Source organism: Balaenoptera borealis (assembly GCF_965194805.1).
Source record: "Balaenoptera borealis genome assembly, chromosome: 1".
Taxonomy (NCBI): domain Eukaryota; kingdom Metazoa; phylum Chordata; class Mammalia; order Artiodactyla; family Balaenopteridae; genus Balaenoptera; species Balaenoptera borealis.
In genome coordinates this window covers 117156521-117228609 of record NC_138860.1, presented here as the reverse complement: position 1 = coordinate 117228609, position 72089 = coordinate 117156521, and the positions used below count along the sequence as shown (strand labels likewise).

General features: G+C 39.8%; 1 long non-coding RNA gene across 1 annotated transcript; it reads right to left on the bottom strand.

Annotated features, from left to right (window-relative positions):
• Positions 1-33593: 33593 nt before the first annotated feature.
• On the bottom strand, positions 33594-49009 carry LOC309604801. The gene is made up of 2 exons (XR_014231056.1): positions 48673-49009; positions 33594-44088 (listed from the first exon to the last, which is right to left on the bottom strand). It is a non-coding gene; the product is annotated as an uncharacterized lncRNA (long non-coding RNA).
• Between the last annotated feature and the right edge of the window lie 23080 nt (positions 49010-72089).

Genomic DNA, 72089 nt, shown 5'->3' with positions numbered 1-72089 from the left:
GTCTTTATTTTAAAGTATATTTTGTCTGACAGGTGTATTGCTACTCCAGCTTTCTTTTGATTTCCAGTTGCATGGAATATCTTTTTCCATCCCCTCACTTTCAGTCTATATGGTCCCTAGGTCTGAAGTGGGCCTCTTGCAGACAGCGTATATACAGGTCTTGTTTTTGTACCCATTCAGACAATCTGTGTTTTTTTGTTGGAGCATTTAATCCATTTACATTTAAGGTAATTATCCATGTGTATGTTCTTATTACCATTTTCTTAATTGTTTTGGGTTTGTTATTGTAGGTCTTTTCCTTCTCTTGTGTTTCCTGCCTAGAGAAGTTCCTTTAGCATTTGTTGTAAAGCTGGTTTTGTGGTGCTGAATTCTCTTAATTTTTGCTTGTCAGTAAATATTTTAATTTCTCCTTCGAATATGAATGAGATCCTTGCTGGGTAGAGTAATATTGGTTGTAGGTTTTTCCCTTTCTTCACTTTAAATATGTCCTCCCACTCCCTTCTGGCTTGCAGAGTGTCTGCTGAAAGATAAGCTGTTAACCTTATGAGGATTCCCTTGTATGTTATTTGTTGCTTTTCCTTTGCTGCTTTTAATATTTGTTCTTTGTATTTAATTTTTGATAGTTTGATTAATATGTGTCTTGCTGTGTTTCTGTTTGGATTTATCCTGTATGGGACTCTCTGTGCTTCCTGGATTTGATTGACTATTTCCTTTCCCATGCTAGGGAAATTTTCGACTATAATCCTTAAAATATTTTCTCAGACACTTTCTTTTTCTCTGCTTCCTCTGAGACCCCTGTAATTTGAATGTTCATGCATTTAATGTTGTCCCAGAGGTCTCTGAGCCCGTCCTCAATTCTTTTCATTCTTTTTTCTTTATTCTGCTCTGCAGCAGCTATTTCCACTAATTTATCTTCCAGGTCACTTATCCATTCTTCTGCCTCAGTTATTCTGCTATTGATCCGTTTTAGAGAATTTTTAATCTCATTTATTGTGCTGTTCATCTTGCTTGTTTGCTCTTTAGTTCTTCTAGGCCCTTGTTAAACGTTTCTTAATGTTTTTTCCATTCTATTTCTGAGATTTTGGATCATCTTTACTATCATTACTCTGAATTCTTTTTCAGGTAGACTGCCTATTTCCTCTTCATTTGTTTGGTCTGGTGGGTTTTTACCTTGCTCCTTCATTTGCTACATATTTCTCTGTCTTCTCATTTTGTTTAACTTACTTTGTTAAACAGCCTTTTCACAGGCTGCAGTTTCATAATTCCTCTTATTTCTGGTGTCTGCTTCCAGTGGGTGAGGTTGGTTCAGTGGCTTATGTAGGCTTCCTGGTTGGGTGGTCTGGTGCCTGTGTTCTTGTGGGTGGGGCTGGATCTTGTCCCTCTGGTGGGCAGAGCCGCGTCTGGTGGTGTGTTTTGGTGTGTCTGTGAACTGAGTATGATTTTAGGCATCTTCTCTGCTAATGGGTGGGGTTGTGTTCCTGTCTTGCTAGTTGTTTGGCATGGGGCGTCCAGCACTGGAGCTTTCTGGCTGTTGGGTGGAGCTGGGTCTTAGGGTTGAGATAGAGATCTCTGGAAGAGCTCTTGCTGATTAATATTACATGGGCCCAGGAGGTCTCTGGTGGTCCAATGTCCTGGACTCAGCTCTCCCACCTTGGAGGCTCAGTCCCGACACCCAGCCGAAGCACCAAAACCCTGCCAGCCACACAGCAGGGAAGAAGCGTAAAAAAAAAAAAAAGAACAGACAGAACCCCAAAACAAATGGTAAAAGCAAAACTAAACTGACAAAATCACCCAAAGAAACATACACACACACACTCACAGAAAGAAAATAAAACAAAAAACAAAACCAAAAAATGAATAGACAGAAACCCAAGACAAATGGCAAAAGCAAAACTAAACAGACAAAATCACACAAAGAAATATACACACTCATAAAAAGAAAAAAAAAATAAGGAAGAGAGCAACCAAACCAATAAACAAACCCACCAATGAAAACAAGCACTAAAAACTAAGATAAACATAAAACCAAAACCAAATCAAATGCAGAAAGCAAACCCCAAGTCTACAGTTGCTCCCAAAGTCCACCCCCTCAATTTTGGAAACATTCGTTGTCTATTTAGGTATTCTACAGATGCAGGGTTTATGAAGCCAATTGTGGGGATTTAATCCACTGCTCCTGAGGCTGCATGGAGAAATTTCCCTTTCTCTTCTTTGTTCACACATCTCCTGGGGTTCAGCTTTGGTTTTGGCCCCACCTCTGCATGTAGGCTGCCCTCAGCATCTGTTCCCCACCCAGATAGTAGGGGGCTAAAGTAGCGGCTGATTAGGGTTCCCTTGCTCACTCAGGCTGGGGAAAGGGAAGGGTACGGTAGTCATAATTGGAATGTGGGGCATGCCTGCAGCAGCAGAGGCCAGCGTGACATTGCAACAGCCTGGGGCATGCCATTTGTTCTCCTGGGGAAGTTGGCCCTGAATCATGGAACCCTGGTAGTGCCTTGCTGCACGGACTCCCAGCGGGGTGTGGATAGTGACCTGAGCTTGCACACAGGATTCTTGGTGGCAGCGGTGGCAGCAGTAGGAGTCCATGCCTGTCTCTGGGGTCCAAGATGATAGCTGCATCTCTTGCCTGTCTCTGGAGCTCGCTTAGGTGGTGTTCTGCTGTCTCTGGGCACACGGAGCAGGAAGCCCCTCTCCTCGCACACCCCAAAACAATGGTCTCTTGCCTCTCTGGCAGGTCCATACTTTTTCCTGGACTCCCTCCCAGCTAGCTGTGGCACACTAACCCCCTTCAGGCTGTCTTCAGGCTCTCTTCACGCAGCCAACCCCAGTCCTCTCCCTGGGGTCTGACCTCCGAAGCCCAAGCCTCAGCTCCCAGCCCCCACCCACCTGGGTGGGTGAGCAGACAGACATCTCAGGCTGATGAGTAATGGTCAGCACCAATCTTCTGTGCAGGAATCTCTCTGATTTGCCCTCTGTCCCGCTGTTGCTGTGCTCTCCTCTGTGGCTCTGAAGTTCCCCACCCACCCACCCACCTCCCATTTCCACCAGTGAAGGGGTTTCTAACGTGTGGAAATTTTTCTTCCTTCACAGCTGCCTCCCAGAGGTGCAAGTCCCATCCCTATTCTTTCATCTCTGATATTTCTTTTTTCTTTTGCCCTACCCAGGTACGTGGGGGATTTTCTTGCCTTTTGGGAAGTCTGAGGTCTTCTGCCAGCGTTCAGTAGGTGTTCTGTAGGAGTTGTTCCACATGTAGATGTATTTTTGATGCATTTGTGGGGAGGAAGGTGATTCCATGTCTTACTCCTCCACCATCTTGAAGGTCTCCCCTCTAGGAGTCCATAACACATTTTTGGTAATGAAATTCCAATATGGTTATCAAGAAATAGGGTTCTAAGAGCATAACCCTACCCCCAATTTTAAGGACTCAAACCAACAAAGACCAGGTTTAAAGACTAACCATAGCCTTATTTTGTGACATATTTTGGGACTTGTACTTATCAAGCAATGGCACCTATCAAACGGAAAGATTTTATTCCCCTTTACATCAACATGCAAAAAAAAAAAAAAGAGCGAGAAGTGGTTAAACGTGACATGAGAGATGATAATTGTTCATGGTTAGCAATTTTCAGGGGTTTCTAAAAAATTTATCTAAAACTAGAAGTTACTGGGCAAGGGTACACAGCATTTTTAAAAGATGTTAAATAATTACGAATTTCTAAGAAATTTCATCTGGAGTTTATATTTTTATTTCAGGCCTTTCAGTACTTCTATTTCAGAGTCCCACAAGTTTTATTTCCTGTCAAAATTGATTTGTCTCCATCTTTCTTCAAACTCCTCACATGTAAGGAATTCAAAGTCATATAATTTTAGATCTAGGAGATGCCTTATCAATCATCTAGTCAAATCTCCTCATGAGGAAACTGAGGCTCAGAAAGGTGAAGTCATCAGCCAAGGCTGCAGAGACGCTCAGAGGCAAAGGCAGCCTTGGAATATAGGATTCCTGGTGTGCTTCCCACTTAATTCAGTGGAATGAAAAAATTTTGTTAGAGTTGCTGGAGAAGTGACAACAACCATCACTTTTAGTTTTTTGTTTGCAAGGTTTGCATGTGTAAGACTGTTTATTTCCTTTCAGATACCATATCTACAGCTCTGGTCCTGTCACTGGGTGAATAATGGTGCCTAAGCTGTGGTCTTCTGTGTAAGTGGAAAGGTTTCCCAAAAAGACTGAGTATTTGATTTTTGTCTGCTTACGTTCATGTGTGTGTGTAATTTATACATACATATGCCACTCTTACTGTGTTAACCTTTTGTTATTTTAACACTCGTACTATATATATAAACTTAAAGAAATATACTTCTTAGGTGCAAGTACATACAATATTCAATTGTTAACAATTGTTAATAGTCTAACCCCAGCCTTCTGTTCAAATAGAAAACAATATTCCAATAACTTTGGACTTAATCTTGAAGTCTACTTAGATAAATAGACAGCTACTGAGTCTAGCATCTGGGAGTCTTCAGTTGAAGATGTTTAATCTTTTCATAGGATTCTACTGATCTCTGTTTATAACTCATCAAAAGTAAGGGATGACATTCCCTTGCCAGAACTATCAAACAATTTTTTTACTATCTGAGTTCCCAGATCTCCTAATCATTTTGAGAAAGGTAAAACTGACTTGGTAAAAAATATGTAGAAAGAGGTTTGGTTCTTACAACAACTCTATGGCATAGGTTCTGTTATTATTTCCATTCTACACTTGAGGAGACTAAGACAGAGAGAGGCTAAGTAATTTGTTCGATAAGTAAAAGAAAGGAAATTTAAACCCCCACTATAGGGCTCCAGAGTCTACGTTCTTAACCACAACACTTATGACTTCTCCAATAAGCCAGGTGACTTTCAAAGAGGAAGGGAGAGTTCTGGTCTCTTCCACCTGAAATGTGGTGGAAAATCCAATTGTTTAGCAGTCTTTATGGTCCCCTAGCTCATCCTTAACCTAACTTCAAGTTCAGAGAGCAAGCTTATACTCTATTTAATGAATTATGCATTATTTCACATCATATATTATTAATACTATACATTTTATAATACACACAGGCAAAATATCATGGAGTTTAAAAGTATGTTATATAAACTACATGTGTGGTTTTGTCAAGGATATCTTGTATTATCACTACGCTTTGGATAAACATTCAAGTTTTTTAATTGTTTTTTTGAAAGTTGAGGGCAACTAATCATGCTGCATTAAAAAAATTGTAATACTTGAGCAACAGATTTTGAAAACTGAACATAAACAAAGAGAAAACAGTAAATAATCAAATTAAACATATAAAAATTTTGTTGCAAAATATGCATAAGAAAATGCATAATTATTGTGGTATAGTAGTAGTAAGGTATAAAAACCAGATAGCACAGTATACTGCTTAATGGTTAATATCTAATATGGCAAAATCATGCTTTTACATGATTTTACATGATTTTTCTTCCCATTTTGTTATTTCCCAGAATCTAGAAGCATCATAATTATCAGCAGATTTTTCCAACATATATAATTAGGTCCTGTTACCTACTCACACTGTCATGCATATTAGAAGACAATGTCCTGAACTCAACAAACTAAGTATCTAGCTGTAACCAGAAACAATGCTCTGTGCACTTGGTTCTTCCCACTGTCCTCCTAGGTCCCACACAGTATGCTGCCTAGAGCAACAGAGTTGCTTCCTGACCAGAATGTAAAAGTCACCCACCAAGGGCTTTGAGTCCCCAGAGCCTCAAGATGGGGATTCTGGGCTATCAGTATATAGAGATGAAAGTTTTAGACAATGCCAGCATTCCCCTCCCCCACATCACCATAATAGTTTAATCACAACCCTGAGGGAATGAGAACTGAGCTACTGAATGTGGGATGATGAAAGCTTAATGGAGAGGGTGCCATGAAAACGAATGCCCCAGAGCCTTGCAGAAGGTAGAGGTCAGTCGTGTGTGGAGAGTGCTGGTGGGAAGGAAAAGCTGAAAAAAAGAGGAAAGCTGAAAGCTATGAAAGGGAGAAGAAAAGGACTGGGGAAAGTGGTGTCAAGCCCAGAAAGGAGGATGGGCTGGGAAGGATGGAGAAAAGTAGTGGTTGTGAATGTGCGCTCAGTCCAGGGAGGACGGACTCAAGTCTCTGGTCTCTCAAGCAGAAAGCTTGAGATTCCACTGCTGTAGAACAGGTTCTCCTCTCATCTCCAGATGTCTTCCAATGACATTCTACTGCCTCATGGGTAGGGGGATGGCAGATCTGAGACCACTGTTAGGTGGGATTATTGCTGTTAGATTCTCTCTGCAATCTGAAGGGATAGAAAAAGTGAGAAACTTCAGCTATTTCTAGGTAACCAATATCATTAATAACTCTTTACCTCCAGAGGGAGACGGATGGGTACAAATATGGTGTAATATCCTAAACCCTAAAACTCCTGCTGCTTTAAGTCCAGTGTACACACAAAATGCCTCCCTCGTTTGCCCACCATGAAATACTTCATTTTACAATTAGCGAACAGGCTTAAAATGCCATTGCCCTTGGGAGCAGCACCATGTAAATTTTATTCTTACTAAATGGTTGAGCCTTCTTATGCCCAAATTTCAATAAATATGAGTGCAAGGGGAGAGAACTCTGGATAACTGAGACACTGAAGTAGGTGTGAAGGAGGTACTTAAAAAAGTATGCTGGATATCTTAAAGAAAATTTAACTATTCTATATTTCCTCTTCAGACTGCTTCTTCAAGGAGCCTGGCCAAAGACAAGCCATGACCATAACCAAGACGGCAAAGAGCCCTAAGCAAGAACTCTGGAGTTCTCTCATCTTCCATGATTCTCAGTTTCCTCATTAATAAAATAAGTGAGTTTTAGTAGACTTCTAAAGTCCCTTTAAATTTTAATATCATAATTGCTGGGGTTTTTTTTAACATTTATTTTTAAGCCAGTAGAATTATTATTTTTCCAACAAAATATGAAATAAGAAACAATAAAAACACTACTCTGATTAAAGTTCAGATTGGGAAGCCTAAACCCTGTGTGCTCAGCCTCTTCATTTCCTCAGGGAACCCTGAGCGATCATCAAGGGATCCTAAGGAGAAGTCCATCTTTAACATTTTTGGAGCCCATGAAAAGTGTAAAAGTGGACACCATACATCTAAATATTTTGAATGAAACTAAACAATCATTAAAATAAACATATTCTATCCTCCTATTTTGTCAAATGTATATTCATAATGATGGAGAAGAACATGTTCAAATCTAGAATTCTTGGACTCCTCAGAGTTTGTTATGGAAAATTCTGGAATGAGGTAGGCCAGCTCCTGACCCCTAGTCCCTGGTGCCCAGCCTAGAGTCTGCTCACCTTCTTTTTACCATTCCCAGTTCCATCTCCCACAGTGGAACTTATATGCATTCTGTGGGCACCAAGCCCACAGTTAGAAACACTGTCCACAATTCCTGAAAAGTGGTCTTGTGGTACACTCTTGGATGGTTAAAAACTTAGGGGAGAGGACTGTTCAGGTTCAGATCATTTGAGCAAAGAAATCCAGAGTCCAGAGTACCCAGACCATGGTCTAGAGAACAGGCTTAGGCTCCTGGTGGGCACATCCTCATCAGTCCCACAGATCTCAGGCTGTAATCCATGGGGAGGGTTACAGCCTCCCAGGCAAGGTGCTTTAAGTGTGGAACTGTTACTGACCAGGGTTCTTAGCCTCCTTAATCAATAGAAATTGATAAGAGGCCAGACAAGAAATTCAGGAAAGGCTTTATCGGGGCCCCTGCTGCAGCAGGGGGTAGGGAGTAGAATGAGAACAAGTAACAGCTTCCCTTGCTTGCCCGCTCACTGAGCAGGGGCAAACTGGTTCCTTATATGGGGTGAGGGTAGGGGTGTGTCCAGGGGTCAGGCCGGAGGAGTGGCTTAGGGGGTTTGCCCACCACTTTGGTGGTGTTGTGTGTAGGGGGCATGCACAGTACCCTGTTTTTGCTCCTAACCCCCTGCTTTTGCCCCGGGCTCTGCAGAAGTGGCAGATGGGCTTTTTTTGGTCTTTTTTGTATCTTGTCCATAATTTGCCCCAACTACACGTGCATGCAGCTATTTTTAGTCCCTTATAGTTTCTTTGTATTTTGTTGTTCAAGAAGACGTTTGCCCAGGTGGAAGCATTGCAGCAAAGTGTCCCAGGTCCCAGGTCCCAGCCTGTCTCAGGACCTTGACCCAAAGCCTCTCTTGACCAAGTCTAGGGCAGTACTGACTGGGTAGATGTAGAGCCTAGGAGATCATCTCTGTGGGTCCCCGAGGACTCCCTTTTGGAAGCAGCTTGGTAGAATGTTGTTAGTAGACATCAAAGTCAGGTCTTTATAATCAGTCCCATTGTCTATGCCTCAGGACTGCAATGTCAGTGGCTGCTGAGTTTCCAGGCTGCCCTCCTGCCTTATCCATTTCAGGCTTGCCAGCCCCAAACAGCAATGGGGCGATTAATTCCTTAAAGTCATATATACATCAGAACTTCTGTATGACACTTATGCTATATAACCTGGGGCTGGTCCCTGACTTCTCTGACAGTTCATTACTTCATCAGTATCATCAGAATACTAACAGCAACCTCTGAGCTGGTAAAAGAGTAAAGAAAGTATGGCAAGTACATTATACCGAGTTTGACACAATAATGACTTCAAAAAAGTAACAACCACCACTTATTATTATTACTATTAACAGTGGATCAAAAGCTATTAAGCTGGAAGTTAGTTAACATAGAAACATCAAAACATTCATTCAGCATAATGTAGTAACTGAGAACACAGTCTTTGGACTCAGGCCACAGATGTTTGTGTGTTTGCTCCATCACCTACCATTTGTTAATACTTACAACGTGCCACAGAATATGCTAGGCACAGTCCTTGCCCTACAGAATCATGGTCTGACTTATATGAGTGCAAAACCCATTAGAGTTTGCCATGACTATTAGATCCTACCATATTGACTTTTAATTTTTTAGAAATACAACTCATTTTTAGTTTAGACTCTTATATTTGAAAAGCCCTACCAGATCTCAAATACAGAGCACAGTCATTAAGAGCTTGGGGTGGTTCGGGAAACTGAGTCTGGCAATGGCAGAATTGTACAATTTTTGCATGGCAGCTTGGAGGAAATAGCTCATCATCTCAAGTCACTATTATACTCAGAAACAACATCACAGTCAGGATGCATGAAAATCCAAAATGTTTCGACCACGGAATCTCACAACATTTAATATGTAAAGTAATTTTACTGATGACTTTTCAGTGCTGCCCTACCCTTAAGGAAAAAGTTTGTTTTTTCCTGACTACTAAAAAACACTTAAGGATATGACATTTAATATGATAATGGCATAAATTTCTCTGTTACCTATCAATTGAAGGTTATTTTTAAAGCATAAACATTATATTTATATGAAGGAAAACAAGACCAGGAATGACAATTGTCATTTTTATGGAAGCCAGATCTCCCTAAGATAATGCATGTGTACATTCAAGGACAGAGATTTATAGCTGAAGCACACTTTGTAGATTTCAGTGACAGATACAGGCCTTGAAATACATCTCCAATACAGGAGATCAAATAGATTTTTTTTTTTTTTTAATTTTTAGTTAAAGCTCATGATAACACAGTAAGAAAATGAGCTGACAACTTACTGAGTTAATCTCTCCCCTTTCACCTCCTGTACAATAGATTTTTCACAGTTCCTACCACTTTTATTGTCTCTTACCTCAGACCTTCTCCCACATCACACCTGGAATTTGTGCCCACTGAGTCAGGTCGCTGCACTTTTCTCTGTTGGTGGAAAGCTCTGGCACTGAAGACTGCCCCGCCTGTAAGAGTAATAAGTGTGTTAACAGGAGGGATTAATCTAAGCCAAGCCCAAGGGTTCTCTAACCCCTGGAAAAATTGGTCTTTTTCCTGAAGCTGCACACTTGTCTGTAAGCGTTAAACCGTATAACAACTTAGGGAAACATAACAACTACAATTCACTCAGGTATGGAGTGTCAAATTCATCAGGTGTGGAGTGTCAAATTGCTGTGAGCTCCATATATTAACATACCGAAGAGCTGAGTCAAACCTAAGCTTGTTTCCCCAAACAAGATTCTTAGAATCTCAGTCATGCAGAGGACTTTTAATCTTGGCGGGGGGTATGAATAAAGCAGAATAAAAGGAGCAAGGATAAGAGAGAAAGAAAGGAATAGACAGATGTGAAGCCCCTGGAAAATTGTACAGTGAGAAATGAAAATCTAAGCTGTTCAGGTTAAGTCTTATCATAACAAAGAAAATTTTCAATCCTCCAAAATAGTTCCAAGTCCTAGAAAATGCCTCACTTATGTTAAGGGAGATTTTATATTGTAAAAATTGCCTGCAGCAATGGAATTTATACTACCCTTTGGTGTGGTATAAAATAAGGACTGCATGGCAAAAAGGAAAGATGTCTTGGGGCCAGGCAGACCCATGTTCAAATCTTCTATCTACCAATTCATAGCTGGGTGGTCTTGGCCAAATCACTTAGTCTACAGCCTTAATTTCCTGATCTGTCAAAAAGAAGTAGTTTATTATAGACTCTAGTCTATAATGGATGTACTGTAAGTGGTGGTTATTATTATGAAAGAATATGACCTTCAGTTAGAAAAATACTGGGCTGTAACTATCAGGCAAAATATACTGGGCTAAGCAGTCAGTAGGTAGATTGGTCATACATCCCAGTTTGCTCAGGACAGCACCAGTTTATACCTGCTGTCTTGGAATAATTATTAACATTGCTTCCTTTCATTCTGTGATGGATGATACGGTTGTTCTGGTAACTGGCCAAATACTCACTGGTCAGCTAAGGAAGAAAGGAGCAGGTGCAGACATCAAGCAACCAGGAGTCTTAGTGAAGGAAGCAGAGGGGCCCTAGCAAGCTGAGGGATTCTGATGCTGAACTTTCAACCTAGGTCAGTCGCCTAATCATTAGAGAGTCAGAATCCATGGAAAAATGTCCTTATGCATAGAACTTCTTGGAAATAATTTTGTTTTATCAAATATTATTGGGTATCTACTAGGTATCAATTAGTGCCCTAAAAATGTCTGCCTTTAAAATTTTCTAGTCTATACCCCAAGAAAGACCCATAACATTATTTTATAATTGTTAAATTAGTAGCTTTAATTAAAGTCTAATAGGAGGATTTCTAAGGAATATTTAACTTTTCCCAGGAAGAAAGCAACAAGGGATAGGCTTAGAGCCCAGTTTTGAAATTTGGGTAGGTAAGTATGTGCCAGGCAGGCAAGGGGTATACCATCTTTTTACCAGAGTGAAATGCTTGAGGACAGAGACATGAAGAAGGCAAGGCTTGACTTGCCCAGACAATTTTGAGAAGTCAGGTGTGAGAACAGAGTAGCTTTTATAATGGTAGGCAAGGCTGGAAAGGTTACCTATGTCAGGTGAGGAGAGCCTTGTGTGGGCCAGAATAATCTTGAGCCAACTAAGGATTATTTTAATGAAATAATGAAATGACTTAAAGGGATAAGGCTCTCAACATGTGGTCAAAACCAAGCTCTTGGGTTTATTTTTAGTACAATTCCTGAAAATGAATATTTGAAAGGGGAAAAAAAAGTTGCAGGGAACATAGTACAGTGACACATTTGTTCAAGTTATATTTCACAACCACTAAAAATAAACAGAATTAGCTCTTCATTGCATTGCTTTCCATGATTCCTTTATTTATTTATTTATTTCACATGGTGTTTCCTCTGAGTCTGGAGGCCCCTTCTTGGCTAACTGTGAAACCTAATGTCCTTCTATCATTAGTGGGTAAGGACAATCTTCTCTAGACTGCTGTCATGTAGAAAGAATTGAGCCGGTTTAGACTGCAGTATAGACTTGGGAGTGGATAGAATTAATAACTTTGTGAATGCTTTGTTGTGTTGTTTTTATTCGGCTCTATAGTCCTGGACAAGTGATTAACAGAATCTCAGACATCTAGAGATAATACATCTTGTATGAGCTATATGTCTAAACAGAAGTATTCATCAAAAATAGGGTGTGGCAAGAAAATGCTTGTCCAGTCATCTAATCCTTTAATTAATGCATTTGTTCAATAAGAATTCACTCTGGGCCAGGAAATATTATAGGTGTCATGAGGGATACAAAGTTTGATGAGCTATGGTTCCTGCCTTAAAAGAAATAAAACCTCAGATAAACCCCGAATTACATGGTAATATATAGAAGCATTTTGGGACAAACTGGAGATATTAAGAAAATATTAAACATCCTCCTCTTCTGCTCCAAGTGCTTAGGTATGCCAAGTAAAATAGTTAATTTTTCTCTTCAAAACCGTATAGCTGATCTGGAATACAAGGAAGGGAAACATTCAGGTACAGATAAGTTTAAGATATCCATGATAGTAATTGGAAGTCAAATGACTTATAAAGGAAAATCTTAGGAGTGGGGTTTTAACAACCACATGGTGATATCAGTTGTAAATGCAACCTATCTGTAAAAGGAGGTGAAACTGGGATTACAGTCTAAAGTTGGGAGCCAAGAACTAGCTGACTTCCATAAAAGGAAATTTAAATATATCTTTATTCTGGCTAGATGGAAGCCTAAAGTTAGGTGCCCACTTGGCCCACAAATATAAATAATAATCTGTGAGGGATAGAAATTGACATTCAGAAATTGAGCTTGAGCAAAGAGATTAATTAGAAAAGTGTAGGGTCTGATTACATAGCAACTGCAAAACCACCCCATAGTGGACCACCACAACCAAGCCACACATGGAAGGAAGTAATCATAGAATGTGAGAAATTCTACTGTCAATGAGAGACAATGTGTAGCGAAGGAAAAATTATACTCTGGTGGAATTAGAGATAAGAGAGATAAATTGTAACAGTAAAGTTACAAAATAAGAATAAGCAATTAGAGATTTAAAAAAGGAATTAAAAAGAGTTGGAAATAATAACGTGCACATTTGAAAAAAAATCTAGATAGGTGAAAAGATATAGCTAAACAGAGAAGTAATTAATTGGAAGAAAAAACAGGGGAAATCTCCCCTAAAAGAATATAAAGAAATGAGAAATGAAACCAATGAAAGAAAAGTCAAAAAATTTGAAAAGTAGAATAAGAAGATTTAACAAATATCTAATATTTTAAAAAATGTTTTATTTAAAATAACTATAGATTCACAGAAATTTGCAAAAACAGTAAACTGAGGTCCTGTATATCCTTTACCCAGTTTCCTCCAAAGGTTACATCTTAATATTACATTTAATATAATATTAAAACAGGAAAATTAAATTTGGTTAGTAATTTATAACCAAAATAATTTATAATAATATATGTATAATTGTATCAATGTCTCCTTGTTCCTAATAATTTTCTTTGCTCTGAGGTTTATTTATTCTGATGTTAATATAGCCTCTCCTACTTTCTTTTTATTAATGTTTGTATGGTATACATATGCTTCGGTCATGTTTTTAATCCATTATGCCAAGCTGTCTTTTAATTGGTATATTTAAAACATTTACTTATTTTTAAAATAAGTTTTTTTTAGAACAGTTTTAGATTTACAGAAAATTACAAAGATAGTACAGGAGAGTTCCCAGATATCTAACACTCAATTTCCCCTATTATTAACATTGGTAGGGTACCTTCATTGCAATCAATGAATCCATATTGATACACTAATTAAATAAAGTCCACATTTTATTCATATTATTTTAGTTTTTACTTCATGTCCTTTTTCTATTTCAGGATCCCACTCAGGATGCTACATTATATTAATTGTCATGTCTCCTTAGGCTTCTCCTGGCTGTGACAGTTTTGCAGGCTTTCTTTGTTTTTGATGTCCTTAATTGTGTTAAGAAGTACTGGGCAAGTATTTTGTATAATGTCCCTTAATTGGGAGTTGTCTGATCTTTTTCTCATGCTTAGACTGGGATTATGAATTTTGGAGGGAAACCCACAGAGATAAAGGGCCATTTTATCCCATCATAGCAAGGATACATACTATCAACATGAATTATCACTGCTGACTTTTGACCTTGATCTTTTGGCTGATCTAAAATCACTGCCATTAAACTTGTTTTACCCTGTAGGTAAAGTGCCATTTCACAGTGCTCTCAGGATTTTTTCCCTTGCCTTTAGTTTTTAGAAGTTTGATTATTATATGTCCTGGTATGGATTTTTTTAAGTTTATTCTGAGTTTTACTAACTTTTTGAATAGATTTATGGGTTGTTTTGTTATTGTTTGCTTTTCTAAATCTGGGAAATTTTCATCCCTTGTTTTTTCAAATACTCTTTCAGTTTTCTCTTACCCCTGCCTCTTGGACTTGAAGTACACAATTGGTAAATCTTTTGTTGTAGTCCCTGAGGTGCCTGAGGCTCTGTTCTTTTATTATTCCCTTGTCTATTTCTCTCTGTTTATATTGGATGATTTTTATTGTTCTATCATCAAATTCATTGATTCTTTCCTCTGTCCTTTCCATTCTGCTGTTGAGCTCATCTGAGTTTTTCATTTCAGCTATTGTGTATTTCAAATAAAAAATTTCCATTTGGTTCTTCTTTATATCTTCTACGTTTTTGTTGAGACTTTCTAGTTTTTCATTTGTGTCAAGCTTCTTTGTAATCATTCATTTAAAGCATTTTTATGATGACTGCATTAAAATCCTTGTCAGATAATTCCAATAACTGTACCATTCCAGTATTGACATGTGCTGATTCTCTTTTCTCACTCAATTTGAGATTTTCATCACTCATGGTATGATGAGTGATTTTCAATCGTACCCTGGAAATTTGGGGTATTACATTTTGAGATTCCAGATTTTATTTAAATCTTCTGTTTAGCAGGCCTCCTATGATACTGCATGAGTGGAGAAGGGAAACAGCACCTTGCTATTATTGCCAGGTGGCGGTGGGAGTCCAGGTTCCCCATGGGGCCTCCACAGATCCTGTAGTGGGGGGACTCCATTACCTCTGAAAGGTGGTGAAAGTCCTGGCTCTCCTCTAGGTCTCCTTTGACACCAACCCAGAAAGGAGAGGAGAGTTGTGCCTCACAATCAATAAGTAGTGGGGGAAGTGTAAGGTTCCCCACATAGTCTCCAATGACACCACAGAAGTGAGAGTTTCCTTGTTACTATCCTTGGGTTAAAGTCTTGACTTCCCACTTGGCCTTCTCTGATATCACCCTGGTAGGTGGGGGGCAGGGAAACACCTCATTCCAGTCAGGCAAGGGTGAAGTCTAGATGCCCCACTATCCCTTTGCCGAGAGAGGTGGGGTTTAGGCCGTAGATTTTTTTTTTTCTGTGGTGTCTGGCTGGAGCAGGGTGTTATTGTTTAAAAGCTTTCTGTTTTGCTAGGCTGCTGTTTTCCTTGTCTTTTGGGCAAAAGGAGCCAACTTTTCTTGGGGCTTTTTTGTTTATGCCCTTGGTGTTTACAGATTGCTGGCGCCTCCAGCACCCAATCTGGGATATATGCGGTAAAAAAAAAAAAGCCCACCACCATTGTTGCTCTGAAAGTCCTGAGGACCCCAACACTCTTGATGTTTACTTGGCATGTTGTCTAGGGATCTTAGCTGTATTTGGTGGGAGGAACAGGGAGAGGCGCATCTACTTCTAACAGGAATTTTGAAAGTAGAACACAGAAAGAATGGCAAATAGGTAATATTTGAAGAGAAACAGTTGAGAAATTTTCAGATATGACAAAAACAGGAATTTAAATTGAAAAGATACATTGAGCGCTTGGTAGAATTAAAAATAAATCTACGCTTAGAAACACTGTAGGGAATTTACAGAATATCATGGGTAAAGAAAAAATCGTAAAAGTCACGAGACGAAAGAAAGATTATCCCAAAGGGGATGGAAATAAATTTAGCAACAGACTCAGGAGTAGCAGCCATGTATCTCTAAAATAATCCAATTAATGTATTTGAAAATTTGAGCAAAAATTATCATAAGCCTAGAATTGAAAACGAACCAATCACTTAAGGTGAGATTAAAATAGATATGTTAATAGACATACATCCTAGAGCTCATAAAGTTTACTACTTACAGGGCTCCCTGAAAGGGCTACTTTAAAATTACTTCTGGAGGTAAATTATACTAGGAGGAAAGTGTGGGCTTCAAGAAAAAAAATAGATGTGTCAGAACATCAGTAAATCAAGGTGGCAAATCTAAAGCAGAAATGACTATGAACATAATAAATGTACTATTACCACAAATACCTATAAATAATATGGAATAGTAATCATGATAAAACAATAGTTAATAATATTTCTATTATAGTTAATAACATTCATTACAGAACAAGAAAGAATAGATAACAACTTGAGCATTAGAAAGGATGCTAACTTAAAATATGCTAGAAATTTTATCTTGTTCAGGAGGAAAATGAAGATATTTATTCTAACTTTTTTAGAGAAATATTAATTTAAGTAAAAATTTACATACCTTTATTACTTAAGTAAAAAGAATAAACTTGAAATATTTTTTCAAAGGCGGATGGGGGAAAAATAGAAACAAGCAAAACTCATCATTCAACAGAAAGCAAAAACAAATGGGCAAAAAGCTAAAATTGTGGGAGAAGAATCTTAGCTTAATACTTATTGTATTAAGTATAAGTATTAATAACGCATATAAGCAGCCAACTCATGGATTAAAAGACAGAGACTCTCAGATAAGATAAAATCAAATTCAGATATATGCTTTTTTTCAAGATACTACTTTAAAAGCAAATAATAGAGAAGGTAGAAAATAAAGTTTTGGGAGACGATAGATCAGGTAAGTACCAACCAAAATTCTGCCAGCAAAGTAATGTAAATATAAAGCAAGGTTTCGTGACCTCAGTACCATTGACATTTTAGGCAAGATATTTGTTGTGGGAGATTGTCCAATGCACTGTGGTATCTACCCCACTAGGTACCAGTGGCACCCTCTCCCCTCAGTTTTGACAGGTTAAAATGTTTTTAGACATTGCCGAATATCCCCTGAGGGCAAGGTTATCCCTGGCTGAAGACCACAGATTTAAAGGGAAACATCCTGAAAGGGAGGAGAGAAAGGACTTTCCATGTAGGCAGAATTCTAAGATGTCCCTACGATTCCTGCCTTCTGGTGTACACACATCTTCTTCCTGTAATTTAATCAAATACTAACCTATGTGTAGTTGAAAGGATTTGCAGATCTAATTAAGGTCTCAAATCAACTGACCTGAAAATAGGGAGATTATTCTGTATGGAGCCTGACTGAATCAGGTGAACTTTTAAAAGGGCCTGGGCTCTTCCTAAAGTCAGAAATTTGAAGTGAGGAGGACTTGATGCAAGATAGAGTCTCCATTACTGTCTGTTACATGTCATAGGACCATGTAACAAGGAAAGTGTCTGTCCTCTGGCAGTTGAATTCAGCTGCCGGCTCTGACAGCCAGCAAAAATATGGGGACCTCAGTCCTGCAGCTGCAAAAAGCTGCCACACCGCACCACTTCTTTGCTCATCTATTTCAAACTTTCTTGCTTATTCATATACTTTTACTCTTCCACATGAATTTGTGGAATTCATTTCTTAAGTTTCCTGTAGCCCACTATTTTGCCTGTGAAATGGGGATAATAATAATACAAAGATAAAGTAATGAGAGACAGGAGAAGATATTTTTAATATATGATAGATAATTGATTAGCAATTAACTTCCAGAATACATAAAAAGCACTTTTAAAAAGGTAAGAAAAAGACAACAACAAAATCAGAAAATAAGCCAAGGTATTGAATTGCAATTCCCAAGAAATTTGAATTACAATCTCCAAATAAAAATTATAATCCCCCAATTTAGGAACCCTTCTATAGTATTTTTTCTTAATCAAAATGTAAAACAATTTAATTAAGAGTTCAAGAATATGAAATACTGAGAACTCTAAGGGTTGAATTGTTAACGACATTTTGGAGAGAATTTGGCAGCCTCTAGTAAATTGTGTAAAGTAAATACCTTAGGGTCCAACAATACCACTTTTAGGTGTACAATATAGAGAGACTCTTATAGCTGTAGAAAGTAGAGAGACAGCTATAAAAAGCTCTAAAAGTATATATTTTAGGATTGTTTGAATGGAGGGGAAAAACTGCCTGAAAGATCATAGATAGGGAAATGCATAAATAAAATGTGGAATAGTCATATGAAGAAAAACTATACAACGGTTTAGTAAAATAATCAACCTGGCTATGTTTTTGGCATAATCCTTAGAAGGATTAAAAAAAACAAAAAAAACAAAAAAAAACCAAGAAACAGAACATTATATCTGTTATAAAATCATAGCAAAAATGTCATATATTATTTATGGAAGCATATATAGGTTTTGTTTTGTATTAAAATATAAATAGGAAGGATGCACAGTAAATCCATGATAATGGTTGCCTCTGGGGAGAGAGAAATAAATAAACAAATATTATTTAATATTAAATTAAATAAGTTATTACTTAATAAATATATACAAGTAATATTATATATTTATATGTAATTTATATTCTTAAATATATATGTAAAGTTTTATTTCTTAAAAAGTATTAAAAGCAAATAAAACAAAACGTTACTAATAATAGGTGGTATGAATATGAGCATTTGTTTTATTGTTTTTCTATTTTTTCATATCTCTTAAATTTCCAAAGTAAAAAGAATGGAGGAGAAAACTTTGAGATTAGAAGAGAAAAAGCAGAAAAGATTTTGAGCTAGGCCTTGGATGACAAAAGACAGAAGGAAAAGGTCTTCCTAGGAAGAAGCCAGAGGAATATGGCAAATCATTTTATCCAGTGGTTTTCTGAGGTGCCTTATGGACTCTAAAACTGAAGGTGACGTGGTATGGGTTAAGCAGAGCTCCTGTGAGCAGGGCTTTAGACACCCATCCTCGTTTCAACTTCAGGAGTTTCAACTGTATCTGTCTCATAACATGGGCTTCCATGTACCCTGCTTTGAACTCAGGGTTCCATTGATAAAGACTTTCCGATCCTATGGCTCAGTCCAACTCTCTCGTAGACTCACAGACTGGCTCAAGGTCATATTGAGAGCTGGATGCAGAGACCCAGTTAAACTGTTGTCACAGCCTTCCCTCTGGGGCTTATCTTTGCTGGCTCCTCTCAGAGTTAAGGAAGATAATCCTCAGGTTTATGGACTGGGTCTAGGGTTAATTCCTAAAATGATCTGGGGATACAAAATTCCCAACATTCCACATGCTGTGGTCCATGAAAGACCAGACTTAGGGACTGCCAGACTACTTATTGATTGTATCCTTTTGTTGAGTGTGGAAAGCCACAGATTGTTTTAAGATCTTGTTTAGAAATAGTGGCACTGTATAATTTTGGTTGATTGATATCTTTCAGTTGACATGGCATGTTACTTCTTAGCACAAATAACCCTGGCCAAAGCTTTGTTTATGGAATGCAAACGAATATGCTTTAGTCCCTGTGAGACCCAAAGAACAAAGAGTATAAACAAAGAACAAAGGATATGAATATTACATTGTGCCGTTTAAAAAATATTCATCAATATTTCGTAAGTTTCTTTTCTATCGGTAAAGTGTTTTTGCACGTGTTTTCTCCGGTGATTCTCAGGACATTACTAGGGATAAGCATTAGTGTCGTCTTTGTTTTATGCCTGAGGAGATCAGAAGTCAGAGATGTGAGTGCCACCCCTGGTATTTGACTCCTACCTTGGTATTTGTACCATCATTACAGTTGGAGTACTAGCTTACATGTTATCTCATATGACCTATGCAAATGCATCAGACAGATCTAACAGAAACCATGCCCTGCACACAAGCTAGTTGCTATGTGGTTCAAGCTCCCTTATAAGGAATTTAGGAGAAGTTTTGGCTTTGAGGATCAACATGGGCTGCAAAATACAACTGAGGACTGTATTAATTTCAAGTTAATGTCAAATTTAAAAAAAAAAATGTTTTGTTTCGAGTTTCAAAAAAGGCATACACATACACACACAGATATATATATATATATTATATATATATATATATATATATAACTGAAATCATACAAAACCCTGAAAAATTAAAGAATATCTGCTACGACTTGGAGAACTCTGAAATATATTTTGTTCAAAAGAGAACAAATAGGATACAATATAACTTTCATTTGCAGGGCTTCTTTCATGCTAATCATTGCCCCCAGAAGCTTTACAGATCAATATAATAGGAGGCAGCAGCAGAAAGCATATGGTTCAGTGTAAATTACTAGAAAAAATGAGTTACAAAGACATTATATGATGAATAAATTAAAGTACTGAGTCATAAATCCAATAAGAAAGGGAGAAATTAAGAAGTTGTGAATAGGAGGAAAGAAAGGGCTCAGAATTAACTCTGAGATGAAAAGGATACATGTGACGAATGTGTGTCTCCAAGGGGCAGCCGAAGAGAAAAGGGAGTGTGAGAGCCTTGAACTCCTCAGAAAGGCCGCTAGGAGCCAGAGTGAAATATTGGCAAGAACAGGGCCCAGCCAGGAAAATAAATATTGGGTCACTGCCTAGGATCTAAAAGAAATAAGGTTAAACCTAATGAAAATCAGACATCAGATCTAAAGAAAAATGTATAATATTCTGTTCTTTCTTTTTTCCGTTTTGATTGGTTTTGATAGGAACATGTGTTTATGGGAGGGCTCTAATCTATGGATGCAGATGTTTGTTTTCTTTGAAAACCCTGAGATGGAGAGAAATAGAAATGGGAGAACACTGTGCTGGGAAATTGGCTTAAGCCAGTGAGAATTTTGTGGGATATTAAATGTTGGCATCCAAATGATATTCTTAAGTTATTTGTATATTCTTTATATGTTTTGGAGACCAGAGAGCCAGCATTTCGTCTCTGAGGCCCACAGAATAGGCAGGTGAGCCAAGAACACATTCAGAACATTTGTTCGGTCCTTTGTTTCAAAAATATTGGGAGGATCGGGTACCAGTATCAAAGGGGAGTTTGTGTAAGTGACTAGATCCAAGTTCCAGTGGTGGCTGTTACACCAAAGAGGCAGAGGAGATTAAAGTACCAACAGTAGCTGGTTGTACATAACTCATAATTTTACTACAATCCACGGGCAAGTGTCTATGCATCAAAAATTACTAAATTCCTAATCTATGGTATGGAAGAAACATTAAAAGTGAAGTCAACATGAAATACACACCTATATACACACACACACACACACACACACATATACATATACATATATGCATACACACACATACACATATACATACACACATATACACATACACACATATACATACACATACATACATATATGCATACATACACGCATACGTAAAGTGAGGATCATAGTGAGGCAGAAAAGGCCGCCAATAGAGAAACATTGTTTTTTTAGGAGGGGCAAAAGAGAATGTGACCAAGAATGAGAATACAGTTCTCTGTATAGTTGTGATAGTTTCCAAAGTTATTTCTCTATTTACTCATTTATCCAGTCACTAAACACTTACAGCTCATATGCCACGTATCAGGCACTGTGCTGGGTAGCGGGCATATAAAGATGAATAAGGCACCACCATCCTTGGGTTACCTGGAACCTAGAGGAATTATTTTCAGGAAAAAAATCACTAAAAAGAGGAAAGAAAAAAAAATTTTTTTTTTTTTTTAGTGTGGTGTTATTAAAAGTGAAAAGGAGGTCAGCTCTAATTGAAATAAGAAAAATAAAATCTTACTTGAAAGTGTTAGAAGGTGGGAAGGGACATCAACCAAAATGGAAAATGAGTTTAGGGGTACTAAGGAAGGCCGGCTATCACTTCTATAATGTGGAGAAAAAAGAAATTTCACATAATCAAATCAGGCTGCAGAAAAGAGAGTGACTCACCTTCCCTGCTTTGCAGCCTGAATGGAGCGAGCAACAGGTGACACGTGCCGCACACGTGGCTTGAGTTTCTAGTGCTGAACAGAGTCTGGCTTGCTGCAGATGCTCACTACATGCTTGAACACCTGGAGCGTCCACCTGGAACTTGCTCTGCGGGTCAGAGAGAAAAGAGCCATGGGGGGTGGGGGTGTTCAGCAGCATTTTCCTGCCGGCCATGAGATTCTCCAGAGAGCCATCTCCCATCAGACACGCACTGTGCCCCTGCCCTTTGCCATCACAGCCTGGCAGGCGTGAAGGGGGCAAAAGAGGCTGATGGAAAGGGGAGGGAAGAGAATGATCTGATTTATATAATCTAATGCCTTTTTCTGATTTCTTTGCTCTCTTCAGACCTTTTTTTTTTTTTTAAAGCTTCTTTTAATTAATTAATTAATTTATTTATGGCTGTGTTGGGTCTTCGTTTCTGCGCGAGGGCTTTCTCTAGTTGCGGCGAGCGGGGGCCACTCTTCATCGCGGTGCGCGGGCCTCTCACTGTTGCGGCCTCTCTTATTGCGGAGCACAAGCTCCAGATGCGCAGGCTCAGTAGTTGTGGCTCACGGGCTTAGTTGCTCCGCGGCATGTGGGATCTTCCCAGACCAGGGCTCGAACCCGTGTCCCCTGCATTGGCAGGCAGATTCTCAACCACTGCGCCACCAGGGAAGCCCCAGACCATTTTTTAAGAGAAGCTCTTAGTTAAATCGCAACTTGTTTACACGATAGTTTATCAACGCCCCTTTATAGTCTCCATGTCTGGTATGTTACTCACCTTTTCAGCCAAGATAACTTTAGAAAATATTATACTTTAGGTTAGAAGAAAAGCTGCAAGGAAGGACAGAGATAGACCATACACTAGATGATCTCAAAAATAATTGTTAAATTGAAAAGAAACAAGGAAAAGAAACTTAGAGAAAAAAGGTAATATGAATAACATTAAATTCATAATTTAGTTAAGGCAATATATGTTAACACCTCTGCATAGAGAGAAATGAAATCAACCACAAGTCAAATAATTTTGAATATTTTCTTAGTGGAATGGCTATAAATTAGTTTACTTTAAACTGTAAATGTGTCTTTCTTTACTCTGGAGATCTGAATGAACACTTTGACACTGAACATTAATAACCAAAAAAAGGAAAAACAAAACAGACTTTAGAGACTGATCAATACATTTACTCTCTGCTCTTAAGAAACTCTCCAGCAATGATTTTTCAGTATTCATTGTTTTGGACCTTAAGAAAAAAATTAAGAAAAGGAAAGAAAAATTGCATTTGCATTCACTTTTCCAGATTTTGGGAAATGCTTTGTCTCTTGGATCCTTCATGAAACACTTTTTTCACCTGCAGAGGTCTCTCTGTGGTGCTCTGCTTCATTGCAGTGCACCAGCCCATCTTCCTAGTGCCATCTTCCTTCATTCTGACAAGATCATCATTGGTGCCAAATTCCATTGATTTATGTGGAAGCATTTTGAAAAGACAGGTTCTATGGGGGCCTAAGTGCAGATCGCCACATTATAAAACAAAGCATTTGACTACAAAACCGATTTACAGCAAACAAACTACGGATTACAAACTCCAATGGTCTTCAATCACATCACCACTTAGTCATGCCAAGCTTGGCCAGACACCATTAACCCATTACTGTGAGCTATGGCAGTGCTGATTCCCAAACTGTAATGAATGTTCTAGGAATAATTATCTTTATGCCTGTAAGACTCATATTGGATATCAGATTCTAAAAATGTCTAAGGGTCATCATCTATGCTGTGTACTGGAGGCTACAGTCAAATTAGAATGAGCTGGAGGGAGTGTGGTAAGAGGGGAGATCACCGCAACCGTCCCACAGGGTCTTCTCTGAAAAACAGACAATATTGCCAATGTCTGGATGTCTATTTAGCTATTCCACTCAAGTTCATTCTTAGGGGGATCTTGTCAATAAAGTCAAACCAAGGCTCTTGGTGTGTAACAGGGTTTCTGAGGGTCTTTTTTTGAGAGCTTCATTAAAAGCAGACAGTTTCTATAACCTTTTAGCAGAACCTGTTATCTGATGACATGAATTAAAGTCTCTCAAATGACTAATAATCATATCAGGGCTGCCATGTCAGCTTGTAGATTTGAATAAGAGGGTCTGAAAACATTTGCATGCCTCGATGTGCCAGTGCTAAGAAGCTAATGTGATAGTGCTGTCATAAAGCACTGCAAAGACATGACTTAATGTAATCTGTCATGTCATATGCTAATCTTCAACCATTACTTGAGTGCTGTAAGTAAGTAGAAAGCATTTGGGAGAAATCCTTTCCAATTTCTCTGAGTACCACTTCTACTGCTGGTCAGCTCAAATGGGTTTTGTGCATTTAATGCAGAGCTCAAGTCAAGTTGGTTTAGGTCACACTTAATTAACCAGCACACTGATGGGCTGGGCTGCTACAGCTCTACGGAAAACGGTTATTTCAGAGGCGGCCTAACAAGTAAATATTTCATATGCTGAAGGAAAAGGGAAAAGGACCCTTTCTCAGTCCTTGATAAAGAATATGTTCTTTTCAGAGAAAACGCTATGAATCTTAACAAGACATCATTTTGGTTTCTGCTTGCCGCCTGCTATATTTGAGTTGAGTTTACAGAAAGTAGATAATAAATAATTAAAGACATTCCTCTCACCCTGATAGCAAGAACTCCCCTGTTCACCAGATATGGACTTATCACTCAAACAATAGAGGCTGCTGCAACTCTAAGTCCACAGGAACAGAGGACAAGTGATCAAAGGAAGACATCCACTTGGCACACTCTTTAACGAGATGACAGCATCTCTTAATATACAATCATTAAGGAAGGAGGCTGGTTCTCTCAGCTAAGTACAGTTTGCGAGACAGACAATGAGGGAGACTAGAGAGACTGAAATTTTTGCCCAATTTTTTTAGGAACGTATGCATGGAATTGTGATTCAAAATATGAAGGTTATTTTTATCAGCCACACTGAGTGAAGTCAAAAACACGCCTAAAAACTCGAAGAACTGCCTTCTGGAATAGGATTTTTGAGGATGCTGAGCAGATGGTATGAGATTGGCCCCAACGATTCTGCCTGAATTTCCCGACATTCCAGCGAGGCCCGTTATTGGTAACCCAAGGGAACTTTCGTTCACGTGGGAACTGGCTTTTTATAGGGTCTAATTAGAAAGCACAGCCAATTCCTACCTACAGCATTTAAAAAAAATGCTTCTATAAAATATTTTTTCCTTGACAAATGTGTGTCAAATTCATACAGAAAAATGAATATGAGTCGAAATTGATAGAGATGTGAGGTCGTATTTTCCTTCTAGCCAAGAACTCTGCTAAAATTTGGGACTATCTCTCAAAAGAAGATAAAAACCTTATCACAGAAATGGTGAGTATCTGTGCTACTTACACGGCTTCCAAAATATCTTGACCATTGATCATGAATTGATGATTGCCTAGCATAGCTACATCCTCCTTTATGTCCACTTACAAAATTCCAACTGACATTTCGAAGAGGTGAAGAAGGAGTGTGATTCTTGGTGCTGGTGAAATGTGGCTCCTTATCTAGTCTTTTGCTCCTGACACAACCTAACATAAGGGGACCCTTTGATCTTTTCAGCTCTTATTCAGCTGTGAAAACTCGTCAGATGACTTCTTTGGGCTGGATGGAAGCTGGTCTCACTGGCACAGATTTCCAAGGCCAATCATCGTTTGGACCGTCCATTTTGCAGAGCCCTTTCAACTCCATCCAGGCATCTTGCATTTGTGCATTGCTAGCACTGGGAAAATTCATTATTATTATTAAGAGAACAAAGTAACACATTCCTCGGATTTGAGGTCAATGGCTTCACCTTCCAAATGAGGGCAGTAAAATGCTTCTAAGTCCTCCAGGGACTTATCAGCTTGATTTTAACATCACAGAAGCCTGTAGGACTAGGTCCCAGAAAATGATACTCCCTAATAGCATTAAGCCCAAGCAAGCCCTTTTTCCCCCTATATCTTCCTGTTCCTGATAGGCTATCCAAATAATCTGTTTGGGTTAATCCCTCTTAATTGCCATAACTTCCTGATAGGCTCTCAAAGTTCTGACTCCATCAACTTAAATTATTCTCTACCCCCAGCTCTTTTTATACTCACTTCTCCAATGCTCACAACTTTCTAGGGCTCATAGTCACCCTTTCCACACCATCCCTTAACCCTCTCTCTTAAAAAGAAAAAGTGAAAAGTGTTCTACAACCTTCTCTTCCCTATGATTTCTTAGGCCATTAACTTTTGCCTAAGTAATCTCATTCTTTGTGAAGCCTCAAATTATGTCCCTTCCCATCATTAAATTTATATTTTCCCCAATGTATCTGGGAAATATTCCCTGGCTAATCCAGTCAATTATTGATATTACCATTGACTGATTATTTTCAACTATTCCTTCATTCAACACATATGACTGAGTTCCTCTGTTGTGTCAGGTGCTATGCTAACCAGTAGTAATGGTGATCAAGTAAGGAAATGGCTCTCACTCTTGTATTCATTTCGTCTTAAGTCTTATGTAAACAAGTGTAAATTATGTTGTCGGAATGCTCCTCCATTTGACTTTTTATATTATATTCTCCTTAAGAGTCTTATACAGAGAACGTTTTTGACCAGGCCTACTATTTTATATATCAGTGTACTCTCTTGTTCCTTCTCTACCTACTACCTTCTCAAACAGCCTAGGCAGTTTTCAGTTATGTAGAGGTACTCATTCAGTTCTAAAAGGACTTATAACTCTTTACGTTTTATTGTGTAAATTGCACTGAATAAAGCAGTACAGAAGATAAACATGAATCATGAGGCATTCCCCTGCTGTCAAGTGATTTGAAATCTTTAGTAGAAGGTAATGCTTTATACATTAGACAACTGAATGACTCAAAGACAACACGAATAAAGTGCCAAACTCAGCATGATCAGATTGGGTCAATAGTGATGGTGGAGATGAAACATACATGTAAGGACTAGAAATGGTAGGAGAAAGAAGAAATGAAGATTGGCTGGAGTAACCCATAGGTTTCTGCAAACTTATCATGAATTAAATTTTATCAGAGAATATTAGAGAATCTTGGATGTCTAGTATGGATCCTGTTGGGCTAGAGAGAAACAAGAAAAATCAGTAGGAAGATGGGGTCTTTCATGTGAGGGGATCAGAGGCAGGGAGAAAGTATGAGCTGAAAAGCATGAGACCTGGGAACTCTGTTTGAGATAATATCACTCTAAGTACTAGATTTATTAGTGTATCTCCAAAATCAAACTTCTTGCCATCAAAAATGGAAACAGAACTGAGAAGCAAATGGCTGAAAGCACTAAGGTATCTTATGTTTATGGATTTTTAAGTCAGGTCAAGACCACTTTCTTATCTTACGTAGTTTTTAAAAATATATTTTCAGAAATTATTAACTTACCCGTTATCTTTCTTATTAAGAACGCTGATTTATGGCAAGGCATAATATAAACTCTTAACCAATATCTGCTCTTCATTCTTAATTAGGGGATTTGGGTTTTGCTGAAGGTTCACTGGTAAAGGCAGCTCATTCATTTCTAAATCAAGTTTTTACTTTTCAGAGGCCATTGTGTCTCTGCAGCCCCTTGTCAGCTTCCTGCTGGGTTTCTGTCCAAGAACTTAATTGTTAATGGCTCCCAGCTGTGCCACAACCATGTTTCTTTAACTCCTTCCTTCCCGGCTGCCAAATGGTATTCTATGCTTGAGAAGTCAAGTCCCCAGTGAGGACTTTTCATAGAGATGAGGAATAATTGCAAGTAGGAAGGTTTGACTGGGGAGAGCACACATGAATCTTACCAGATGCAAAGCTTGTCATGTACACCTCTGTTCCCGTCTCTTACGTTGAGGTGAATAAGTAGACTTTTACCTTGAATTTTGGACAACAATATCAAAGATCTCTTTTCTTGGTCTCATGTATTCTTGATGGATTTTTTAAAATTATTTATTTATTTAAGCATCAACTTCCTCCTTAAACTGTTATCTGTAGTCAATCCCTACTGGCAATTCTTCAGCTTCACCTTCCTCATCTTGCCTTGATGACTTATGATCTTTCATGATCTTCACCTCAAACTCCCAGTGAATCCTGCTGTCAAACCCTATCCACATCAACACACCAGGCAAGCTCAGTGCATTGCAACACCTGTGAAAGTCACCCAATTTTCTTTTAATTTTTGCACACACTCGCTCCTAGTTCATTTTGCAAAGGAACATCTCCAGTAGTCCAGGCGGAACTGGTTCAACCCTTAATTCTGTGCTTTTTGTCGCAAGAAGCTTCTTTCTATCCTTTGGTCCGGTTAGAGATTAAGACTTTCCACTACCTCTATTTTTCTTCTTCAAACTTCCTTAAGAACTTGTTTGTTCTCTTCCTACTTCCAGTTTTCCAAGGTCTGCAGGGCCCCAGCTCTTCCTACTACTTTTGTTCCAAGTCCTCAGTCATCAAGTATCAGTCGTCAAGCTCCAGTGCTCCTGGATGCTTCCACACAGCATATGGCACTTTCACTTGCTCTCCATACCATGAATGTCGTCCCAAACCCTCAGCTCCCCACAGGCTCCCTTCCCTTCCCAACCCATTGCCAGAATTGACACTCAGTGATAAGAGTCCATAGGATTGTCTCCTTTAGAAATGACCATGAACAGCTTATGAGCTGGCTATTGGATAATAATAAACTCCCATATTTTTTCATTCTAACTTTGTCTACTTAACATTTCTTGAACTCTTTTGATGACAGCTTCCCTTGAGGGATTCTCTCAATAATGAAGGAAGGATGGCACTAACATTTTGTGTCTACTATTATTCCAGGTTTTGTATGTGGTTCTTTACAAACTTTATCTCATTCAGTTAACTAATCTTCTCGTTCAACCAACATTTATCACCTACAATAGCTAGCATCTATTATGCTGTGTTGAGCATTGGACGATAACTCTTTACCATAAGATTTCTCATTTTATCTTCACATAACTTTATGAGGGTGAACACCATTAAGATACTCCACTTTATGGAGAATAAGTGAGGCACAGAGAGGGGAAGTAACTTTTCCAAAATTACCCAGGTAGAGGGATTCAAGTGAAGAGAGTGTAACTCCAGAGACCATGCTTTGAGGTAACAGCCATGAAGAAGGTAGTCGTGATTCCTTCCATCTTGGAATTTAAACTCCAGTGGGAGGAGCCCACATTACACAAACAGTTATACAAACAATCATTTAATTATATCTGTGGCCTCTAAAGACCAGGAATAGGCTCTTGTGCGGTGACACTTACACTGAGACCTACAGGATGAGAGTGAGTGGGATTGGGGTCGTGATGGTGTGATCATTTCATGCAGCAGGAACAGCAGTGGGCACAGGCTCTAAACAACACTATTTGAAGTGCAGTGGGAAACTATGGAAGATTTTTAGTAGGAAAGTGACTTAGATTTACAGTTTGTTTCAGGATCCCCCATGGATACCAAAATCCTTAGATGCTCAACTCCCTTACATAAAATGGCCAGTACAGTTGGCCCTCTGTATCTGTGGGTTCCATGTGGTTGAATTTGATCCATGCTTGGTCGAATGTCCCAATGAGGAACTGTGGATACAGAGGGCAGACTTTACTTTTTAAAATTGGCACTTAAATAGAATAAATTAGAGGCAGTTGGATGCAGGTATGATATATCAATTAGAATGTTTTCATTGGCCAATGATATTTCATTGTAATGTCTATTTTACAGATGAAGAAACGAAGGTTCAGAGAGGCTATACCACTTGCCTATGTTGACAGAACTTGTGCCAAAGTCAGGATTTGAATCCAGTTCTGTGTGACAGTCAAGTTCATGTTACTTTCCAGTACATCAATCTTCCACTTGTGAGGACAACTTATGCCTCTTTACTTGCTAAATGTAACTTGAAGCTAGGGCTTAGGAGACCTCCCCCAGAGCACACACCTGGTAATTAGCACACTGTGAATTTTAACTCATGTCTTTGAGGCCACATCTAGTGTTCTTTCCACATTGCGTTGTCTCTTGCTATTAGCCAACAACATGTTTCAAAATGATCCCTCTTTATGATGAAAATGGAAACCATTAAGTCTTAAATGACAGTACAGTCATAATTGCAATGTATGAAAATACCTGCCCAGTATACCTCACAGGATTGTTATGAGGTTGAGATAATACGTATTAAAACACTTCATAAATTGCCAAGTACTATGCAAAAGTAAGGCATTGGTGATGTTTGTTATACAGGAAACCAGAGTGCCATGGCAACTTGTCCAGGAGGAATGAGACCTCAACCTCGAATTATTTTGATATCAGTTGCCAAAAGAGCTCACAGATTTTAAAGTGTCAGTGCATTTCAAAGATTTTTGCAATTCAGGAACAGGGCCCAAGAGAAACATTTGACATCCATGTTTCCAACACACTCCATTACGTGGTTATGCCCAGTCAGAGTTCAATTGGATAATTCTCAGTATAATTACTTGTCCTAGAGAAATCTGTGTGTCCCAGAATGATGCCTGGTGTCCCATTACTTCTATTTTATGAGGCAAAGGCACTTTTTTTTAAAACACACCTGAAGGTGAGAATTTATCTTTGCAATTTAAATTCTCAAGGAGAATGAAACCTGGGTACACAGACCCAAATCAATAGCCATCTTTCTTCCATTAAAGAACTTTTAGAGTCTTTTATAGGATTCCATTTCTGATCATTAGCCCATTCCGAAAGATGCTTTTGGTCTGACTTGGTGTTTGTTAAAGGGTAGATCATGACCTATTGGTGGATTGTGAAATCAACTGAATAGTCATAAACAATACTTTAAAAAATGAAATAGAAGAAAGAGAAAATACCCCAGTGTGTTGTATATAGTAAGGATATTGTTTTAGGACGCTTTTTTTCCCAGCCATAAATCTATGTGCCTGTGTACTGGTTCACAGTAGAAAATGTTTCTCTTACTGTAGGTCACTATCAACAATTGTTTGCAACACACTGGTTTATTGGCTTCAGGAAGAAAGGTGGTATCTTTACATTTGTATAGGCTGGACTTATTCAAGCCTTAGTCCAACTTTGGGATGGAGAGGTACTACCCAGATTCGATTATACTTGCTTCAATTTCAGTGTTCCCTACAAGGTTTCTAAAACCTGCACCACGTGGAGAGGGTGATAAATGGGGAACCAGCACTACTCAGCAGCTGTTCCCGACCCTGAACTGAGGGCTCCTCTAAGGCGGGGGGGCTGAGGAATTTTTCAAACAACAGCTAAGAATGGATCTTCTTGAATAATACGTATAGAGATGGGCTATGTGCTGGGCTCTGGATTTACATGTTTGCTTTATCTATCTACCTTCACTTACGGTACTCACAATGTGCCCAGCCCTGTTCTCAGTGCTCTGCAGACACTAATTCATGTAACCATTGAGGCAGGCACTATGGTTACCCCCCTTCTAAAGGAGAAGACATTAAGACATGGAGTGGATAAGGAGCAACACAGAAAATACTCTTCAATGATGTACTCTGATGGCTTTGGTGCTTCTCCTTGGTTCCCATCATCACGCTCACTAATAAGGGTGTTTTACCATTGATTCTAGTTCAACTCACATCCCTAAGTCAAGGCTGTGTGCCTGTGTATGTGTGCATGTGTATGTGCATGTGCATGAGTGTGTGTGTCTGTGTGTGTGTCCAACATGGATGTATTCATGAGTAGGAGTGGTGGGAAAGATAATGTGAAAAAATCTTACAGACGCAAACCTAGAAGAAAGTCAATTTGTACTAAACTGCCAAAATGTAGCGGCTTCCTATCCTTACTCTGGCACCCTATTCCCTTGACCTACAACCTGGTTAAATAATAACAATAAAACAGTAACAATTGTTGGAGGTGATGTTTATAATGTGCGTATAATCAATTTATCCTCTGCATATAGAAGTATTACACAGTGTCCATTAGAAGAAGCCTCGGTGTGCCTCGGTGTCATTTACAATGACATGTTAAGGGAAACGGAAAGGCCTCACGTGAGAGAAGACTGAGACTTTTCCTCAGGTAAGAGTGAAGAATAGAAATGTTTGGGTCCTACAGGCAAAGAAAAGTTAGCAGAGTTCCCCAAGTCCCCTCAATGCCATTAAGTAAGTTAGTAAAAGCTGGTTATTGTTTCCACATGTTCGTTAGTGTCTATCTGGGGAATCTTCAATATGACAGCAGCTGAGACCTCAGTCCGGAGTGCAGCAGGTGGGGAGTGTGGGGAGAGCAGGAGGCGATGAGGACCTCTGGTCACCCGTCACTCCAGCAGGACCTAGCAACTGGCTGGGCTTCCAGAAAGCCTTCCACGTCATCCTGGCTGGCAGTGCATTCCTCTTTTTCTGACTCCTTTTATGTTTGTTTGTCCCACTGATGTAGTATTTTTTCACTCAATATGTGAGTTTATTGGGGAAATTTCTTATCACCCACATTAGAGGAGCAGCTCCTGAAGGCAGGGGCTGTGTTATTCACTTCACAGTATCCACAGCACAGAGGTCATAGCCTGCATATACTAAACCCACAATAAATGTTTATTGATCCAATGAGATGCAAGACCTCAGAAAGTTCCAGGCTAGAGCACTTTGCATACCCCTGGAGCTGTCATTTCTGTTGCTACTTCATTTTTATATTGCTTTGAAAGGTCTTCTGAACATTCCTTTTGATCACGTCTAAGTCCTTGGGGATATTGGTAGGAAACCACCTCTCCACGACCCCAACTCTTGTCCCAGGTTGGCTGTGGCCACTCAAATCAGGAGCCACAATGGACAATTTAAACACATACAGAAGATGTTTGTCCCAAACCCATACACAGCTACTTGTTGTGTCCATTGAGTCACTTTAATAGGGATTCCTCCCTTGAGCTCAGAAGCCAGCTCCAGATCATTGATCTCTCAAAGGCAGTTTGCCTGTTTCTTTGGAAGTGCAATGCATAGCTTTCCTGATGCTGAGGTCAACCTCTCAGAAGTGTGCTTACCACAGGCTCCCATGCCCACAGGCTGCCATCCTCACAGGTGTGGAAAGAAACAAGGGTAGCCTAATCAGCTGTCATAATTACGTCATGAATAAAGGCCTTAGACCCTGAAGGTCTCAAGAGATGTGGTATTTCCACACAGGCCACCGTTGTGTGGCTAAGCTAGTGCCGGCTGAAGGCTAACACCAGTACAGTGACAACTCCTTCGTTACGTAGAGGTAACAAGGTGCATTAGAAGAGAGTGCAGAGAAATGTCCTCAGTTCCCCACTTAGTTCTTCTTCATACATATTGTGTTAGTGGGAAGTGTCAGCTTTAGCTTCTACAGGTTATGTGTGTGGATAATTTATGAAGTTATCTGTCTTATAAAGGAGAAGTAGATTCTGGAGGCTCCTCTGGTTTCGTGCTACAAACATTAGGATGATGGCATTAACAGGAAGGAGCGATGGAGAGGCGAGGAAGAGGGAAAGAGAGAGAGGAGCCCGCATTCCTCCTCCATGAGGCTTGTAAGGATCCGCAGGAATCTCCTCCATCCACTCCTTCTCAGACAGTGTGGGGCAGCTTCTAGATCTGCCAGTTTTCCCCATTTGGATTTTGTAACTGAGAACAACCTGGGAGCCAGTGGGTTGGATGTCAGACCCTGTGCTTTCCTTACTGAGTGCAGGATGAACATGTTCCCTATGACTTCATCCTTCCTGCCCACCTCGCCCCAGTTTTCTTATTGTGTGGCTCCCTGCCTATTAGTCTTTTGCATAGTCCCTAATACAAGGTTAGTTTGCTTGTTCTTTCCTCTATCTTTTTTTGATATGTCTTCGAGGTAGTGATTTCATTGCCTTTGTATATATACCCAGAAGTGGGATTGTTGGGTCATGTGGTAATTCTATTTTTAATTTTTTGAGGAACCACATATCATTTTCTATAGTGGTTGTGCCAGTTTACATTCCCACCAAAGTTTGCTTGTTTTTTCATTCATTCAACCAACAGTTTGCTTGTTTTTTCATTCATTCAACAATTACTTTTTACTGAGTTTCTGTTTTGTAAGCATCTGCATTGTTAGGCATTGATGATGCAAAGATGAACAAAATACATTCTCTGTTCTCAAGATGCCCCCAGGAAGACAGACATATAAGCAAATAATTTCAGTGTTATCTCAGTATATTTTAGGCCAGGTTGCCATGGGAACACATTGGAGAGGCCCTTACCCCAGTCTGGGGAGGAGGTGGTCAGGGGAGGATTCCAGAACAAGTGGTGCTTGGGCTCTGGAAGATGATTAGGAGTTAACTTGGAAATTGGTGGGAAGAAAGGAAAGGAAGACCAGGAAGGAGGAAACTCCCAGCAGAGGTCAGTTTCTGCAAAGGCTCAGAAGGGAGGAAAAGCCAGTCTGAGAAACTGCGAGTAGTTCTATACAGCTGGAGCATCCAGTGTTAAGACTGGAGAACTAGGCAGAAACCAGATAATGAAGGGCATTTGAAGTCAGAGTAAGGAGTTTGGACTTATCCTGAGGGCTATGGGGAATCACTCAAGAGTTGACAGATCTGATTTGCATTTTATAAGGATCTCTCCAACTGCAGCATGGGGAACAGACTGCAACCAGACAAAAGACTGGCTAGATGGCCGTCACAGTAATCCAGAGGAGAAAGTCAAGGGCCTGGCCTAAAGGTGTAGCAGGGGGATGGTGTGAAATAGTTATACACAATAGGATGCGGTGCTGATTGGACGTGGATGTGAGGGAGGGGAGGAGCCATGGATGACCCTGGGATCTGATGATGGCATCCTGCCAGCTTCCCTGCTGGGTGGGTGAGACACGCAATTATCAGATTCAATTTTATCTTTCCTTTTTCTCACATTTTATTATTTTTTTATTTTACTTATCCTCCTTTTATAGGAGGAAATAACATTAATTCAACTCTTGGCTGTGATATTCTTTCTAAATTTGAAAACCAATAATAGCACATAAAAGTGAGGTGGGCTAGTAGAAAAGTTTGAAAAAAATACTATTAATTTTTTCAGGGGAAAAAAAAAACCTATGCCATATGCAGAAAGTTTCCAATTAGGTTAATGTACCTTAAACTGTATTAGTAATTAAGTGCTTTGGGTATTAACATACCTAATCTAGCTTCAGGCTGTTTTTGATAAATCCTTTGACATTTTCCCAGCTGAGGGGGAGAGACAGAGCAGAGGAGACCTCGACTGGGATTACAGAGCTCTTGGCTTTATTCCCCAGCTTTTAGTGGCTTACTGTGTTACCTTGGTAAGGCTGCTTTAGATCCTCAGCCTTTAGTTACCCTATCTGTAAAATGGCAAACATAAGAATATGGCAACATAATAACTTCTCCTAACACAAGTTTCGGAACTCAGCGGGACAGAGATTTTCTTGGTGGTGGGGTGGGGTTCGGGTGTTAATTTGGGTTTGGTTGCTCTGTTATCTATTCTATTTAGGAACATACTCATTTGTAAGTAACAGGATAGCTGATATTTCTGACTTCAATTTTTTTGTTGTTGTTTTTTGGTAACATAACAAGAAACTGGCAGATAGGCAATCCAGGACACCCATACAGGGTGCATGCAGCTATGGTAACTCAGCCATGTCATCCACGGCCCAAGTTCCTTCTATCTTTCCACTCCGATGTCCTTAGCATTTCTTATTGCTGGATAGCATAGCAGCCGTACCTACAAGCATCATGTCTACATCCAGCAGGAAAAACGAAGGGTTGGTGATAGCTTTATTTCTCCCATTTTTCAGGAAGAAAATCACTTTCCCAGAAGCAGTGCCATGACTGCCTTGGACTCCCATCAACAGAACCGCACCCATTCCCACCCCTGTCCAGATGCCAGGGACGCTGGGAATGGGAGTAGGAAAGCACCTTAGAGCTTTGCCTGCTTCCACAGTGAAAGGGGCAAGAAAGGAGGGGGTTGGGAATAGGCGTTGAGTGAGCAAATCGACAGCATCTGTCACACCTGCTAAACAGAGCACCATCAAAAGCGGGCAAGTGAATCATTTCTCTAGAAGAAAAGCATCAAAGTTTAGGCTGGAGCTGAAACTTTGCAAAGGCAGCCGCCACTTGGGAGTTTGCTTCAAGTATGGTGGGAGCTTCTGAGTAATTTCTTTGGTCCAAATTTGTGAAAATCTGGCCCACCTCAGAAGGTGAATTATAGAGAAATCTGATTTCTTTAGCTAGCAGGTAGACCTAGCGATGAATAAAAAGCACAAGTAAAGAAGGAGAAAAAGAGAAAGATGTATCCATGAAAGTGGGGTGGGAGCCCATTCCTGAAGAAATATAGTTTAGCTCCGCCCCTTCAGACTTATTCATTGTGGGGTATGATGGGGAGAGACTAAGCCCAGGAAAGAAAAATCAAATTGCTTATTTTTGTGATGCCCTTGAAAAAAATTCTGATCCAGCATTTGGGGACACAGGAGTAAAAGGTCAGTACAGTTGAATGTGCTCCTGATTCCTGAATTGGTTGGCCCCTCCGATGTGCACTAATCCTCTACTGCTTCCCTGGAGAGATCCTTCCTCCACTCACAAGAGGGCAGGAAGGGTGCAAGTGTGTTTTCACCAACAAATTTGAATAAGGTCTCAATTTACCTTTTCAGCTTATCATCTAACAAGGTTTATCATTTATGCTTATATGCCTCAGGCAGCCTATTAGGACATTCGGGCAAAACCGCCCACTGCTTTTTTTTTTTTTTTTTAAACCTAGAAACAAAACATGCAGAATTGCAGTTTCTATTCCTAGAGAGGAGGGACAGCTCCCAGGTCTGACCACCCACCTGCCCGCCCTTTCCTCCTTGACCTCTGATCCCGTGAATTGTGAACTTGAACTGTGCTTCGGCCGGAAAGTCTCTCCAACTACAGGCCACCTTCCCTTTGAGACTTCACCATTATGGAAGCCTCCATAGTCCATGAGACTCAAAAAAAAAAAAATCCTTTTTTAAAAGGTCAGCTTTTTAAGCAAGACCGTCACTTCCCTTTTCTCCTGTAAAATATTTTCTCAGGTAGGGATTGTGTTTGCTTTCAGGTGTCCCCGTCTGGCTCAGGATCTCGGGTAGATTCAGCCAGGCAGGGGCGGAGCATGTAATTCTCGCAGCTAGCGTAACTTGGAGACTCTCAGGAGGAGCTCGGTGAGGAGAAGCAGACTCCTTAGCTGGTGCTGTATAAGTGAACAGGCAACTCAATTTACGGACACGGGAGGATTACCAGGGAGGCTCTGACTACAGAGCAAAGCCTTGTCTGTGTATTTTTGCATGCATTTGTGCCACTACTAATCTGTCTGCCTGCAATGTAATTGCCCAGTCCCTTTACTAGAACTGAGTGCATCCAGGAGAAGAGAAGAAAGCTCACACACAATTAGGACACATTTGCGAACAATACACTAAGTGAAATTAAGGCTGATGAGCACGGACTATATTTTCACATCACTCTGCTAGCACTTGCTCCAGTGGCTCAAAGCCATATAGATCATACTCTGAAAATCCATTTCAGAGACACTATGATGCCCTTCATGAAGTTCACATATCAATTTTCCAAGTGTTTCATTAACTCATGGCAACACACTAAAGGCCCCTGGCATCATAGTTGCCAAAATCTGTTTAATGGGAAAGGTTCTGTTTCCATCAACCTTCACTTCTAACCAGAGAAGATACTTACATACTCCAGAATCGGGGGTAGGGCAGGAATTCTGAAGAGATTCTCCTTGTGAATGGAAAATGACATTGGATACTCATCACCCCTCTCCCTGTCATCTCCTAGGTCAGGGTTGAGAAAGGAGGGTGAAGTAGGAGCACGACTGCAGAGTAGTTGGGAGAGGAGGAGTTTCTTATGTAATGAGTTGGTATATTTAGCTTCCGGTCCTACTGAGCCATCCTAATTTGCTTAGAGTAACATGCCTTGATCTCCTCTGAGCACCTCACCATCTAAGGGTCTGGGCCACAGCCATTTTGAAAAGCCTCTCAGGCTTGGGAAGCAGCCTCTCTGAATTTATGGTTCAGGGTAAATTGGTACCTTGCTCTGTAGTGGACTGAGGGAGAATTTTCTCTCTCTGGGATTTTTCAAATTTCCCTCAAACTGTTTTGACCTAATAGTGTTGTCTTGGGGATTCCTGCTCCTCACCCAACACTCTGTCCTCTGACACAGATACAGCCTGAGTTAGAGGAACATATATTGACCTGAAATATACCCATTTAAAGTTGGGAAAACTGAGGACTGATACAAAAATTTCTGTTCCAATCACTGATCAGGGTTAAAAAAGAAAGCTCATGTTATATTTTATACATTTCATTATAGTTGCTCAGTCCATTCTGATTGAGGAACATCATTCAGAAAGATGCAGTTGACTATGGCTCCCTTCCGGATTGATCAGCCACCTTGATTACACTCACTATTGTACCCATGCGGCCCCTTCTCAGTTGTCTCTGGGCCCCATGAGAGCCTCTCTGAATTTTTTGCCATCATCATGCCCAAATGGGCTGTTGACCTGGCCTGTGGAATTTGGGACAGTTGGCGTTAGCTTTAGGGAGAAGAGCTGCTAGGAAGATTTTCTTTCAGTAAAGAATATAAAAATCCTATCTATTTAGGGGCAATTTTACAGGATGTTTTTTCTGATAGCCATAGCTCCCCCTGCTGCTCAGTTAGGGGCAAGAGAGGCCAAAGGAATCTCTGAAAGGAGACAAAGCAGCCCCTACCTGGAGTCAAGGTGGCCCCAGGAGCCAGCAACTGAAGGCTGTTTACCTTAGCTCAAAAGTCTAGGGCCTCAAGCATGCCCAGAGTGAGGAAAGGCAATGAATGATTCAGGAAGGTAGGCTTGGGCCTTTGAGGGTGGGAGGGCAGCAGAGAGGGGGAAAGGCTTTTAAACATGGCACCACTAACTGTTGGTTAAAAATTCAAAATGCAAGTAAAAGAACACTTGGACTCACGTGCACATGTAATTCCCTGGCGAGTTCTCCAGCCTCCATCACTTGCTCATGCACACACGATGTTTCTCTTGCTTTCTAACAGCAGCTCTGTCAGCTCTTTAGCTGAGAGCAAGCTACATAACCCCTGCCTCAGTTTTCTGGTCTGTAAAAGGGATTTATTTGATGATTCAATGAAAAAAAATTGTATGTATTGATCATCATGCCCCATATTTGTGTAGAAGCAGCCAACACATGTTGGCTGTTGTTCTTATTTTAGTTAATATTATTATTTTTTAATTGCGTCTCAAACTTGGCTGCACATTGGAATCACCTAGAGGATTTTTTAAAACGCCGATGCCTGGGTATCATTTCTAGAGATTCTGATTTAATTGATGTGGGGTGTGGCCTGGGCATTGGGATTTTTTTAAAGCTTCCGGGGGATTATAATGTGCAGGAAAGTCTGAGAACCATTGCTCTAGAGTTCCTCAGCATCCCTCCTCAAAGACTGATACCTCTCAAGGAGACGGTCCCTTGTGCTAGGTAGAGTGAGGGGCCTTCTGCAGTTTCAGACGAGCTGTGGGTCTTGGGGAAACACTCTCTTTGCTCAAGTGTGGCCCCTGGATTGGCAGAATCTGAGTCACTTGGGAGCAGGTTAAATTCTCATTTTCCACCTCAGCCTTAGGGTTCAGAGTCTCCATTTTAACGAGGTCACCATGTGATCTGTACACACATTCAAGTTCGAGAAACCATGCTCTAGCTCACACTTTCTCTCTCTCTTTCTTCTCCCTTTTGCTTTGGTTTCTTTTATTCACCATGGAGAATAGTGTTCTGAAATATCCTTTCAAAAAAAGCTCCAGGTCTTTATTTCAATAATCTCCTCTGATTCAAATCTCCTCTGAGTTAATTTTTTTTTCAGCTGCCAGATGTAGTTTGAGTTTTTAATACCTGTCTCAACTCACAAGCACCCACTTCATGTCTGCTGATAGATGTGTACTGGGCCTCTTGTGTAGCTTCTAAAAATATTCCTTCTAGGGCTCATGCAAATGCCCTGATCTGTCCAGTTTTGGTCTGTTGTTGAGAAGGGGTTGACATTTGATAGAGGATCTTCAGTACATCACAGCTGTGAGACCAAATTTAGAGGATGATTCTTATTTACTAGAGGTTCAGAAAGGAAATAAAATCCTCCATTAGAACCTAGTCATTAAGGTTAATAGTAAACCATAAAATGAATGGAATGTTGGCCCCATGAACAGGTTCCCAAAAAAGACAATGCTAATGTTTTTAACTAAAACTGGGGAGACAGGACAGGGATTTGGAAGGAAAGGAGGGGAAGAGAGTGAATGATTTAGAAAAGGGAATAAATCTCAGCAGGAATTTAGCTGCTATGACATTAGCACTTTTCTCTCCCTCCTTCCCTCCCTCCTTCCCACCCTCCCCCACCCTGTTTCAAAAAGAAAAAAATATTTAAGCATGAGTTTGAAAAGACTCATACTGAGATAGAAATAACACAAGAATTACTATTGCTGTCTTCACTTTTTTCCCTGTCTTATTCTCCTTCTAGAGACACAATGCCCTCTTTATGATGCTTTTATGTCTATAAACAATTTAGGGAAAGACACTGAAACCAAATCTGTAAACGTGTAAGCCTCCTGGATTGGTGGGGAGGGGGGGTAGGGTGAGGGGGAGACACAAATTGCAAAGAACAGAATAATCAGATACAGAGGGACTTTGATCTTCTGGAGACCTAAGCTAATAGATGTTAAGTGCAGTTCAGTGGAAGTAATAACCCATGAAGAAAACAAAATCTGCAAAATGATAAAATGCTGCAGTCGACTGATCAAGGAAGACATTGGAAAATTACTATGAAAGCATCCTTAACCCAGCAGATCCAAGGTGAAGAAAGGGCTATGTCTGCCAACCAGCAGCGAGACATTCCAGGCAGACTTAGCCGTCTCCCATTCGTGGCCAGATTAACACTGTGGAACCTGAGTGCTTTCTCACTGAAAAGGCATGAACCGGCACCATCGCAACCCTGGGTTTCATAATCTCTCCCAGTGACACGACAGTGAATCACCCCAACGCTGGCCATGTGTTCTGTGGCGGTGTTTCGGGGCCGTTGTTACTGGTAATCAATTAGTTCAAGTAAAGAATTTCTGAATAGTCTCCAAATGAAGTGCTGGTCATTTTCTTTTTTTGACATCAGGACACGGTTAAGACATATTAGACATCCTGCAAGAAATTAAAATCTTACCAGGGAAACTATTTAAGCAGAAATTGGGAAATTATGGACATTTAATTATAATTTGAAAAAATCCAGAAACTTTATAAAAGGGAACTCCTTAACACAGTTTATTTAAGTCATATTTTATTATGTGTATCCATTAATTGAGCGATGACTCATTATACACATTGGGTAAAGTAGGACAGAATTAATTTAATCTGTCTATAGACAGAACTGAAATTCTATTATCCAAAGAAAATCTAAAACTTGAAGCAGTTAGATAAATTTAGTCTGAACAGATTCTTTATAATGAAAAGATTTTTTTAAAAAACAACAAAAAATAACAACAAAAAGCCACCAGAAAATGTAAGTTAAAATTTAGGAAACTGGGAGAAAATGGAGAATGCATTTTAAAAGCCACACCTTCCTATATTTCATGTAATGGCTAATTAAACATATGGAATACATTATCTGAACCACATATTAATGTATTTGGATAGGGTGGGAGCAAACAAATGAAAATAAAGGAAAGCTACACCGTTGTAATCCAAACATGATGTGGACAAGCTCTGCTGGGCAAAAGCATTGGTTCATCTTTGAAAAAATTACATTAGAACACTTAAAAGCAGCAATCTTGTGTAGAGGATTCTTCTTATCAAGAGAAAAATTAAAGCTGGCAAACCTCAGGTGACATTACAGGGAATGGTTCCAGGATCCCCTTCAAATACCAAAATCCTCAGATGCTCAAGTCTCTTATATAAAATGGCATAGTATTTACATATAACCTACACACATCCTCCCATATACTTTAACTCATCTCTAGATTACTTATAATACCTAATACAATGTAAATGCTATGTAAATAGTTGTAAATACAATGTAAATGCTATGTAAATAGCTAAAGAGTTGCCGGTGTACAGCAAATTCAAGTTTTGCTTTATGGAACTCTCTGAAATTTTTTTTCAAATATTTTCTATCCACGGTTGGTTGACTCCATGGATGTGCAACCCTAGGATATGGAGGACCAACTGTATAGACTGGTGTTAATGCCCAAAAAGAAAAGAAAGGAAAATTACACCACCAATTTGTTCCAGTACATTTAAACTCTCCAGACTGTTTCCTCATGTTGAAAAGGCCATTGGTTAGCATTGACATGTGCCCTTAGTAACCACTGTGCTGCCCCTCAATAGAATTATTTACAGAGACTGGCCTTTTAAAATATATTTTCTCTATGGCGAAAACTGAGACTGGGCCCACATGATGCCAAAGGGACTTAATGGAAAATTAAAACTCCAAGAATACCAAAAATTGTTGGAAAAAAAATTTTCTGTAATATATATATTTAGTTCTTAAACAAGTTGAATCTTTGTTTTGAAGTCCTGTGGGATGGGCTCAGCTCCCACCGCAGACTAACCGGATGGTTAAGATGAAGACTCCCAGCCTCTGAGTTTCCAGTTCATTCCCCAGCCGGCTGTGTTATGCTGCCTCTCTCCAACAACAATCCTTATCTATTATACGCATATAACACAATTTAGACTAAGCATGCTGAGTGGATTAACTAATGATTGCAAACCACTCTGGAGATAGAAAATAGCCCATACGTGCACAGAATTACTAATGATTAGACAATAGACTGTCCGAAATTTTACTTTTCATTCAAATAAACCTTTTCTTGATGATGAAAGTTATGCTGTTTCACAAAAGACTTTTTTTTTTGCTAGAGGTTTTCATGGTATTTTCATTTAGGTTGAATTTCTGTTCTGCAGACCCATATTTCTGCCAATTTCTATCTCTTGTGCTTTCTCTGGCACAACTGAAAGAACAAAGTTAATAACAGAGAAAGGACAAGCTTTAAAAAGTGCTGCATTTCTCGTCTGTTGTAATTCTGCTATTAAATGGTCTTGGCATTTGGGAAATTCTCAATCTTACATTTTTTCTTAGAGAAAAAACTGAAAACATGGAATTTATACTAAAAATAATCCTTCTCCATCTTTCACTTTCTCAGTCTTTTCCCTCTTGCGTTCAGCATTAGCACTCCTACTTCTGTAGGATAGTACAAGATAAATGCTGAGCCTTCGTTTCCCTGTCACTTTTCTGCAAGTAACACACACTCATGCTCTTTCACACACACACGCACACACACACACACACACACCCTACACACGTGATTTGTGTAGAATTATTTTTCACTCTGATTTCTGCCTGTGGAACAGATTGAAGATTTTACCATCCAAAACCCACAAAGAGAAAACTCCTACTGTGGTCTTCAGAATTTCCATTCAGTTGATTTGCCTGCCAAGTCCAGTGACCAGTACCACAGCTCCTGATGGTGGGGAGCATATGGTACCGCTGTGAATAGTTTTGCTCTCACTGCTGTGAAATCCCACGCCCTCCCACAGAATGTGTTTGGAGGAGCCGATGGTAAGTGTCGCTCTTCAGCACAGCTCTGTCTCTGCCTGTGGAACCCATTCCTTTAAACAGCAAAATGAAGAGATAGCTGCAGGTCTTCACAGGCCCTGGTTTAGTAATCAGCTTCAGGATTAATGGTTACCTGGGACTATTCACTGTTCCTTCTCCCGGGGAAGGGGAGATTATCCTTAACACATCCTGGATTTACCAGGATCCATAACGGTAAATCAACCATCCATTATTTTTTGTTTTTTGTTTTTATCTTCCTCTTCCTCCTTCTTCTCCTAAAAAAAAAAAAAGAATCCCAAAGTGGGATGCGATCTCTAAGTTAAATTGGGGCTCCAAAAAGTGCACTGGACTTGGCATTAGAAAGCCTAGAGTATCAAACATTAAGTAGCCTTGTAACTTTGGGCAAACGTATTCTGTGCCTCTTCCGTGAAACAGGTGGTGTGGGCCCTTCATGCCCCTTCCAGTTCTAAGATTATACGTATTTGTCGAGTTGAACCCCTCCCCACTCCCAGCCTCATCTCTAGGAAAGTCTCTTTCTAAACCACTCAAAACAAATGATTATCTTTCATTGTATAACACAGCTTTCAGGAACTTACTTGGTTGCTTGTTTCTGGGATTATTCACCTCCAAAGTCAAGTGCTTCAACTGTATGTTTAGCAAAACTCTCTCCTGCTACAATATAAGGCTGCTTCTTTTCACCTTCTGTTTCCTGTGAAAACAGAGAACAGCTCTTTGGAATCTTGCTTGTAATAACTTTTCTTATGCGCGCTGACCGTGACCAAGTTGTTCTTTCACGCCGTGGCCCTTAAGATGTGTACTCTAATGTTCTTCTTGGCTCTCCTGCTCCTCCTGTCCTGATCACAGCTCTCCTGCATTGTCAACAGAGGTGTATGCTGGGCGAGGGTCTGACTTGGGCTGTTTGGAGGCCTAGGAGTGATTCCGTGGGTGCCACATCTGCTGGTGTGCGATGGGAGGGGAGAGGAGAGAGCAGACATTCCTCGGCTGCTGAAGAGGGCTGTGGAAACTTAAGTCATAGACATGCTTCAGCGGAGGATGAGGGTTTGCCCAGATGGGAAGCCTCAAGTACAGAGGCACTTATACATCTACTTATCTTGAGTCTCAATGATGCTGTTTATGAGTGAGCTATTCAAATGGAGGGAGAAACCCACAGAGAAGGAAAAATAACAGGTTGGAGTGATTATGTACAGGAGGAGAGGCCCTCGTCGAAATCCAGTGGGAAAGGAAGAAGGGAATAAAATTAAGAATGATTAATGGCAGATCTCTAATAGTTTCATTGGATCCAAAGGACCAGGGCAATACAGAGTAAGAAACACTTGATATAGGAAAGGGACATAAGTGTGAAGGAAAATACATCATTCTACAGATGTTGACAGGCTCTGAGGCTGGGGGAGAATCCTCCAAGAGCAGAGAGAATCTGTCCCTGCTTCCCCCCGTCCCCAAAGGCACCCTAGCTGGCATGGCATCTTCTCCTGGCATTTCTGGGAAATTCTCTCCAGCTGCATTCCAGCAGGGCCAAGTAGAATAACTGTGGCAATGAGGGTGAATCCAGAAAAAAATGGATTTCAGCTTTTAGGAACATTTAATTTAGGGACACAGGCACCTCTCCTCTTGATTGTGTCCTTAAACGTGCCGTAAGGGGGCTGTGTGTGTGTGTGTGTTGCTCAAAGTATCTGCCTGAGAATCAGAACACAGATTAGAGTTTTAGTCGCAGTTGACCTAGCTATACTCTCCAGCCAACACAGTTCTTACTACTTCCCACCTCCCCTACATCAAGTTTAGAATTGCAATAAAGCTCCTTATAATGGGAAATAATAATATCTACCATTTATGAAGTTCTTAATACATGCCAGCATCAGAGTCGGCTATTTACATGCATTTTCACATTTAATCCTCACAGCAATATATGAGGTAATCACAGACATTTACATAGTGCTTTTTAAAAGTCAGACAATATTCCAAGTGCTTTATATATATATTCATTTAATTAGGTTCTATGATTATACTTTTTTTGACATATGAGGACACTGAGACACAAAGATATAAATAACCTGTCAACATAGAGCTAGTAAGCGCCAGAGTCAAAATTCAAAACTCGTGTCTGACTTATCTCATTAGACTGTAAGCTCCATGAAAGTAGTAATTACATGTGGTTTGCTAACTGTCAAATCCTTGATGCCTGGAACACAATAAACCCTCATACCCATGAGCTGAGTGATTGAATACAGAGTCCAAACCATTAACTTCTATGCAATACCAGGGCCCTGGGCAAACAGATTTCCCCCAAATCAAGTGAACCAAAACTAGACAAGCAATAACACTAGAAAAACAGTCATTCATTCATTCAACAAATATTTATCAAGCACCTACTATGTGCCAGGCCCTAGCCTAGGTGCAAGCGGCACTTTCTTTTTTGGAAGGGAAATGCCACGACTTGTTTCGATACCTCTCGTACCCAGGAGGATTTGCCTCCAGCTTCTCCTCCCTACCCTTCCTGTCTTCCAGCAGCTAACACAGTGGGCCCAGCAAAATGGGGAGGGCAGTTGTGATCTCACACAAGCAGCTCTAAGTCATATTCTGCTTGCTTCCCACCAGCCTTAGGCTTGAAGGACCCTCTGGGGATAATGACTCAGTGCTGGGGAGAGCAGGGGGGCTGCACACAGCAAATCTCAGAGGGAGGGATTGCAAATTGGAGGCATTTTATTGTTTTCTCCTTTTTTACTTTGAAAACTTTCCAAACAGAGAGATCTATTTGAGTGGTTTGCAAAATCCATCTTAAGGTCAGCTCTAATTAAGTTGAGACCTGGCAGCTGTACGGTTTCAGTGTTGTTACACAGCTGCCAAAGTCGAGGAAGGTGCCCACCTTCAATGGCAGCGGTGAGTCTTGGACTGCCTGCCCGGCTCCTGTGGCCTCCCAGACCAACTTGGCCTCTATGACATGTAGAATAGGTCAGGGCCAAAGAGAAAATCTGTCTTATACTTGGGTTGAAATAAACTGATGCAGGAGTTTAGAATTTCAGTCTTTGGTAGATTTTAGGAAAACACGGACACCCATTGTATCACATAGTAGGTACTCAAACAATCTTCTATTTCTCTTCATTTCTGTAATCGGAATATGATTTTAGCAACAGAGAACTGGGTCAACACAGTGCCAGGCACATAGCAGGCACCGAGTAAATTTGCATACAGTGAAAAAGCCTGTATAAAAAACGGAGAAAATGAGAACTCAAGAGACTCAGGTTCTCGTCCCTGGATTTTCTATTAATTAGTAAGATAAAAATATCGAAGTCGTCTCTCTGGACTGTGGTTGTTTCCCTCTACAAAATAAAGAAATTAGATGAGTTCAAAAATTCCTTCCTGATCTTAAAATTTACAATTGAAATTTTATATCGAGGCAGCTTCCCATAGCAGAAAGAACAGAAGACAAAGCCCACAGACAGGATTTAATTCCAGACTCGACCTCTGACCAGCCATGCAAGGTTAAGCATTTTATTCAAACATCCCCCAGACTCAGTTTCTTCATCTGCATGATAGGGATGTTGAAATGGTTTTTGTAGGATTGCAGGAAGGTAAGGAGAAGATAAATCAGTGCCTGGAATATAGACAGCTTTAAATAATAATTAAAAATAAAAATCTATTGAATGTAACTTCATTCTTTTTTGTAGAAAAGTGCTATGACCTTTGGAGATAGATAGTGTGAATGGCCCCAATTCTTCACCACTCCCTGTATCTTTGCTGTTTGACATGTAATTCTGCAGTGCTCTTCCAAGCCTTGACTCAGCTTAGCTAAGTGATTTACCAGTAGGATGTTAGCAGATGTGATGTAAGCAGAAATTTAAAAAACGTTTGAACTCAGTCTTTCATGACTCTGCCATTGCCATGAGAAGGACATGCCTCCACCTATCCACAGGTGTTAAAAAGCGGATAAGCAACACATGGAACAGAGCCACCACTAGCCATGACCAGTCTAGACAAGCCAAATCCCAGTTAATTTGATACTCAGAAGCTAAATAAATGCTTGTTTTAAGCCACTGAAACGTGGAGTGGATTGTTATGCGGTAGTTTTATGACAGCAGCTAACTGATACACCATTGGTTTAAAACAGAAGACAGGAGTTATAGATTGCTTTATTTTAAAATTGGAGCTAATTAGTGAAATTTGAAAATATATTTTCTTTTCCATATTTGGTGAACCTTCAGATACACTTTTGGGTAAAATTTTGAGAGGAAAAGGAAGAAAATTTTGCTAAAATTACCTTTCAGTTTCCAGTGACCACTTTAATCTGAGGCATTTAAATTGCTGGATTAGGAAAGTTTGAAAACTTGCCATTAGGTCTGAGTATTCTAGCTTTAATTTTAGATTTGGGAATTTTAAGCAGGGAGGGACTTAATATGTGTAGGTACAAATCTGATTATAAAGTATGTCTGCATATTGCTTAATATTCTCTTTTTGTAAAATACAGATATTTTAGTAACAGTTTTATTCAGATTAATGAGGCTTTCAAAATACAGTGTCAAAATATGGTCCTTGATGGGTTAACAGGACCCTCTGTTTACAAGGTCAGACACATCTCTTAGAAGGAAGGACTCTGGTAGAAACCAATCACTCCCAAACCAACACAATCACTTCTTAAATAAATCAGTGTGCAAGTCTATAAAACAGAAGCCACATTCTTCTGGGCATTAGGACTGATACTAGTTGGTAAGCTTCTTCAGGGCAGGGACGAGAGCGAATAGGCACCACACTGACCATATGATTGCTTGGGTAGCAGAAGATGAATGCTATTGTCGAAGAAAGGCAAGTGGAAACCTGCTTCTCATTACTTAGGATCCAGACCAAATGTTGCTCCACCAGGAAGAATGCATTCTTTTCTCATCTGTGTTCTTCTGAGACTTGTCAACCCGTTTCCATGTCTGACTCTTCCACTAGGCTGTCAGCCCCTCAAAGACATGAGACACATCATATTGACCTTATGTCCCCTATGCCTAGCAAGATACCTTATACATCCTGTGAGCCTAATAAGCTCTTGTTAAATGAATGAATGCTAGTACTGCCCCAATTTATAAATGAGGAAGCCAACAATTGAGAGATTATAACTGATTTTCTGGAAATCACACAGCTGGACAAAGTTGGGAAATAAATGTGAACTCAGCTCTGGGTGAATCCAGTCTACTTCTACTATACCATGCTTGAATCAGGGTTCCGGTGACAATAAACAAAATAGTACAGGTAAAGTACCTAGTACTGTAACAGTTGCTGAATAAATGTTACTTACCTTTTTCATGCCTTATGCTGGTACCAGGGACCCCACCACTGAAGATTTCTTTCTCTTCTCCTGAATTCTTTTTTCCTAGAAGTCATCAACTTATTGTTGATTGAGGAAGTTAGAAAACAAACCAAATAACCTAATAGAGTAATGGGTAGTTTATGACATTAACTATCAATCAGACTATTATTCAGTCATTAACAATCATATATATAGGAAGAGCTTAAAATAACATGGAAATGAATTCAACAATGATGTTGGCTGTTTTGGAATGCAGCATCTAATTTCTTTTTTAATATGTATTTGCAGTATTATCACAATGCTTTCAAAACTAAAATATATATATATATATCAAGAAAAGAATGGAGGGAAATGGTAGAAGCTAGCTGGCAATATTTGTCTTTAGATAATAATAACAAGGATGATTTTTGCCATCTTTCTAATTTCCTGAAATTTACGAGTTTCAAAAAATGAGTATATCTTACTTTTATATCTGAAAGGCTTTCACAATGTCCTCTATAATGCATTTTCTGTTTCCTAAACTGTCTTTGGTAGATGGACCACTGACACATTTCGCCCCTACTTTGTCAATGCTTCCACACTTTTCTCATTGTATCTATACCCCTACGTTGAACTTGGTTTTCATATTGACCTCCTCTGTTACCTGACTGTGAGTTTATTAACAGCAGGGATTTTTTGATTCCTCTGCATTTCTCCGGTTTTCTCCAGTACCCTGCTAGTATGTAGTCCATAGTAGGTTCATAAATTTTTGTTAAATGAATGCTGTCTCTCATGACTAATTTCGTAATTGGTGCCATGACCTCCATGAAAAGGCAGGATAGGAAAATGTGTATATTTATATGTGTGTATTTCAGCAGAGTCAGAGCTTGCAAACACTGTACTACATGTTTTCACATGTCTTCCTTCAATTTTGCACATTCACAAATTAGAAAATAAAACTAAAAACGCAGTTGAGGTTTTTTTTCTCCCACATTGCCTTTTCTGAATAATGATGACTAGTGCTCAATATGCGTGCTTGTCTAACATGAAGTCTGTAAATTCTCTGAATACAGGCAAAATGTATGGAAATTATATCAAATCTAATTTAAGTGTGTTTTCTTAAAATTAGAATGTATAATATTTAGTTTCATGAGCAGAACAAATAATACAATTAGTGTTTATTCTTTGACTGCTCTTTTCCTAAACAACTCAGTTAAAACATGCAGGCAACACAAAAACACAGTGCCTCCCACTCACTGTTCCAAGTTTCATATGTTAAACAAAGACAGACCAACCTTAAACCTTTTGATAAATATGATGCTTGTGGTAACTGCAGCATTCACTTCGTATCCCATTTCTCCAAGTTCCTGTCAGCCAGATGTCACTTGCAATGCAAACACTAGAAAAATATGAAATAATAATTTCATACATCATCTATGTGTGCATGAGCCAGTCAAGCATTCAATACAAATTCAAACGGCTACTACACACAGAGCAAATATCATCCAAATAATATTTTAAATGATTGAAAGTCTTTTGATTTGGAAGTGTATTCTCTTAAGCTAAGTGGTCCCCAAGACCATCTAGAAAATTCAATTGTTTCATTTTTAAAATGTTTTCTGCCCAAAATTATATCAAACCCTAATGTCTCAATAGAAACACATGGGATTGGATTGCTGACTGGGCGCCTGATGTCAAAGAAAAATCTAATTTCACAATGGCATTTCCTCATACTGTCTCACCAAAATACAAAATTGATAAAATTTTAATGGATAATTTTCAGAAGCAGAATGTTAACCATTGGGAAAATATGAAGGAAAAGTTAGCATTGTAGCATAAGAGAGGCAAAGTGAAGGAAGGAATTGACTAAGATTACAGGTATACAATGCTATATAAAAAGCTTTCTTAAAAGCTTTTTCTTATCAAAAACAGAACTTCAACCTTAAAAAGGCCCTTACTATCAAAATATAAGCTTTTTTTATGTCCATTTCTAAGTTTCTCTTCCCAAATCTTTTCTATTTTGTAAAATGATATAGGGAAAGGGAATCATACTGTAAGCTACATTAGGTATACATTTGTGCCATGTTGATTTCTATTTTTGATGTTGGCTACAAAAACGGAAATGGGTACCCCCGGCTTCAATTAAGAGATAAGAGAGAATGGTATTTGATTCAGAACTGTTTCTTTTCACCAAGGCCCTAAACATCATCTCTTTCTGCTTGCTGTTTAGTGGTGAATTTCCCTGTCTGTCTGCAGGGGAAAAGGTTCCATTCCCTTTGTTTTAAGGAGGGAACTTGATGCTCTACGAAAAGCATGGTTCAGAGCAGGTATCGCTTCACACTGGCTATGTGACCTTCTGCATGTCCCTTACCTTCTTTGAGCCTCAGTGTTCTGATCTGTAAGGCAGAGATAGCAATTCCTACCTTACTGTTTTCTTGTGATGTTTAGGAATAAAACTTATAAAACATCTGACACAATGCTTGAGGAGGAACTCCAATATTATTTTGTGATGATTCTAATTTCTTTGAGCTTCCAATGCTTGCTTTCTTGAAGTCTGCTTTTTTTTTTTTTTTTTTTTTTAAATATCTTTTGGTTATCTTCTTCACATAACCTGGCAGTATGGGCAGGTTTTAAAGTGCTGATGGAGGGAAGGTGCAGCCTCCACTGGACAGCTTTGTCAGGGTGACCCTGGTATCGGTGAGGTAAGCAATGTGACAGCCAAACCACCGTCAGTCCTTGAAAGTCCCTGTGTAATCTGGAGCCATGGACTCAAGCCACTGGGGACACCATGAAGAGGCAGATGCTGATCTCTTATAAGGAGGAATCTTGCTTCTTGGTGACACTGAGGACCCCACCTCCCTACCACCAAGGCTCTCTACAGCGGACCTCAAGATTTTAAAGCAGAATCAACTATAATGCCAATGTTCCTGTTTAAAAACTTGAAACTGACTGGAAACATATTTAGCATTTTCCCCTCTCCCCCACCTCCCTCTCTTTCTCTCTCTTTCATCTTCTCCACTAGGTTACATTTTCCTGTGAGGGCAGGCCCTGGTTCTTAAATTATCCTCATATGCAACTTTTCTTCTCTCCAGCCCTAACACGGGGCTTTGGACTAGGTAGATGATTAATAAATACCTAGTATTTAAGATTGAAGTTAGCTCTTTCCCTTGAGGCAGCTTATTTGGCTGAATAAAAACTGACTATTTATTAGCCTGGATGAGGAGACAGTATGATGCAGTTGCTGATAGTATAGGATTTTCAATCAAACAGAAGCAGATGGTTATCCCAACTCCTCTGCCTTTACTTACCATCTTGGACAAATTTAAATTTCTTAATGTCTCTGAGTCTTAGTTTCCTCAATTACAGGATGGGAATAATAATTCCTACTTCTTAGGATTCTTCCAAATAGGGTTGCCAATAAAATACAAGACCCCCTCTTAAATATGAATTTCAGCTAGAAAACTGCATTTTTAAGTATAAGTATATCCCAAATATTGTATGGGACATACTTATACTGAAAAGTATTTGTTACTTATCTGAAATTCAAATGTAACTAGATGTTAACTAGATTTTAATTTGCTAACTATGGCAACCCTAATTATAAAGACTAAGTGAAACAATACATTTAAAAATTAAGCTACTGGCTTCTGCCCATTGGCTAGCAGGTGCTCATTAACTGTTATCTCATTATCTTCTTCCCTCCTGGGGCTATTGCACAATTAAATGCCTGGTGCATAGTACCAGTTCAATAAATCCGATTGTGCTTTTCTTCTCAAGGTTCAGCCTACAAAGAATATGCTTTATGCCTTCAACAGAGGAGAGGTCTCGTCGGCCTGTAGCCTTTGTCTCCAGGTGACTTGCCTGCTCCTTCCTCCTTCCCAGGGCCTGTTAACCTCATGGAGTCCAGACGGTGAGACGTGGCCCTGGTAAAAGGACAAAACTGAAGGGACAAAGCTGTTGATACAGGTCTCCCTCAACTTAAGGCAACTTGATCTTTGAAAATCTGAATTTACTGTGGAAGTAGATGTTAGAAATTCTTTAAATTGTGAGCCCTCTGAAGAGTTCCAAAACAAAATTGTAAAGAAGTATTTGATTTCCAGAAACGTAGAAGTAAGATAACCTGTTCAGCGAAAAATCTGCTACCTCAAGTATGCTATAAAGGTGTCGCTAACAGCTCTATAAAACTCTGCCTTGCTTCCACAGGTACCCCTCACCCTGCAAGACAGCTCTTCCGGACACTGTTATTCAACAGGACAGAAAAGCTTTCTTCTGTGACTATTGCCAAATGCCCTCCTGGGGCGGCTAGGCATGAACTCGGCTATCCGCAAAAGATATGGGCCAGGGTTTTAAGGACACTTTTTGTTTTCTTTACAAGTTCAGTGTTGTTCCTCTCTGAGAAGCCAGAGATAGTGCATAGGATATGATTCAATGGAAAGTCTTTGTATGAGAAAATGGCTCTTTCAACGTGGTCTATCTGAGGATCAGCACATTTGGAGTCTGTCTGACCCACGTTCCCAGACCTACAGCTGGTTCTGCTGGGCCAGGGGCAGCTGCCAGCATCCTGGGAGAAACTCCTTTTGGCCCCAGTTTTTTCCCATGTCTGGAAAATAGTTGGGGCCTAAAACCTTTGAATATTTCTAGTTTACACATCAGATCTTTCCACGGGAATCGAGTCCTTGGCTGACAGCAGAAAGCAGGTACTGTCCACTTCCCTCAGCTCACATTCTCATGTAAACAGGCGGCCACCGTACTCAGCACCAGCTGCAGCTTCTGGGTGGTCCTGTAGGAAGTTCCAAGCGGATTGCAGTGCAGTCTCCTAGGCTGGTGGTCACATGGCTTGGCTCAAGCAAGCATCTGTGGGAGAGAGAAAAGGCATGTACGTTCTCCGAGTTCCAGTCTCGGGTGGAAATATCAAAGTAAAATCTGATTTCCCAGAGAAGGTCTGTTCTTCAAAATTAAAAAAAACAAAGCTGAACTGGACAAAAACATAGAGGCAAAAAGTGAGTGGATTTTTCTGGCAGGTAATTGTCAACATGAAAATTTGGGGGTTCTGCTTCCCCCTTCCTCTTGGGTATATGGAAGCAGCATCTTCATAAGTGCATGTTAATTGATCAGTATGAGGGCATACTAATGTATGGAATCGTGAGACTTTCCACACCTTTCCTTAGGGTGGTAAAATGGGGGATTGCTGGGGTGGAATCCCACGTCCACCACGTATTAGCTGTTTAACAAGTTACCTAACCTCTCTGTGTTGGTGTGAGAATATGAGTGCATTAATACATGCAAAGTTTTCGAACACTGCCTGGCTATAGTAAGCCCTAAAGAAATATTAACTGTTATCAACATAATTAAAATGACCTTAATAACCATGCTGTATGTGTGTATAGTGTTATATAGTTGTAAAGTACTTCCCCCTCTCTTTTGGTGGATCTGTAGTGAAGATGAGGTGGAGTGAGACTGAGAAATCCCCATCTTTTCGTAATAAGAGAAGGGAGAAGTAGGAGTAATCAGATGGTTCAATGAGGTTGTGCCCGGTAGAAAGGGTGGTATACGTGACTTAAGAGGTAGAAGAGGCGAGTTCCACAAAGGATCCATTGAGATGCTTACTGGGTTGGAACTGAGAACCCTCAGCAACCCACGGTGTGGACAGGGAGAGAATAGAAATGGATGGAAATTAACAGAAGTGTTTATAAGGAACTTACAAAGAAAACTCAGGAGTCTAAATATGATTTAGGAGACAACTAATATTATAAGTAACTCTTTAGTATTTTGAGAAAAACTTTATTTGCCTGGCCCTACACCTTACTGCAAGTCAATTACACATGAAAATGTGGATACCCTTGTGCAAAAAACAGGAAACAAATACCATTTAAACATATGAAATTATAAAACTTCTTTTCTTTCTTTTGTGGTCTCTCCCTCCAATTGTCATGATGTTTTTTTTATTTTCTATTTAATGTCATTCTAAGTAAATAAAAATTAAGATTCTAAATTATTAGTGTGAATTTTACTGTTCATCTTTATATTGTGCAATGCCAGTTTTAAATGTAAATACAAAAGCATTTAAATTGTATACAGAATTACTGAAATTGCACAATTTTTATTTTGTAGTTTGTACATGCCTATGTATTTTGCTACCAAAAGAGTGGAAGTGGTGCACAAAACTAACTCAACTGTTTTTAGCACACTTCTTTATACACGCGCATTCACCAACATGCTGCTTTCAGTTTACTGATGAATAGGGAAGTACTGGGAAAAAAAGGAACTATGGATTGCCCTATCACTTCCTTTCCTTCTGTGCCATCACTTTCAGCTTAAGTGGTTGGCTAACACATGGATATAACACAGGTAAGAAAGGATATCATATGATTCCTTGATTGTTTGCATTTCTTAGAACTCCATGCCTTCTTTCTATGTTCTATGTTTGAAGCAAATTCTGAAGGAATGAAAATCCTGGCCTCTAGGGCATATAAGCGTCCCCTTTCCTTTGCTTACAGTCATGGATGCAACACATTGACCTTGTACTTGCTTTGAGTCTCCCCTAACACCCCCCACCCCCATATCGTAGGTCCATCAGTATTGTATGCTCACAGGGCATTGTGAATTCCACGTGTGAATGGGGTGGCGAGGACAGACGGACGTGCATGTTGCACATACATTCCCTGTTCATGTGCCTGTTCCATTCTCCCTTAGGGCTTCACCTACAGAACATATTCAAAGATTAAATTACTAAGCGTTTCAAGATAGTGACAGCAAAGAATTAAACCAAGTGAGAGGTCCCATGAGACTGCACAGGTCACACATGCGTGAAGCTAGCCACGTCTTTAAGTAAAGTTCTACTTCGTCTCAGTTTCAATTATTGTACTGTCTTTGCAACACCCGCAGTGCTACTGTCCAAACAAGTCATATATGGTAGTTTCCATCCTTTAAGCCTGTAGTGGTCTCTTTTGGACTCAACATAAGCTCTTGGAAAGAAAGAACTGTATTTTATAAGATTTTGCGTCTTCAGCAGAGTGCTGTGTATACAGCAGGTGCTTGCTGTGGATATTGATGGTGGTGAGCACCCCACACGATGTGACTCACTGGATCCTTGAAACTGCGAGTTAGTAATATTTGTTGTTCTATTCCTACTTGCTAAATCTCTTATGACGAACTAACAAAAAAGTTAGGTGCCTTGGCTGTTACTTCTGATGTCCCCTTTTAACCTGTAGCATCTTGAAGAGTCGCCAGAAGTTTAACTTTCTGGTATGGGTAAACTTTCTGGTTCTTTCCTCGTCTGTGGTTACTAGCAGGAGAAATGGAGATGGAAGAACTAGAAGCGTGCAGGTCCCCATACTATCTCAGTCCGAAAATTGTAGGGTGCTTCTACCACCTCCAAGTCTAATCCCTGTGAAGACGCAGGATCTTGGACAATGAAATCTTTGTGTGTATAAGATACAAATCCTACACATAAAAATACTTAACCCTCATTAGAAAAATAGAGAAATGATGCAACGACTTTGGAATACACAGACAAGAGCCAGCTCACCATGGTGGAAAAATAAAAGACATTCCAAATTGAGGCAAAAATGTTTTGACACATTACTCACCTTTACCCCCCTAAACCTGGGGACTGTAGCAAGCCCTTAACTAACCAAGAAAGATGGTGCTGGAAAAATATTCTGGGGGTATAGGTTAACTATATCTCTAGTAGTTTCCCAGAGTGACCCCAAAAAGGGGAGAGTCCAAAGGGTTTGCAGTTTGCGTTCAAGGACTTAGAATCTATCTAGTAATAAGGGTAAAAGCCAGAGAAGCCAAAATGTCTACCTAGACCAAGGGGGATGAGTGCAGAGCCAGACAAAGGAAACCAAACCGAGAGGATTTTGATCAAGATATGTTCTAGACCAGCGGTCCCCAGCCTTTCTGGCACCAGGGACCAGTTTCGTGGAAGACAGTTTTTCCACGGACGGGGTCGGAGGGGATGGTTCAGGCAGTAATGCGAGTGATGGGGGGCCATGGGGAGCAATGGGGAGCGGCAGATGAGGCTTTGCTCACTTACCTGCTGTTCACCTTCTGCCGTGCGGCCCGGTTCCTAACTGGCCGCGGACCGGTACCGGTCCGTGGTCTGGGGGTTGGGGACCCCTGTTCTAGACTGCAGCAGACAGCAAAAGGAATGACATAGAGGAGATGGTTTAGAACAACTGTTTAAATTCAGGGAATTTAAAGGCACTGATGCTGGTCACCTAGGGCGGATACATGGCCAAGGATATGTCAGTATGATCACTGTCTTTTTGCAGAGATAGCACACCTCACGGGATAAGCAGGGTTTATAGAATGGGGGAAAAAGAATCTGGAAATGCTATCCCTGTACTTACTCACCGTGAGTATCCGAGGAGGAAATCCAAGGCGACTACGCAAAATGATGAGAGTAAATTTGGAAAAAGAAAAAAAGGACTGAGGGAAGGAAGGAACAAAGGGAGGAGGAGACAGAAAGAAAATGATTACAGTTGACTGGCCCTTTATATCTATGGGTTCCTTGTTTGCAGATTCAACCAACTGTGGACTGAAAATATATGGGAGAAAAATTCCAGAAAGTTTCCAAAAGCAAAACTTGAATTTGCTGTGCTGGCAGCTACTTATTACACATGGCATTTACCTTGTATTAGGTATTATAAGTAAACTAGAGATGATTTAAAGTATACAGGAGGAAGTGTGTGGGTTATATGGAAATACTAAGCCATTTTATATAAGGGACTTGAACAACTGCAGATTTGGTATCTGCGGGGGTCCTGGAACCAGTCCCCTGTGGGTACCAAGGGATGACTATACATTTGTGAAAATCCCTGGCCTTGCACAAGGCCTGACATATAGTAGTAATGTAATTTCAAGTCAGTGAAAGATTAGAGAAATTAGAAAGGAAGAAAATAAACTGTGATTTAGTTTAGACTAGTGCAATTTTTCTCTTCAACCCCTGGCTGCTAAAAATGTCACAGTTTACCCCATGATGAGAAACTCAAAAGACAAACACTTAATTGAAATCAGTTGATACATTTCCTAAGGGTACTCATCTTGGGACTGGGAAGAAGAGAAAGAAGGAAAGATGGAGAATGAAGGAGAAGAGAATGCATGGCTCACTAACCTATTTCCAATCAAAAACAGCTTAAGTTGCTCGGAGGGCAGTTTCTGAGGTGTGGTTGCCAAACAAAACACGGAGAAGTGGACTTGCTATGATCCACAGAGACTCAGCCATGCTGAAAGGCCACCTCACAAAGGTAAGAAAGACCTTCTCAGGAAAGCATCTCCGAGGTTTCTGTGTTCATCAAAAATCCCCGAAAATCTAGGAAGTAGGAGGTAGTCAGAATTGATTTAATCCTTTTTACTATAAATCTCATTTCTGCAAATGATTAACAGAGGCAGAGACATAAATGGTAAAGTCTCGATCAGGGAAAATGCTGTCAGCGTATCATCTAGATAGATTAGAAAATGAGCGCTCAGGTTTCTGTGAAGGAAGACTAATGACATTAAGTCAAGATGAAATACAAAGGAGCGTCGCACAGGCTCCAAAATCATAAACCATAAGCTTACCCTGACAGAAGACCCTCAGCAACTTTCTGAACCGGAAAATTATCAGGAGTTTGGGCTCAGAGTATGTTCTTAGGCCTCATTTAGCTTCCCTGGCTCGTTTGGGTTTGTTCTGAAGTTCTGGGAGTTGCTTCGCCAAGGTTCTGACATTTGTGTTAAAGTAAGATCCTTCTGCCTACAACTTTTGGTGCAATCAATTGCACACTCAGAAACAAGAAAAGGAGGGTTTGGCTCACTACAACAATAAATAAACATTTAAGATACTTCCATACTATGCGACCATCTGATTTTCGAAGTGTCACAATCCTGCTGCCTTTCAGAAAGAAGGCAGAGCTGTTACCCTGAAATCAGTGGTGCTGAGACCAACATCCTTTGTTTAGGTTAAGATCAAATAGTGAAGCAAGTATATAAATTCCTGCCAAATAAAGCTAAAGCAGGCCTTCTGCTTTGTTTGGTAGTGGGAACAAGCCTGTGCATCTGCTTTACATGTGGTATATCACTTGATTACTTCAAGTGTGTCTCCCCTGAAACACACACATACACACACACATAAATACACTCTCACCTCCACTTCTTAGAATAAGCCAGTAGAATAATTTCAAGTCTAAATAGTTTGCTACAATTTCTCTGTGATTTGATCGAATAAATCTTCTGTGTTCTAAGGCAGTCTCTTTAAGTTGACCCATCTTTTTTCAGTGTCACACAATGATTAACTGGAAATGGCTCCCATCATCTTAAAAACTGAGAGTCCTTGCAAACTAACTGCGAGTCTTTCTTAGACGGGGAGCATTGGCATCCCTGACATTTGCCGTCCTGTGGCTAAGCCAGGAATGGTTTCCAAGCCTCATAACACACCACTGATTTTTATGAAAAATAGTCCTATTAATCTAAAATTCAAAGTAAAATCTTTATCCAATTTCAGAGTTGGAATGGTTATGTGAAAAGTATTTCCCCATCCTCTACACAAAAACCCCCTTATTATGGCTACACCATTAGAAGATAAAAATATCCTGTTCTTCACCTCAAATTTTCAAAATATGCAATAGATAGATGGGTAGTTAGGTGAGTAGATAGATACTTACTGTTCTATTCTAATGTTTCTGACTTAAAATTTTAAGGTCATTGTCTCCCTTCTGACACCTTTTACTACATCAACATCCCATTATATCATTATAGACTCATGAAGCAACGTACTTTTACATTTTGCAGGATAATGACTCTTTTGTATTTCAGTTTTTATCGTAATATAAATCTGGAATTGTAATTTGCATATCTTTTGTTTAGAAAAAGAGACCCCTATTTAAGACTTTGTCATTTTAATACATAGGCTTTAAAGTGGCTTTTTTCTTTTTTTAAGAAATGCACCAAAATATTCCAATTTATTCTTCAACTGAATAACTGAATCTGATTCAGCCTCTGCTGCTGCATCAATAAATTAGCAAATGTCCTGAACAATACATTTCCAACAATGATGGCTCAACTACTTAGTCCTCTGTGCTGGTAGGTTTTCTACCAGTTACAAGTCCAATCATAACTTTGTAATGGCAATTTGGACCGGACATCAAGCTAATTACACACACACATACACACACATGCATCTATATGTATGTGTGTGTGTATATATATATATATATATATATATGTGTGTGTGTGTGTGTGTGTGTTTGCTAATTTATTTCATGTGAAGATAGGAAGAGTACATATGCATGTATACATATAACTGTATGTGTGTGTATATATATATATATTTGTTTATTTATTTCATATAAAGAATATGCTATCTGCTCATCAACTCTTTTACTTTCTGTCTTTTGCTTTGTTTCTTCCCTGTGGTAGGACCATCCCATTGAAGTGGTCTGGGAAATTTGTCACTGTGACAGAACTTGGGTAGATTTGAAAGAGCCTTTAAGAGACAGGGCGCGGGCAGCATCTGGTCCCCCTCTGCGCAGCGGGGAGGTAGCAGGTAGATTGCTGAGGTAGCCAGCATCCCCAGAGCCTACTGCAGTGCCTAGCACATAGTGCGTGCTTACCGGATATTTGTGGAATAAATGATTGAGTGAAATGGGCTAGAGGACTTCTTTTTTTCCAACTCTTTTATCAAATTAGTGAATTGCCTCAGTAGCTGCCACTCTCGGGGACTGACAGATACCTGTCCCTTTGTCCTGCCCAGCCCATGGCACTGCTCAATTGGCTTTACTCTGCTCTTACCCATTCATTCCATTCTAGAAGGGTTTGGTGAGGTCAAGGGATAACACCACTGTGTAAAAGCTACCTTTTTGCAACAAAACAAGCCTGCCATCTTAAAAGAAAGTTTAACCTAGTGCTTTCAAATATCCTGATGACACACCCGAACCAATTGCTTAGGTTAAATGAGCAGTAACTGAGGGCTAAAATAGGAGTCAATGAGGTGTGGAGCTCCCACCCTGGACTGGGAAGCCACAGAAAAAGGGAGTTGAAATCCTGAGTCTTCAATTCACTAACTGTCTTCATTTCAGCTAGTGATTTCATTCTCTAAGCCTCAACTTCCTCATTTGTAAAGTGGGAATAATAATACCTGCCTTACAGGACTGCTGTGAAGATTAAATGTGACAGTATACATGAAACGGTTTGCGTAGCCCCTATTACGTCTGTAACATGTGTTTACCTCCATTCTTGCCAGCCCCTCTTTCCCTCTTCCCTCCCCCTCACACAATTATTTCAAATTATTTCTCTTTCTTCCTGGAGAGAATGGAACACTCAAATGCGTCTTCAAACATGGCCAGAATGAGGTAGCTGAGCCAGAGGGAAGTGAACCAAAACCGCCAGAGCAGAAAACAGGTCTCATGTGCTGAGGGCTTTGTCTCCTTTGAGCCCTTCGGCTCTCCCGGACCTGCCCCTTGGACTGGGACACGTACCCTGGGCACTCCAAGAAATCCACATTTGGCCAACCTGGCTGACGGTGACTCTGTGGGGAGCTCTGCCACCCCCGTAAACATAGGTGATGAAACCCCTAAAAGCTCTTAGGCTTATTGCTCAGTAAATTCACAGTGAATAGTAACCTTAATAAATGTCATAAATCTCACCTCAGAGCCAACAGGAAATTCAAAGTTTTGCATGAGTGGAAGGCAAAATTCTGCTGAAACGAAAGGGAGGTGTGTAGACAAGGAGAACACTCTGCTTGGCTCTCCTTTCCCTTGGCAGCGCCAGAGCGCCCGGGGCCTGGGGAAGGCCCTTAATCGTATTTTGTCAGGCAGTTCTCTGGCCTCCTCTTCCTTCTCCTCCTTCACCTGCCTTAACTCTTTCTTGTCCCAGTGGCCCAAGAAGTTATAGCCTATGGACTGAAACAAATGATGGAAATAATGGACGGGGCCAAATTATGAACAAGTTGCCTTTTTATGTCAATGTTTTAGTCAGAAACAATTTTAGAAACTTAATTAAACCCTAAAACTGAAACTCAGTGCTATAAAAAAAAAAAAGGGAATATCAAAGAAGAGAAACCACTGGATATTTTGATCCACACTCTCATTCACAAAAGGGTGTTAGTTTTAATAAACGGTCACAATTTGGGGCTGTTATGAACCATAAGGCACGCTCCTGGCCGTGTTTCCAATTTCCTCTCTTGCCTTTACTGCTGTTATATTAAGCTGTTATATTAAGGTCTGTGGTGAGGCAAATGTTTATTAGAAAAAGGTGAGGAGAGCAATATTCCAGATTAGATTATTTCACCTGTTCTAACCGTGCACCAGCCAATCACCGTGGCTCTAAGTGTGGCAGCGCTCTCGCCTCTGAGGTTGACATAGGGGGAGTTGCAGCCTGTGGTTACAAAATGAATGCAGATTAGGCCATTTTAATTACTGACTTTAACTGAATATGGAATACATCTTCCAGCCGCTGAGAGGAGCAAATAAATGCATCTGGAGCCTCCTCCATCGTGGAGATAATTACACTCGGATTGAAAAACATCTTGGGAGTGATGCGCAACATGGTAGAACAGTCTTCTGAGAAGGCGTGTTTCCTTTCAGGAGGAGTTAAGGTGGAGGGGTCTTTGAGTGACTTCATACAGAGATAAAAATTTTTCTCTTTGAAGACCCAATTCATACAGAACTCTTCTGGAGCAAAATGGGGGAAAAACACTCAGCATGTTGGAAATTACCTAGAACACGGTCCTTAAATAGGAAAATCCCATTAAAACACATGTTTCTTTGATTCTCCTGGGGGTTTCTTCAAGACAATAGGCTTTCTTAGAGTGAATCCTTGGGGACTTCCAAATTCTTTGATGTTTCTGAAATTTCTCTAATTGTGGGAGTGGCTGAAAAGTACTTTTATATATTGAATGAATGCCTTCTATTCCCCAATGTTAACAGTTTCTTTATATCCCTTCCTTCTCTTTTTTCATGTTGGTAGATACACGATACTTCTATTCCAAGCCAATACGTACATGGGATTTTGTTGAATAGTGTTATTAAGGTTTAGGATGAGCTACTTGACCCATGGCATAGCCAGTTCTGCATCATAAGGAGCTGTGTGATATCACCATTCTATAGAATTTATTATAGAAACATGGGTTTTAAAATCCTTAACACAAGTATGCCTCTTATATTGCCCCACATTCAAATACAGAGGGCTTGCTCCTGCAAGTGGTCTCTATTCCAGTGCTGCCCAATAGGAATATAATGTACAGCATAAATGCAAGCCACATAAGTAATTTAAAAATTTCTGGTAGCCATATTAAAAAAATCATAAAAGAAACAGGTGAAATTAATTTAGTATGTTATTTAGCCCAACATATCCACAATGTTATTATTTTCACATATAAGCAGTATGAAACATTTATTAACAAGATATTTTACATTCCTTTTCACACTAAGTCTTCAAAATCCATTTTCTTGAAGATGTTTTATATTTTACATTTACAGCACATCTCAATTCAGACCAGGCACATTTCAAATGCTCAAGAGGCACTGTGGCTACTATATTAGTCAGTGCAACTAGACTCAAAAAACCTCTAATTTCTTTAAGGAATTTATATGATTCCATCCTTCCCTCTATTCCTTTTGGTGTATATCACTACCATTTTTTTACCACTGCATCTGCTTTAAAACTTCACGTGTCCTGTAAGTTCTGAGTAAACCCAGGTACCTATCATGTAACAACAGACCCTGGTAGTTTCCAGGGAGATTAACTTGATACTTCCCAATGTTTATTCTGAGAACTTAAAGTCCTCATCTTTTAAGATGCCTGTTTTCTTCATGTGTGTTCACGGGAGTGCCAGGCCACACATGCCAATCACCACAGAGAAGAGGGACTCTTGAGCATGGAGTCGGAAAGAAAGCTACCCACATTCTCCAGGTGGGGTTTCTACTGAGGCGGGACACCAGATCCCATCCCCACCCACCTTATCTGCTCCTTCAGGGAAACCTCAAACCCCATGGCTCACCCTGCATTGAATCCCTTTTGGGGTTTGTCCTTCTGCTACATGTTCAATCTGACAGGTTGTCACCACGAGTAAGTAATTTAACACTGTCTTCACCTTGAGATAATCAAGAACTCAGGGAGCAGGTTTTAAGTACAAACTTATCTTTCCAAAAGCCTATGTTTCTTCCTTTCTCTCACCCCCAATCACAAAGAAGACATACAAAGTACCTTCGTAATTGTTTTCCTAAAAAAGACTTTTTTATAGTTCACTAACATGATCTTTAAAACTCCCCTCAGTGTAAATGAATGTGTCCTACCACTTTTATAGAGATAAAGAGCTTGAAAGTTTCAGAGGACGAATGATGAGGTAGAGGACCTCTCAGCCAAGGAGCAAGAGGAATTTTGGGCATCTTATTTCCAAATTTCTACCCTCGTTAAAAAAATTTTAAAACCTAAAATAAAAATCCTGGATTCAAAAATATTCTGTCATGCCACCAACATGTTAGGCTCTCAGTCTTGCTGCTTCAGAAACCCATTCATCTAAATAGGACCTTTTGATATCACACATCTTGAAGTACTTGATCTGGTCAGCAAAGACCTCAGAATATTAGCTGTTTGTGAAAGTAAGCTCATGCGAAGAAAAGAACCGAAAATAATTAAAGCAGAGGTTGAAAATTTAGGTTTAGTGGAAAAAGTATTCAAAGGCTTTTTTTTTTTTTCCATAGAATTTTATAACAGAAGGAGCCAAAGGGATACAGATAAGGGCCTTATATATATATATTGATTTGTAAATTTTATCCAACATTTTATTTTCCTTTCAGTTGTTATATAATAATTGATCATTTTTGCTTAATTAAATAATTAGGCTATTTTTGGTTATAGAGAAAACATCAAATATGAGGCTTAATTTTTAATGCATTCTTCCTGGGTCTCAGTCGCTCATTTCTGGGTACAGGCCATTATAACCAATACAGCTCTTGTACAAGATGCCCACACTCACCTGGTTGCAACCACTTAAATTTTCAGGCACTATGTCAATTAGAAAAGAAAATGGAAAGCAAAAAGAAGAAAAGAAAGGCCTAGCACTACAGATGTAAACCCATAAAGCAGCAGCAGATGCCACAAAGAGCAGTCCCCAACCTCCTCTCTTGCCAAGACTGCCGCTGCGTTCTGAGCTGGGTAAACATTGCCAGGTCCGGATAGTGTGTCTTTGCTCAGGACCAGACTCCAGGGGCTCTCCAGGTGAGCAGAAAACTCCTGACGCTGAGGCTCTTTGGGCAGCATAGACCCTGTACGTTCCCATCCTGCCTGCTCAGCCATAATGCAAATGTCCTGAGGCACTTTGAAGACAGTGAATTAAAAAAGATTTAAGCTTGTCTGAAAGTATATTTTTCAGGTTTTAAAACAAAATCTTCTAAACGTTAACTAAAGGAACCTTACATGTGAGAAAATCAAGGTTTAGAGAAGCTAAGTGACTTGTGTAAGATCATACGTTTAGCTAGTTACAGAATTAGGGCTAGAAATTGTAGAGAAATGGAAGTAGGAAAAGAAATTGAAGTATACCGTGTGAGAACCAGCTTGTGGCTCCTCTGTTTTCTTCTATGATTTAGATCATCCGGTGCCTTCATTTACGTAATGAAAGTAAACTGCTTATTGCTGACTATTAAATGGCCACGTGGCTGAAAGTGGTTAGATTTTTCTGTCTTTCAATATATGGGAGAAATCTGGATCACAAATATAGGTGTGAACGCTGCTTTTTCTTATCCTGCTGAACAGAGAACGTACCTCCTCTAGTGCCATACCCTAGTTCCCAGCGCAGTGTCTGGTCCATTACAGAGTCTCAGTAAACAGGTTTCGAATGAAAGAATGGATAAATAAATGAATGAATAATAGAATGAGCTCTTGGAAGGAAAGCTCTTTACGACAGAGATGTGCCTTGTTTTACATATTTATTACATTCCTGTAAACGTATGTGCGGGCCTGATTTTGGTAACTCACGTGATAGACTCTTTTTGAGATGCGTCCTTTTTGCATCTAGATTAGCAGTAGCCATCCTGTTAAGTCATGAATGATTTGAAACCAAACACGTACAACCAGAGGTGGAGCTCTATTTAGAGGAACTTTCCAAAAGTAAACTATTGTTTGTGTGTTCGGAAGGACTGATATCCCCTTACATATCTGTTTTGTAAGATTGGATAGGTGCACGTAGCTCTGTTGCTGTTGTTTTAATAGCTGGAGTCATCTGTTCAAAGGAAAAGGAGAACAACCAACAACAAAGAACAAAAAGCGACACCTCTGCAGGCTCCGAAGCCCTCCAGGAGTTGCGACTGCGACAAGTGATTAAGAGCAGAACGAGGTTACGCCTCAAGAGCTCTTGCTCTCCGCTGCTCCCCTTGAACCCTGGGAGACTTGGTTTGCCATCAATTCTGCACAAAGTGCGGCTGTATTTTTCAGCTGAGAGGCAGTTGTGGGGACAGAGACAAACATCTTGGTATGTCAACCTTGAAGTACCACCTGGAGGGCCAGGGCCTTTCACAATTTAATAGTGGACAGAATGTTATGGTGATGATCTGGGTCAGGTGGTGACTGAAGCAGTCACGGATCCTGAAACAACAGATGTCACAGTGACAGTTGTAATATCCAAGACTTATTTTTCTCCTTCAGCAGCAGAACCAAATAATGGGGAACAGATCTGATCCTACAGAGGAAGCACCGCCTTGCCTTTATTAGTTTGCTCACTTTGGCTGTACGATATTAACTCCTTACACCATGTGTGCTAAATCTCAAGCAGTCAAATGTGTCCTTAAGAAACAAAATAGAGCACATGATGCTAAAGGTAGGTCTTTAAAACCTATTTTTTTAAAAATAATTTTATCTTGGCATTTCTGTCACCAAATTCTCCTTGGGTCCCACTGAGAAAAATGATCCGGCTTTTAAAGCCTACTGGCAAATTGGCATACAATTACTGACAAAGTAGGTCTCTATCGACTGTGAAGTTCAGAATATCATGATTATAAATATACCATAGAATTTCTAAATGGCTCAATGGACTGGATATCTATCTATATCTATATCTATGAGACTATAGATTTCATTGATTTTTAAAGTATATGGAGTAGTTTTATAATACTAAACAATGAACAGATATAACTGTGTTGGCATAATACCTGGTGTAGTAAATACTCAATAAGTATCAGACAAATAAATAGTGATCTAGAACTGTTTCTGGAGCTGTAGGTAACTGTATCACGGCTCTTAAGTACTTATTACTCGCCCCCCTCTTTTTCTGCCTTTCTCTATAGACAATTGCCTAATTAATATTGTTCTAAATCATATGGTACACTTTTTAAAAATTTGTTTATGTTTTAAAATACATGGGGTGCAATAAAAGTCAATTAAATGCCACAAGTTAAAAGAACTCTCAAGGAGAAACAAAAGAAAACAACATCCTTTCAACTAGACTTCCAAGTGCCTTTCCCATCAGAAAAATGGCTCTGTGTTTTTCAACTGATGTGGAACAGAGTTACCACCCACTGCTGAGTGTTTCTGTGGTTCCCAGTGTGAGGCTTTTTGACATCTCCTTGGGGCTGATCCACAAGCTCTTCTGGAGTTTGCTGTCACTTTGTCACCTCATTCTCAAATTGCGTGAGGAGGTATACCGCAGAGTTTCTCTTCCTGTCACAACCTTGTCTGGAGTAGTAGAGCTCTTTCTGCAACTACTTTCCCTACTGGCCCCAGACAGATTGGCCTAAGGATTTGGAATTATGACTGAGGATTCCTGTCATCTTAGTTTCCCTGTGGTGGCAGTGAGGAGGAAATTGACAAAGACATGGCTTTATGTCCACGAGCATCAACTTCATTCATTGAGGACTCCTCTTTGTTGTATCCTGGAGACACAGAAAAGTAGAAAACATACCAACTCCTTCAGAAGCTTAGAGATATACTTAGGAAGATAACTGGCAACATAAGATAGTTCAATAAAATATTCCAAATGGATGATGTGGGCAATAATTGCTGGAGGAAGGCATGTGTGCACTAAGATGGAGTAGTTGAACATATCTGGAAGATATCGGAGAAAAATAAGGAAATCAAGACCAGGATTCTAAACAAACTAAAATGTGAAAGGCCGAAAAGGGTTAATTCCACTTCAAACCAAAGTAAAAACCCTGAAAGCAAGAGAAAAGATTTTTATATTCATATCTGGCCTATTCTAAACACAGAAGTGTGAGGAACTTCACAAGAACAAGTTTGATCGCTTATGATTGACAGAGTAGAAACTTTAAAATAATATTGAAAAAAATAACTGAACTTCTGGGAGTCTCTGACAGCAGCCCCTCCTGCCTATCTGTGGGTGGCCCCGATCTAATCATATGAGCGATTAGAACTGGATGTGGCAGGTCACAGCCTAGGTGAGTCCTAGAAATATAACCAAACATGCAGCGTTAAGAAGACAGAGGGAGAAGGAAAAAAAAAAAAAATCCTCAGTGGGCTGAAACCCAATTTTAAGCCTCTAGAGCATAGAAAAGCCCCACTATTCATTAAGGGAGGTCCCACCAGCTATTTTCTCAGGCAGCTTGTATTCACATTAATGAATGAAAGAGAGAATTTTAACGTGCACCTCTGAGAGAAATAAGGCCCCCAAAAAGTTCATTCCCCAGATCCCTCTGGGTTTTTTTTTTTCTTTTTCCCTTTTTTAGTGCATAATAATGAGGTTTCATGGTTCTGTCAAGGTGGGGCAGGATAGGGGTGGAGGAGGCTAGGCAAGCTCTGCCCTCACAGAGGCTCAGTGCCGGAGAGCGTGCCTCTGTCTGTAACCTGGCACTTCCTCCAGGGCTTCTCACTCAGACCCAGCCTCAGGCTCCATCCAGCGGGGCAGAGGGAGCTGAAACACAGAGGTCCCTCCATGGGCCAGAGGCAGCCCAGGCTGTTCACGGGAACATCCTTATCACTCCTTTGGAATAAATCTCCAAACACACCCAATCTTGACTCCGGTCTCCCAGTATTTGATCCTGGCTTCTTAACCTCCTTTCTTCCCCACAAATCAAAGAATAAACTTCTGCCAGACATTATAAGAAAGGCTTAATACAAAGAGCCAGAGGTCAAGATGTCGATCTTATTTGCCCTGAAATATCCCTGAACTTGTAGAAATTCATATTTGTTTGCATTATAAACGCACTAAATGAGCTAATTATAGTGATCATAACTCACAATTAAAAACAAACACAGTTAGAAATTTCAAAGACTTTCGATATCTTTTCTTTAATCATTCACCCAGGCTCAAAATATGCATTTTTTAGATTAAAGCATTAGAGTTACTAATTATATTCTCAGAACTAACAATGATTTCTTTACCCTTTTACTACCTTCTTCTGGCAACAAAAAATGTCAGCACTGATTTAATTTTTTTGTTATTATAGGATTAAAAGAAGTTTCTAAAAACGCAATTAAATTTGCCCTATAGCTAGAGTAACTTCCCTATCAGCATCCAAAACCTCTTCTCTAAGACAACAGCATAAAAAAATGATTCAGAATTTCATGACTTTTGCGATACATTCCTTCGGTGATTATCTCCAATAACAACTCAACCATTTTAATGAAACTCCCTGCACATCATGTCCTGGTGAAAGGTAGAACATATTAGATTAATAAAGAAAATGAAAGTTAAATTGGCTGTCGGAGTGTGAAGCCCTGCCCCCGTCATGCATGGGTTCTTCACCTTTGGGAGCCTAGTTCAACTTCAGCCCCAGGCCCTAAGTGAAAAGTTCAGTAGTCTTGAGTACATCCCCACTTAATATATCACAAAATCAATTATTTTATGGTGGTACACTTGGTAACCTATGCTCAGACAGAATCAAGTTTTGTTCCCACTGGGGATTCACCAATTATCTATTCAGTGAATTATTTTCAGATAAAGCAGAAACACCTGCTGTCAGCAGAGGGAGTATCTAAGATGGGTATCATTCTGAGCCTGACCTGTTATTGCATTTGTCACGTGCAGGACGGCACTGCGAGACTTTGGATGAATTTATCACATTACCGAGATGCTTGATGGGACATCAGAGCATGATTCAGTGCCCAAAGTTAGAGCTAAAACGCAGTAGCAAAGAGATCCAAAATGAAGCCACAGAAAAATTGGGGAAGGGGGCAATCAAGTGTGCAGATACCGCAACTCATCTGTCTTGCCTTATTTCCAATAAGTCAGCACAAATAAAAATTGTGATAATTCAGCACAATTTCCTTTTACTGGCTACTGACCTGGGCCAGGCTCAAAGTAGGGACCAAAGAAAGGCTCCACGGACTTTGATTCCGAGACTGGGACAAAGGTCAAGCTTGAGACAGGCATAGTTTATGAGGGCTGCTCTCCCTGACCATCTACGCCGGTAGGATTTTTCATTCTTTCAGGGTCTCTCTTTCAGAAGTAGGTCAACCTCAAAACACCAGTGGCATTTATTTTTTTCTCTTTTGCAAAATTAATAACAATATCTGAAACGGAAACAAAAGAACAAACACAACAAACAGAAGAGGTATCTCTGCATTTCAAAATTTCAAAGAATTAACGCATGAACTCCAGGACCCACGATGAAGTCCAGAAGCATGTATGGAACATCAGCTACTGCATGGAAAGTACTTTGCACTGATGGAAGGAAGAGGACAGCGTTAGGGAGGCCTCAATAGTGTGATACTGAGAGATTACTGGGGACATTTTTATTATTGTTATGTTCTTCACTGGAATAATTGCCTACCAAAAGTACTATGCAATGAATTATGGGGAAAAGTATCATTTTCTGATTATGAGCACAGTTTCTAGAACCAGACAGATTTGGATTCAAATCCTAGATCTACCCAATTATCACCTATGTTACCCTGAACATTTATTAAATCATGTATTTAAGCCTTAGCGCCCTTAACCTCAGTATGAGAGTAACAGCTCATAGCATTATCCTGAGGAGGATTATTAATAATATATGCAAGGTTTTGCATGATACTTGTCACAATGCAAATACTCTGGAGTTTTTACCTGTTGTTATGGTGAGGTGATTACTCTTACTTTTATTGTGTTGTTGTTATACTATTAATATAGAAGAATATTAAATGATTCCCAGGACCAATCCATAAAATTCGTAGTTGAGAGAAGCTGTGGAAGAAACTTATAATGACTGAGCTTTAAGCTGAAAGGAAAAGAGGCAATGAGTTTAGAACAGGCATCAATCTTGCTACACAGGCTCGAAGTCAGCTCTCAATTATCTTTGCTAATAGAGAGGAGAAAAAAATTCCAAAACGACAGCTGACTCAATGAGCTAGCATTTTTTAAAATTGAAATCATATCAGAGATACAACCTGTCGGCTGATGCTCTATGTCCTGGCTCTGTTCTTGGTCCCCGTTGCTGGCAGGTGCCTGATACTCAGCTGCATCTCTGAGAGAGGATTTTACCTTGTTGGTGACCTGGTACCTGCCACGCTCACAGGGCCCCAAGGGCCCTGACTATGGAAGAGCTTCACTGGGACTCCACCCACATGCATCATCAACCACTCCCTACACCAAACCTCCTCTCCATTCCAGCTCCCTGAACTTATTTTCTTAAGGCCAGAAGGTCTACTTATCCAAGAATAAGCCCTATTTTGAAATACCTCATCATATCCTAATGGCATAGCCTACATGAAGATAGATGAATTTGTTCCAGCAAATATAGTCATTTCAGGCCTGGCCTTGCTTCGGAATCTCTGATTTCCAAGCTCTAGCTTTTTCCCGTCTTCCTCCCCACGCCCACCCCACTGCTATTATTCCGATATTGTTCTCAGCCCTGGCTAGCACCATAAACACAAAGGCACTGTCTCTTGAAGAAGGGACCAATTTCCCTCTACGACATGGGCAGCTAGAAAAGAGGCAAGTGTTAGGTGAGGATCATGATGGGAAACAATAGGACGCGTTCAAGCTGTTTATTCCTTAGCCTGGAGTCAAGCAGGGTGAAAGTTCAAGAGAAGCATTAGGTAAATTTCAGTCCTGCCAAGCACTCTTTTCAGCTGACCACCAACAATGTTTGCCTTTTCTTTTATTGCAGGACTTAATAGAACAGATAGCCGAACTAAAATCGTTTGACAGAAATCCATTCATTATACAAATAGTTATTTGTATAATGAATAATAATCCCTTCATTATAAAAATTATTCAAAAATGACCTATTGATTTATTCTCCTACAAATATTTATGTTAGCAGGTACTGAACTAAGTCTTGTGGGGAAGAGAAGCTAAGATATATACACAAATACCTAGACCTGTGGTTCTTACCCTGGTACAATTTTGCCCCGAGGGGAGATTTGGCAAAGTCTGGAGACAATTTTGATGGTTACAACTGGAGGGCTCATGGTACTGGCATCTGGGGAGTAGAGGCCAGAGATGTTGCTAAACATCCTACAATGCAGAGGATAGTCCCCGTAATGAAGGATTTTCCAGCCTCAAACACCATAGTGCT